This window comes from Urocampus carinirostris, chromosome 3 (assembly GCF_059441175.1).
Source record: "Urocampus carinirostris isolate Australia breed hairy pipefish chromosome 3, RoL_Ucar_1.0, whole genome shotgun sequence".
Classification (NCBI taxonomy): Eukaryota; Metazoa; Chordata; class Actinopteri; order Syngnathiformes; family Syngnathidae; genus Urocampus; species Urocampus carinirostris.
The window spans coordinates 17,796,950-17,869,038 of record NC_142351.1 but is presented as its reverse complement, the minus strand read 5'-3'; the positions used below and the strand labels follow the sequence as shown (position 1 = coordinate 17,869,038).

Genomic DNA, 72,089 nt, shown 5'->3' with positions numbered 1-72,089 from the left:
GCCTGATTTCTGCACTACGATTAACGACTCATTCTGAAGTTATCTCCCCGGCGCCGCTGCTGAAGTCTGACGGTCATCACGTCTCCAGCAAGCCCTGAACGCTTCCTTAATAAAAGACTAAAACGAATGCTCTGGGGTCCACTGGTCGGTTCTGGTTATCTGATAACTAGAGGGACGACCAGCTGATACGGGTACCCTGTTGGGAAGTGACGGATTTTCTCGCCGCTCTTTTACTGATTTCAGGTTGTAAAAACACAGGATACAGATTGTGGCATCAAACTCAGTAAAGCTTTGTGATGTGAAGTCGTGACTCTTGCGCTTGAACTCCTGTCTGGAGGTTTTAATAGTAATGCAAAACTTCTGGGCCGCTCTCCTTTGCCTTTTTTTCCTCTCTCTTCCATGTTCCCTGTGTTAGAACCGAGCTGTTTGAGCCCAAGCTCCACCCCTTTTAAAGGGGCAGCGTCACAAACCCGGCAGATTGCTATTTTAAACAAACCGGCGGCTGTGTGATCGGCCATGGACCCCAAAGGTAAAAGGAGAAAAATCACTGCACATAAATCAAACTTAAACTGTATTAATGTGACTTTATTTACTTGACCTTTGTAAAAAGCTCCTGTTTTATTTTATTTTTTATAAATGCATGCTCCATTTTATTGGACTCTTTCTGTTGCCCAGAAAGGAGGATGTTTCATTTTCTTGACTTTTTAAATCATCAAAATAAAAATGACATAATTAATTAGATTTCTTCATTGCATTTTGCACATACGCATTCAATGATATTGCAATAAAGTTAAACTTGAGGCAGTGTCTGTCACAATTTCCCATTGCCCTCACCTGTGCCTGCTCGTTTGGCGCCAGCTGTTGCTTGTTGCCTGATTGTTTCCCCTCCAATTTAAACTCAGTACTCCATCCACTCCTTGTCAGTCTGTCAGCATACGCAGGGCAAGCACTATTTGACTCTGGCTCCCATCTGTCCCGTCCTCACCTGTATTCTGCTTGTTTGTCCCTGATTTCCCCATCATCTCCGGCTATTTGACCCATTTTTGCCCAGCGACCACGCTCATACATCCCGCTCCGGCTACTTGACCCGTTTTTGCACATCGACCACTCGTTTCCGCATTCCAGCCACACTCCGATCCCGTGAGCTCCTTGCTCCTCCTGCCCAACGAGCACCGGATCGCTGTTATTTGTTTCTCCACACCTGACTTCCTCGAAACTTCAATAAAGCATTGTGTAAAACGTTACGCGTTTGGGTCTACCATCTAATCTGGTTCTGACAGTATCATACAACAGAGTGGTCACAAGGTGCATTATTCTCCACAGGATATGCTGCATCCAACTTGGTCATTTTGATAGTAGGCTAATATTGCTAATATACATACATACAACATTTGTTACGTGTCACGGGACCGGGCCAGATCAGAGGCAGGAGGCAGGAAGGATGAACTCAATCGCGTAACGACCAGTTACTTTTATTTAGCAAAATAAAAGTTGTCCAACACTCAGGGACAAAACAAAACAAAAACAGGCTTACAGGCAAACAGGAACTCAAACAAAACAGGCTTTTACTCAGAACGGGCAAACACAGGTTTCCACAAGTCAAACAGAACAGATTAATGCAGAATAGAAAACGCAATGAACCAGCAACCGGCAATACCCACAACCCGCCCTTAAGAAGCACACACGCAAATTAGACGATCTGCTATAGCCGGTGCCCAGGGGGCGGGTCCAGCCGGTCGCCATGGCGACCATGCTGGACATGACAGAGCCCCCCCTTTAAGGGACAGCTCCTGAGGTCCCAAAAAGAAAATAAATACCTCGCACCCCGGAATGGGTCGACGCTCCTGATAAGGGCAACCCCGCTCCCTCCTCCGAACATGCACGAACGGGGAGAGGCAGGTGCCGTCGGCGTCGGACAGATCGGACTTGGTGCTCGGCAGGGGGGGTCGGACAGGCAATCGGCAGCGGAGTCGGACAGGCGATCATCAGGGGAGTCAGACAGGCGATCATCAGGGGAGTCAGACAGGCGATCATCAGGAGAGTCAGACAGGCTATCATCAGGGGAATCAGACAGGCGATCATCAGGGGAATCAGACAGGCGATTATCAGGGGGGTCCGACGGGCGATCAGCAGGGGAGTCCGACGGGCAATCAGCAGGGGAGTCCGACGGGCGATCAGCAGGGGAGTCCGACGGGCGATCATCAGGGGAGTCCGGCGGGCGATCATCAGGGGAGTCAGACAGGCGATCATCAGGGGAGTCAGACAGGCTATCATCAGGGGAATCAGACAGGCTATCATCAGGGGAATCAGACAGGCGATCATCAGGGGAATCAGACAGGCGATTATCAGGGGGGTCCGACGGGCGATCAGCAGGGGAGTCCGACGGGCGATCAGCAGGGGAGTCCGACGGGCGATCAGCCGGGGAGTCCGACGGGCGATCATCAGGGGAGTCCGGCGGGCGATCATCAGTGGAGTCAGACAGGTAAGCAGGAGTCGGACAGGAAGCAGGAGAGTTAGACAGGAAGCAGGAGAGTCAAACAGGCAAGCAGGAGAATCAGACAGGCGAACAGCAGGAGAATCGGACAGGCAGGCAGGGGAGTCGGACAGGCAGGCAGGGGAGTCGGACTGGCAAGCAAGGGAGTCGGACTGGCAAGCAAGGGAGTCGGACTGGCAAGCAAGGGAGTCGGACTGGCAAGCAAGGGCGTCGGACTGGCAAGCAAGGGAGTCAGACTGGCAAGCAAGGGAGTCGGACTGGAAAGCAAGGGAGTCGGACTTGCAGGCAGGAGAGTCGGACAGGCAGGCAGGAGAGTCGGACAGGCAGGCAGAAGAGTCGGACAGGCAGGCAGGAGAATCGAACAGGCAGGCAGGAGAGTTGGACAGGTTGGCGTCAAATCTTCCCGGGGACCCCATTCGAGGCACAGCAATGGCCACGACGGGCGGGGCCGTGGTTCGAATGGGCAGGGAAGGTGACCTCACTGGGCGCTTGCCAAACGGCGTCCTCCCGCTCTCCCCAAATTGTGTTGGGATCGTTTGCTGAGTTCACATCGTGGCTGGTTCATTCTGTCACGAACAGGGCCAGATCGGAGGCAGGAGGCAGGAAGGATGAACTCAATCGCGTAATGACCAGTTACTTTTATTTAGCAAAATAAAAGTTGTCCAACACTCAGGGACAAAACAAAACAAAAACAGGCTTGCAGGCAAACAGGAACTCAGACTAGGAATACTCACAAAACAGGCTTTTACTCAGAACGGGCAAACACAGGTTTCCACAAGTCAAACAGAACAGATTAATGCAGAACAGAAAACGCAATGAACCAGCAACCGGCAATACCCACAACCCGCCCTTAAGAAGCACACACGCAAATTAGACGATCTGCCATGGCGACCATGCTGGACATGGCATTACGTTCACGATAAGGCTTATATGAAGCTTGTAATTTTTTTTGCTGCTCCGGACATTTCATTTTTTGATCCAAAGTAACTCTTTCAACATTTTGGATTGTCACCCCCTGATTTAGCCCTACCTAGACACACAGTCTAACGAGTGGGTTGGGTAGGGTTACTTTAACTTGATTACTTTCATTTACTTTTGGATTACTCCAATACCAAATATGCTAATAAAAGACAAAAGAAACTAAATATGAATAAATATATGACTCACAACACGTGGTAAGCTTTCTCTCCAGGCTTTGATCTCCAGCAAAACTAACATAAAATGCGACAGAAACAAAATGAAAATAAATCCAAACAGCTTGTCAACATCAATTTTGCTGTTCCATGTATTCCGTTACTCCCCGAGCCTGCACAAAATTTAGTGATTTTATTTATATTTAGGGTTTTTTTGTCTTTTATTAGCATATTTGGTATTGGAGTAATCCAAAAGTAATTGAAAGTAATCAAGTTAAAGTAACCCTACCCAACCCTGCAGACAGACATTAAATCCCACGGTTGCACACAGGCAGTAGACTTATAACAGCAATGGGAACATTTGCCCCCAGCAGAAATAGCATCGCTGATAAATGAAAAAAGGATCTTTCTGAAAGATGTTAATGCGCTCTACCTCCACGCAGTACTCCACAGAGAGGGGTAGAGCATTTTTCAAGGGAAGGGGGGTCGGGTTAAGTATAAGCAACTACAGAAGGTAGTAGTAATGGTGTTGGTGCGGTGCTGTTGTTTGCCCTCGCCGTATTGGCGCGGGATTCCCGGAGGAGCTGGGCGAGGGAAACTGGCTTTGTCAAGCTCGTGTGAGGGACTTCATATGAAAACAACACTAATGAGAGGCATTTCCATTGCTCTGTTTATTTTCACAGACACATCGAGCAGGCGCACACACGGCTCACTGCTCGCACGTTGCATTGCATTCATTACGGGAGCCCCTGGATGGGCCGCTGATATATTGCACACAAACACTGGTTATAATTGCGTTTTTTTACTTCATTATTATAGTTGTGTGCTACTTTAAATGCTGCACTGAAGCAAAACGAGCGCGCTGTGATCAAACGCGATCATGAGGTTGTGCATCTGCTTGTTTTTTTTTTTTTTTCTTTTTATTTACCCTTATCAAATGTGACTGATTCTAGACGGTATTTCAGTTGGTTAGCAAGTTAGATAGTCGGCAAGCATAGTTAAGAGACGAAAAATGGAATAACATAATTTAGCAGATCACAATGCAAGGTAATAAGTCTCAAATTTAAAAGTGCTACCTTACGACTAGTGTTCCCTCTAAACTGCGCGCGTGCGCAATTGCGCACTGCTCGCACATTCTCAGCGCACAAGAAAATCTAGCCAGCGCACAAAAATCTCTTCAGGTTGTTTTTGCTTCTTTAATCCCAACATGACCAAATATTATGTAAAATTATGCACAAAATGACTTAGAGGAATGGGGGAAAAGAACAAAAAAGAAAAAAATACTAAAATGATAACGTAGTGAAAAGCTGAGAAAAAAAGAAACAAAAGTGGTTTACTGGTGCACTACACACTACAGTGACATCTAGTGGTCAATTATTAAACAGTATCACTTCAAGGGTTTCCCGACTTGAGACCCGCTGTCTAACAGTATGTTCTTGACTGCTAACTGCCATTTTTGTTTGTGGGTGGTTAAAGTAATCGTTTATAGTCAGGGTACATCATTTTGATTATGCCAAAACATCGACTGCATACAATGAAATCAGACTAGCCGGCTCAAATCACAGCACTTTATCTTTCATTTTTGAAATACAAAGTCCCCATTGTTGGAGTCTGTGCTCGGCACAATGACAAACTGTGTTTTTCTCATTTCTTTTTCCATTTTATTTCTGTCGGGGCCCTGACTGAAAGCTAACAAGTGGAGGTTTTTAAGAAAGACCACTCCACGGCCGAAAACATCTCCTCAGAGCGTCTCATCGATAAATGACAAGCTCGAGCAGACGACTATCATTTCCTCGGCTCCAAATGAACCCTCGCCCGCGTCCATCCATCCGCTCGCAGACGCGCCATTCGCAGAAACGTCTCTAAAGTGACATTACTCTCGAGATTGAAACCACTATTTCATTGAGCGGAAAATTGCTATTGAATTTGGAGCTGAATAATTGGGAGCTGTGTTGTCGGGAGGGGGCGGGGGGAGATAGAGTTATGTCGGACTGTCACGCTGGAGCCAATGACATTCCTGGGCTGAGTGGCACAAATGGCACGGGCATTGTTGGACGGGACATTGCTCTTCTTTGTGCACGCAGCCGGCAAACGAGCGGGAATACAATTTGGAGAGGGACGCAATTCACTTTGATTGGATGGAGCGCCTTGAATAGGATAAAAGTAAATACGTTCGAAGAAAAGATACAAGCACTGAGACACGGGCTTACATTTGATGTCTTTCGTGAGAGAACTACTCAATAGATCCATTTTCCATTGTACACTGAAAAGCTATTCGGTGTCCCTTTGAAAGGAATTGAAGTACTCCTTAAAACCTTTAAGATATACTTCATTAATGTTTTGTTGACGAAACTTTGGCCATTGAATAGGGGTGGGCGGATCGGTTCAAATATCGAAATTATTGGATCGTATTGATACTTTTGTCCTGGGATCGATACTTCACTCCTTCACCAATTTCCTTAAAGAGACGCTTCTATGTGTCTCCAACACAATAAATATAAAGTTAGAAAATGTAGAATCATTAGAAATTAAGCACACTTTTAGCACCTCTCCCTACCTGGCCTGCTGCATCTTGCCTGAGGGAGGGCCAAACATTATCTCAGGAATATCAAACATACGGCCCATAGGCTGGATTCGGCCCACTATAAATAGAATAGAATAGAATAGAATAGAATTTACTTTTATTGTCATTCTTTGTAACCATGCACACAGAACGAAATGTCGATACACCTGACCCGTACAGTTAAACTGTAGCGAGCCGATGCAGCCGCAGCCAAACAGGGCACCGCCATTTTAGACCCAACTGCTGTGTTGGGAGTCATTAGGTGACCAAACCCCCCAATTCCAACCCTTAATGCCGAGCGCCAAGCAGGGAGGCAATGAGTACCAATGTTGTAAGTCTTAGGTATGACTCGGCCGAGGCTTGAACCAGCGACCTCCCAGTTTTGGAGCGGGCGCCCTACCATCTAGGCTACCGAGCTGGTAAATATCTGAGTCTGTCGATATTCTAGGACATTTCTGTTAAAATCTATGTTTTGTTTTTAAATAAATGCAAACCAAATGCTTCCTCCGGAAACGAGAGGACAGTGTTGAGTTTATTATTAAAGCTTTGAAAACTCTCTCGGTGTACCGTTTTTCTTGGTAAATATGTGTAACCCATGTATAATATGTATTTGCAACTGTATATTATAAGTTGGTTAAAGAAAAAGGAGTTGCGTGAGTAAATGTTTTAATCTGATATATTTTTCCCACCCTTACCTTTGGAAATATACACTTTTTTTCTTGGATTACTTTCAACGAGACCTGGACTCTGCAGGTCTGCATCAAACCTTAACTACCGGTATCATTTTCCGTTCATCTTGCCGGCTGTGATTTTTGGACTGTGTACTTTAATGAAGGATATTTAGTTTCAATCGCAGGACTTGAAGTCGGGTTTGGGTTAATTTTTTGTTTGTGTTACATGTTTAAATGTGGGCGTGTGCGGCTTATATACAGGTGCGGCTTGTGTATGTACAAAATCTGTTTTCCTCTCAAAATGTGGTGGGTGCGGCTTATAATCAGGTGCGCTCTATAGTCCGGAATTTACGGTACAATATTTCCAAGCCAAAAGTATGATCATCAGATCAGTATTGATCGACACTACCAAGTATTTAGTTGGATCAGATCGATACTAAAATTCCCAGTGTTGCCCACCCCTTCTATTAAACAGTATAATGTTCTGACTAGACAGCATACAAATCCTAAAATAAAGCCAAAAGAGTAAAGCACGCATTTGCCAAAAACAGGTAGATCCTTTGCTGTTTGCAGGGGATCAATCGGCAAGGTTGCATAAATTTTCAGTGTCTGAGGTAGATCAAACAACACCCACACATGGCTGATTTACAGACGGCCTGATAAAGTGCTACGGCGCTCAGTCTGAGACGTTGTTGCTTGATGCGCTCACACCATCAATTACTGACGCGACTTATGCTAACATCAAACTCTTAACAACTAGCTGCTGCTTGGGGATGGTGAAAGTGGCATTTTCAATCCTGCCACCTAGTTAACAGCTGATTGTGTGTGGTCCGTTCAAATTTAATAAATACAATTTCATAGGACTGCCCCCTCCCCTTATCATTAGAGGCCATGAAAAACAGGCGACCTTCTCCTTTCCTTCTCTGAATTTGAAGGTTGATGCCATCATGATAACACACTAGGATATCATAAATTGCAGCCAACGAATGTGGCCCGTTTTGGCAATTTTTGGAGGACACTTAAATGCTAACCTTTTTAATTAGGAATATTTGAGCATCTTGTAAATGGAAATTCATTTATATGTTTTTGCAAGCATCAAGAAAGTGAGTTTAATAAATTGATCAAAATTGTCGAAAAAAATACTATTCTTTAATTGGTTCTACACATAAATTGTGTGAGCAACTTCATAGGGCTTTCTGTGTGACTTTCTTTGCCAGGGACACCTCAGTTACGTCGCCATAATTATCTTAAATACCAGTATCCCAACAAGTTAAATGTACAAAAACAGTGGCTCAGATGACAAGTTGATGTTTTGCTTAGTCTTCACATAAGGCATGCTTTAGACCAGAGGTCTCAAAGTTACGCCCTGCGATAGGATAGTTTGAGGTTCTGTTCGTGATAAGAAAGATTAATGCTATTGCAGCAGCATGAGTTTGATATGGATGCTACCTCCTTGCTAGTAGTAGTGGGAGTAGTAATAACTGAAAAGAAATACAAAAGACCTCACCCTGACTTATTTTTATATGGTTGTTAGTGCTAGGAGAGAGAGCGGTAGAAAGCGAGGAGAGAGAACTCCGGAGAACACTGGTGACAAACTCACGGAGAACAGCAAAATATGAACAGTGGCTGAAGTTAGAATAAAATTTGAGATGTATTCTAATAATTATGTCATGATGACTGATTAGTTTCACCTGTGCCCGCTCGTTGGGCGCCAGCTACTGCCGGCTTCCTGATTGGTTCCCCATTCTACTTAAGCTCAGTGCTTTCACTCGCCTGTTGTCAGTCCGTCAGCAAACCTGTTTATACAAGGCAAGCACTTTGAGTCTGACTCGCGTCAGTCCCGCTTTTTGCACCGGTTTTTCCACCCGTCCGTTCCTGATTTCCTCGTTTGTCTCCGACTACGACCTGTTTTTTGACCCCAACCACGTTTGCTCTCCCGTCCCGGCTTACGACCCGTTTTTGATCCCGGCCACGTTTTTGCTCTCCTGTCCCGGCTATCGACCTTTTTTTTCTGTCTTCGACACCACCATCTCGTGTTCCGGAAGCTCCACTTCGGCATTTGGAACACGATCCAATTCTGTGAGCGGCTTGCTTCTCGCGTCCAGCGAGCACTGGATCACTGGCGCTGCCTTTCCTCTATATCTCAATAAACTTGTGAGAAACCTTACGCGATTGGGTCCACCCTTTGTTCTGGTCGTGACAAATTATGTATTTTCTCAGTTGACTCACATTTTGATGGATTATCTACAGTATAATCCATTTACCATTTAAAAAGTTATGAATTAATCCTTTTTTTTATACTGAATTCGTATCTTCTTGGTTATAAAACAGCTTGTAATTGAGAAGACAGAAGTCTATTATCTATTCATCATTTTGTTATTTATAACTTGTTTAAATGACAGCATTTATATTTTAATGACTGAAAGATTTTTGTAGGTGGTTGTTGGTGGAAAGGGAGAGCGATAAGACTCTGTGGGTACTCAGCACCCCCGAATCTCTGAACTTCAAATCACCCCTGTTGCAACCTGGTGGTGAAAGATATCAACACGTATGCTCTAATGTATATAACAGGTAAAATGAATTTTTAACTGGGCATATTATTCAGAAGACTGAATCAGGCCCTATAAAATGTCTGTCCGTCCAGAGATTGTCTGTGGGGGCAGAAAGAAAAACTGTGCCGAGGTGTTGAATGATAGATGCTGTCGATTGAGTGCACTGAATATTTTACGCTAACTTTTTCCATTAGAGCCTCCGGTTGAGATCCTTCTTTACGAAAAGACAAAAACAGCTTTCAAAAACACCCTTTTTTTTCCCCTCAAGTGAACACGCGCTGCGATAGGGAGTCAGGAAATGGCTTTGGCAAGTTGTCAGCCATTTCAGCAGCGACTGATGGCCGTTCCCCCTGCAACCCCGCCCGCATGTTATCTGGCTCAAAGCAGTGCCATCCCTCCATTGTAATAACCCTGCTTCCAGCAGCCCTTGGAATGACCTTTCTTTAATTAACTGCATCTTGATGAGCGGATCTACATAGAATGTGAAGGTTAATTAATGAAGTATCACTGCTTAGTCTTAAAACCATCACCTGGCAGTTGACAGCCAGCCCACCACTCTCAATTTTACCCTCCCGCCCCCGTCTCATTAGCCACGCAAGGCAAACGGACGGCTTCGCTCTGGCCGCGGGATTTCAAGTAAATTGTTTCCAAGATGGACACTTTAAGGTTCTGCAAATGACTGCGCTGCCATATATTCTGACCCTCCACATTGAATAATATATGAGAAAAAAACACATTTTGCAAACAATGACTTCAGTCACCATAAATAATTCAAACAAGGTAAAATAATATTTCAATTAGGAGGCCTGTAATCTGCTCCCTGCAAAAGTACATGATGACTGGTGATGGATGATTCCTGTACTGTCGTAATTTGCGTTTGATCTTGATAAGCTTTTGCTTTCCGCCTGATTTTGTTTCAGGCATGCTTATCACACACGGCACACACCCCGAGGGGATCTTTGTGCCCGTACATGCAAAGCGTTTTGGTACTCGTCCTTCTGACGAAAGTCAGAAAAGGACGGTGGATTTGAGGTCACACAAAGAACTTATAACAAAATATCATTTACTGAAAGGGATTTGCCCTAAAATCTTTTAGGTAGAGTGAATCAAAATACTTAATGGGAACCTTTTATAGCTGGCTTTCCTTTGTTCAGAGGCCCGGAACTTTCTTTTTACCAAAAATGTTTGACATGGTCATTTCAAACATTATTAACAAACATGACATTTTTCCTACGGGATTTTTTTCATAAGAGATCCCTTCTCAATGTTTCTTCATTTTCCTCATGCTGAGGTTTTTGAGTTTTTCCTTGCCCTCATGTAGGTTTTAGATCAGGGGATGGTGTAGTCTGTGGTTTGCAATCATCCGTGGTCTGTGCAGCCCTTTGAGACTCCTTGTGATTAAGGGCGTCACAAATAAACATCAAGTCATGTTTTCAATTTAAAAAAATGTGTTGGGTGTGTCAAGGTCAATTGGACGGATAACCAAATAAAATAAATTGGCCAGATTTATCAAATGTTCAAAATCTCTTTAATTTCAAAATTCTCAAAACATGAACATTAAATGAGAGAAACCGGATTTATTCAGGCATCATCAGTAGCTTATAGTTGCTAAATTATGGGCAATTTTCTGTCATTCACACAACTCAAATCCTTTATAAAATGTAATTTGATTGAAATACAATAAAATGGTGTTCAAAAATCTAATAACCAAAAGCGACACTCTCTTCAAAAAGTAACGTACCCTAAAAGAACTGGACCGACAACATTGAAGAATCAAATGGTGTCCTAGCCATAGCCCAAAAACAGGCCACAAACCGTCAACAGAGGAGAAAGTTGTTCAGAGTTGAATGCCCATTAGTGCCCCGACGCCCTATTCGGTTAAGGGATCCGTGAACCGTGATACACCCATTCAGTTTTCAGTTTACCTGGGATCTAATTTCGAAGCAACTGGTAAATATCTATTGTATTTATTTTTTTGTTTTTGGGTCAACATTCAAGTGTATCATTCAATGCCCTAACACTAATTTACTTGACCAGAACATAACATTGCAACATTTGTCAATCTCAACAAATCTTCACAATAAACAATATGAATGAATTAATGAATCAATGTCCTTTAATGCCGTTATTGTCACGGTTGACATGGCGCCCAATTGCTCCTGTTTGTCTCCCGCTACAATATGTTTCGATCTCGACCACGTCTGCTCTCCCGTCCCGAATTACGACCTGTTTTGATCTCGACCACGTCTGTTCTCCCGTCCCGAATAACGATCTGTTTTTGATCTCGACCACGTCTACTCTCCTCTCCTGGCTTTCGACTTGTTTCCAATCCTGACCACATTTTTGCTCTTCTATCGTGGCTACTGACGTGTTTTTTTCCCGCTCCTGACACCGCCATCGCTCGCTACGGAAGTTCCACTTCCGCGTTCAGAGTGACCTGCGTCCCGCGTCCAGCGATCCCCGGATCGTGGGTGCAACCCTTTCCCTTTCTTCTGATAAAACTGGTGAGAAACGTTACACAAGTGGGTCCTGTTACCGTTCTGGTCCTGACAGTTATACAAGTACAGCGAAATTGGAGGGCTTCTCTTTTTAGTGCAAATTAAAACCAATTAAAAAGGTAAAAGGAATAAAAATACATTAAAAAACACAATATATTAATGATAAATAAAATGTGTATATTCACAATGGTAGTTGTGTAGTACATTAGAATTAGAATTGTCTTAATTGTCATCGATATCAATGTTGTGAAACATTGTATGCAACAAGATTAAAAATGGCACTCCAGGGTAAAACATGTACCATATTTTCACATCAATAGGGCGCACTGTGTGAAAAGATAGTGTCTCTGTCGTTGGTTTTATTTTAGAATTTAACATTACTGTTTCCCCTTGCATGCTTTGCTGTTCTATTACATTTTCCCCAAAATCAAGATACAAAAAACGTCTTTGTACCATTTGTGGGGGAAGACATTTTTTATGCAGGGGAGGTTGGTTGGGTCATTTTTCGGCACAACACAAACAAGCAAACAAGTGTATGTATTCAAAAATACATTGGTAGCAAAAGAGGGTTTGGTTGTGGTTTATTTAAGTATTGATTACACAGTAACAGTCCGAAGTCGAAGTCAGATGTTTAAACGTTTGTTTGACGATTTGTGCACAACATGTTAGGGCTGCACAATTAACCGAAATCGAATCAACATCGCGATGTGACGTGGTGCGGTTGCACTGTGGTTTTTTTCAAGGTTTTGTAGTGAGTTAAGGAGTTTTGGCCAACCAAAATTATTACTGTTCGAGTTTTAAAAGCGCAGAGCAATCAGATGCAGGTTTTGATAATAGCACAAGCCAATAAACGCGATTCAAAGTTTCCAAGCACCACACTACGCCACACCAACCGTGTGAGCTCAATGAGTGTCATGGCGGACTACTGAAACATAATCCCAGAGTCAACAAACGAAAAGAAAATGAAGCTTTCACCGAAGAAAGGCTGTACATCACTTGTTTGGACCTATTTTTTGGTTTTGACGAAGCGGACATACAGTAGAACAGAAGAAAAACGACCGTTGCAGAATTTGCTTTCGCGTAGTCGCTAGGTCCAGAGGAACCAGCACCTTAAAAATTCTCACATATTAAAATACACGGCATGTCAAAAACATTTACAAGTAAAAGACGAAGAAGGTGCACCTACAATTGGACTGGGAGATAAAAAAAACCTCCATCAAAGCAGCATTCGCGACCATATTCACACCATACGAAAAAAGTTTTCAAAGGCACAAAAGAAATAATGCTGTGCGAGTTAAAAATGTCTAACAGTGTCCAACCCCAAAACTACATTATCGATTAGAGGTAACACTTTTTATTTAAGCAAGTTAAAAAGTGAAATGTTAGAATAAGAGTAATAAACAGTTGTAGCAGTAGAGTTATAAGTTAGCAGGAATGGTGGTTTTGAATTAATACTTGAAAACATTTCTTGCACTGATAAACATGCTACAGTAGCACAAGTTTACAGCCTTAAAAGTACGTGGATTATTTTTAATGTGCAATGTTTACCTTTTTACTGTGTGCAAAATTTATTTTTGTCGTACAGTGGAACCTCGGTTTTCGAACGCCTCTCAGTTCGGACAAATCGGTTCTCGACCAAAAATTTCGAGAAATTCTTGCTTCGCTGTTCGGTCAAAAAATCGGAGTTCGAACGCCGGTACGCTAGGGTGCGATGCTGAGCGGCGTACGGGTGTTTTAGCCCCTAATTATGCCGCCGAAGAAGGTCGGTACAAGCAGGACAGGTGAAAAAAGACAAGTTGCTCGTCCAACTATTGCCTTTAAGAAAGACATAATAGCTAAACGTGAAAGAGGTGTACGAATTTCCGATCTTGCTAGTGAATACAGCATGGCTAAATCTACTATCGGTACAATAGTAAAGAATAGGGAGGCTGTGAAATCGAGTGATGCGGCTAAGGAAGTTAGCGCTATAAGCAAGCAACTGCCGCAAGTTTTGGAAGAGGTTGAAAAACTTTTAAGGATTTTTCTCTCCCCACCATCCACCACAAAGGTAAGAAATCCTCTTCATAATCCTTTTTTTATTTTTACACGTTCATGTTAGCGTAATCTTTCGTACGGAAGATTACGCTAATGCGAACGTACGATTAGCCTGGCTTAGCTTCATGTTTACGTTCATGTTAAACATTCAGTGTGTTGGAACGGATTAAAACGATTTTACATTACTTTTAACGGGAAAAACGATTTTCTGTGATCGACCAAATCGGTTTTCGAACAGGGTTCTGGAACGGATTATTGTCGAGAACCGAGGTTCCACTGTAGTTTACTTTGTTTGGTGTGGGTTATTTTAAGTGTGTACATTTTATATTTTTTACTTTGAAATTGTTCTTGTTATTCATGTTAGATGTTGACTTTGTTTGGTTATGGAGACATGTCAAAATAAATAAGTGGAATGTTATTTTGTGATGTTTTATTTTGAAAATTCTCCAGACCACTATTTTAATGAGCTTGAAGTGCTATCTAGTGCATTTCATAGGTGGGTAGGTACTTCTATCGATTGAAGAGAGGGGAGGGGTGCAAGGAATTCACTGGGGAGCCAAGGGGGCACCAGCCTGCAAAAGTTTGGGAACCATTTATGTAAACACTCATTGACTAGGTTTCACATGTCATTTTGTTCGATATCAAAGAATAAATAAAATAATTTCTTCTCATTGGAAAGAGTTTCAGTCTCATTGATCTTTATTTTCTTGCTGTGATGTGATGTACTTGTTTAATTGACCTTCCTTTAATGCAGACAGAGTATGTACATCATATCTAAATTTAAGAACGCAGTGCATGTCACCACGTGCACCACTCTCTCTCACACGCTATCGATTGTCATACGAAGGTAAAATTGACTATACGTTGTCCAAGGTAATGTGTTCATGTAAAACAAAAGCAATTTCAAGATCAAACGCCTAGGTCATCCATGTCCAAAGTCCGGCCTGGGAGACAGTTACGGCCCGTGATGAGTTTTTACTGGCCGTTGCCTCTGTCCTAAAAATCTTTATATTCAGTCCACCAGTGATGTTGACCACAGTATAAAATACATTTGTACAAAAAAAACAAAATCACCATTTCACCAAATAATGGCAGTAGCCCTTTGGTCACATTGCCCTTGGCTTTATGTGAGAAACGGAGCCCACTCCATTTCCGACATGGAGACTGTTAATTAAAAAAAGGATAGTTGATTGTGAGTGCTGCTGATTTTAGGACAAGTGGAAATTTGAATATTTTTTTTACCCAAAATCTGAAACAGCTGCGTCAGCATAATTTGCCAGGAGACTGAGGCTGTTTTCAAAGAATATTAATATCAGGAGCCAAAGTGCCATAACAGAGTGAACCAAGACAAACATGGTGGCGAAGTATAATAAATTTTTCGACCTAAGATTATGTATGAAAATTAACATTGGTATGGTAATTTATGTATTTTTGTTTAGTATTCAAATCAATGTTTTTTATAAATGAATAAAAGTTTTTTGTACCACTAGGAGGCCCTAAATATTACATATTGTCTCGTTAAGTTATAACTAGGTTTATTGATTTAAATATTTAAAAGTGAGCCTTTATTTTTCATTACGTCTATATGCTTTTATCTTAATTTTAGCCAATCTGTCCGGGTTGGATTGCGTTAGGTATAATGCTCGTCGTCTGCCGTGGGTTTTTTTTTTTTTTTATTCGGTAGTGTTGTCATGATTACCGATGTCGGACTCTGATTGGCTCCATGTCCCTAGTTAAACCCACTCCTTTCTGTCACCTGTTGTCAGTCCGTCTGCGACCCTCAGTTTACGCTAGGCAAGCCCTTTTCGACCCTGACTCCCATCTGTTTTTTGCTCCCTTCTGTTCCCTGGCTTCGACCCGTTTTTGATACTGACCACGTCTACCCTCCTCTCCTGGCTTACGACTGGTTTCTACCCCGACCACGTTTTTGCTCTTCTGTCCCGGCTACTGAACCACGTCCGCATTCAGAGCGACCTGCTTCCTGCGCACAGCGATCACCGAATCGTGGGTGCAACCCTTTCCTTTCTTCCAGTAAAACTGAGAGAAAAGTAACGCAAGTGGGTCCTGTCTCCGTTCTGGTCTTGACAAGTTTGGCATGAAAACGGTGAAAGTTTCAAAAACAGACCAAACACCTACCCAAACCCCCGAAAAGATGAAAAAACATGAGTTTATTCAAGCGTGTCTACGAAAGGCTCATAAATGCACGTGCAACATAAGGAGCTTGACACAAGCCAGAAGAAGTCCTGAATTAGGAAAAGCAACTTTAGGTCAATGAATATCGAAGAAGCCATTGCAATCTTTTCTTGTATGTTTGCAGACTTCAATTAAAAAAAAGTGGATACCAATAGGCCGATAGGCTGTGCCTCTCTCATTCAATAAGTTTCATGTAGCAGCCGCTGGAGTGGTGATAGGGAATGTAGCCATGGCAAAACAAGCTTATTTGTTTATAAATACTATCAAAATATTCTAATATAGTGTTGCACACTCATCACTTATATGGTAGAGCTGCATTTAGCAATGACACTCACACCCACAAAAAGCCATTGAAGAAGACTAAAGTCTGTCACTTCTGTCTGCCCGTTTGGAGGATAAAATATTTCCATCACGTTGAAACGAGTCAAATTTTGTCTTTCCTTGTGAATGGTTGAAATTTCTGAGCCCCGTTCCTAATTGGCGTCGGTTTTTTTTTGCTCACATCGTCGAGTCGTCACAACTCGGATGCCGACTGTCAGGTGAAGGCTTCTTCCCTCTTGAAGCGTCAACGTGATTTCCCGCTCGCTCGGCAATGCCACTTTGTGACACGCTGCTAAGAGCTGGCTCCACATACTGTCACCGTCGACGGCTCGCGACTATTTTGGAGAGTCGGAAACAAAACAGCTGCTGCAGCATTTCGCTGTTTTCCTTCTCAAATCCTTGACACGCGAGGATTTGCAGTGGAGTGAATGAAATGAGTAGGGAAGCACGATGACAAGGACGCTTCCTTTATTTTTGTGGGCGATTTTCTTTTCTTTTTTATTACTTTCTTGGACGGTAAGATTTAAACTTCCACATAAGGTTTGACAAGTGCAAGATCTGGGATCATTATCTCTGCACACCTCTTTCCAATTATTATGAGCCACGTTTCCGTTGCATGATGTTTGCCTCATCACCTTGATGGTGTCTTGGTATGCATGAAATCAAATAGGCAAATGCGATGAGCTTACTGATTATTTTCCGAGAATATAATTGAATGAATTCTCATGATTTGAATTTTATGTCGGACATCTTATTTTACATCATATATTTTCTTAAGTTTAAAAGTTTGTAGGCGGGGTTTGTTGTATCCTTTGCATTTACTGTATGTATACAGACACTGCCCGACTTACGACGATTGTTTGTCAGTTGAATTTGTTCACAAGTTGCTTCAGTGCTATATTTTGTATGTTTAAGGTTTTATATAAGAATGTTTAATGCTTGTATAAGTAACCTGTATTGTTTTGCACGAAAAAAATAAACATCTCATAAAATAACATGCTCTAAAAAGATAAACAAAGTTGAATTTAACTTACTTTGGGAAGATCCACTTCAAGAGGTCCTACTCCCGTGGTAAGAAGTGGCTGAAAAAAAGCGTTCCGGTCATTTTCTCAAATGCATCAAGCTTTATAATTCCACTTTCATTTCAAAAGAAACGGCTCGCCTCTTCTTTACACTTTACATTAACCATATTGAATGGATGCACGAAATACTAAACGATAAAAATGTCAACGTTTTTAGTGCGCTGGAGATACAGTATAGAATGTTTACACAAGAACTAGGAGAAGAAGCAGATTTTTTTTCTTCCAGGTGGATGCTGGGTGACCTCTCACAGCGCCACACACCGGTAGCGGCGGAAAGAAGCACTACATATTGTATTCTTTTTGCTTTATTATTTTTTTGTTCTCCAGTGCAGGGATGCTGCAGGAAGTGTGAATTTCCCTGCGGGGATGAATAAAGTATTTATCTATCTATCTATCTATCTATCTATCTATCTATCTATCTATCTATCTTCAGTAATGTTCTGTACTCGGAAAAAGGTGCACACAATACAAAATCTAACTTGCAGCAATGTCCAGATATATTTCAACGTCCCCAAAAAAATGTTCGTATCTACCGTTTTACGTAAGTCAAATGGTAGAAAGTAGGGGAGCATCTGTATACTGTAGTGGAATGTGGATTCAAATTCGGTATCAAAAGACTCAGTGTTGGCTTTGCAATTTTTAGATTCACAAAATGCATGGCTTGCAGGGCTGGCTAGGAGCCATCCCCTCATGTATACTTTTCAAAAGTTTGATTCCACCACACCCCACCACCACAGGAAACAACTAAAATTTGAAATAATTTATTTGTCACTTCTTTCCCCAGATTGCTCTTTATGCAACCACCCAGATCTGGAGACTTGTTTGCATTATGGTAAAAATGAGTGTGAGAGTTGCTGACACAATGAACACCCTTCATTAACACCAGGGATGTCAAACTAAGGAGTCGATTCGGCCACAGACCCCATGGGTAAAATGAGAAAAACAACTGACGAGAAGAGAGGATCCAATGTTAATAATCATTTGCATTAATTGCCAATGCTGAAAGATTGCCTGAATGTTTGCTCCGAAAAGAAGTTTTATTGCAATTTTTTTAAGATATGTCATGCTATTCCTGATAACAATACCACCAATTAAGGTTTATGTTATATCTTGATGTTCATTTAATACAATACTGTTTTCCCACGAAGCTTGGCTACATTTATGGGAAAATTAAATTAGGTTCCTACAACGTGTTTCACTGTTGTCAATGGTTATTTTGTCATTTGGTCAAACCTCTTTGGCTATATACTGTATATATCAAAAACAATATTTATCAACACGTAATCAACAGGGGCAATTAGGTTCATGGACAACATAATATTATCATCAAAAGAATAAAAACTTTCGGTGTTTAACTGTTGTATAACCCATAAATTTGGAAATAGACACCCAAACATATTCTTTATATGTCATAATTTATCGATGTGAATTATCTGTGCCTGCTCATTTGGCGCCAACCGCCGCGGGTTCAAGTTGGCTCCCTGTCCCTACTTAAACCCAGTCCTGTCAATCCCCTGTTGTCAGTCCGTCTGCAAACCATTGTTTATACAAGGCAAGCCATTTTCGAACCTGACTCCCGCCTCTCCCGGTTTTGCTCCCGTTTGTCTCCGGCTACGACATGTTTTGATCCCGACCAAGTCTGCTCTCCAGTCCCAGCTTACAACCCAATTTTAATCCCGACTAGGTCTACTCTTCTGCCCTGGCTTACAACTCGTTTCTGACCCCGACCACGCTTTGCTCTCCCACTTCCGGCTACCGACCAGTTTTTCCGTCCCTGACACCGCCATCGCTCGCTACGGAAGATCCACTTCTGTGTTCCGATCACTGTCCGAGTGCGAGAGCGACTTGCTTCCCGCGTCCAGCGAGCATCGTATCGCGGGCGCTGCCCTTCCTCTTTCTTTCAATAAAATTGTGAGAAAACGTTACGCGATTGGGTCTACCCTGTGTGCTGGTCGTGACATTATATTAGTTTACAGAATCCCCACTTTTTGTGACCTACCCTTTTAAAGTTAAAGCCTTAATTTTTTTTCACCTGTCATAGCATTTATTATTTTACTTTTTGTCCGGAATTCCCAAGAAGTGAACTTTATTGCATATTTTGGAAGATATTGTCTTGATAACAGTACCACTAATAAGGGATTGTTATTTTTTGGTGTTGATTTTCATCAATACTGTACCTAAAATCAGGTGAGTATGTTTTTATCGTTGTCATACTGTTTATGTTGTTTTAATACTTCTATTTTTGTCGAACTTTTTTCTAAAATCGCCAAATTTCTATTATTAAAAGAAATATTGAACAAATAACCATCATTATCATCAATTAAATAATAAAAATAAAAACAATACTGAATTGATGGATGTAATTTGTTACAAAAAGCTCACTGACAAATTATCTGGTCTTGTTAAGACAGACAAACCTGGAAACTAAAAACATGTTGACTTCTCTGATTTATTTTTTTATTTTTTTGCTAATTAAAACACTGTATCCCTCATTAATAAATATGAGAGAAAGGTGGAAATATCAGTGCTTCTCATTTGTCTCTTTGAGTTCTCATTTTTGCTGATCTGCTGCTTCCAAAATGTCAGCGACAACAAAAGTGGAGCAAACGTCAGCTTGCACAGCAGTCTCAAAGTAACGTTACTAGACTGACGCATAACGCCCCCTGTTGGCTGCGAAGCAAAACACAGCAGCAATATCCCTTCAAACAAACCAAATTTGATTGAATCAATGCCAGATAAAAAGGCAAATAAAATAGAAATAAAAAGCTTGTATGTTTTTACATGCTGTACATCCCATAGTGTGTTTTGTTCTTGTCCCCGAGGACAAATTGAGCCCTCTAGAGTGCTGCAGCCCAAGCTTCTGCATCACTTCACTCATACAAAGAGCGTGTGAGCCTGCGTGTCTTTTGTGCACGCCACCGCTGGATTTTGCTTGCTTGTGAAAATCAGGGGCATATTGAAGTGTGGGGAACCATCTGACGATTTATGGAATCGTTTTCAGTGGCACAATTCGGCATGTGCTTTGTTGGTGTGCAAGAAAAAACAAAATCTGTGCAGTGACAGCCAAAAGGCCAGAAAAGAAATATCACCAGGCTTGCCCACCATCTTTTGGACAACATAGCTGGCAACCTTAGCCAATTGCTCCCTTATTAATAATTGCTATTCCCCTAATTAAAAAAAAATATACCTTACAAACATAATGCGTAGATTACTTACTCACAGCAAGACAGACTATATCACAAGTGCCAAATCTATGTCCTGTATTGGCTTAAAATATCTGAGAGTCTAAAAATAAACTGATCAAAAGAGATTTGACCATAAACTACAATTCCCTATCCCTGTTGACTATGTTACCTAAAAAGTGACAGATCAGGGCCACTAAACGCCAGTGTTTCCATATCAATGCCAATGAATGGAATTGAAAAGTATCCCAAAAATGTTCAAAAATATTTTATTGCATGTATGTGTGCTACATTGTATTTAAAGCAACTGTATGTGTAAATTTTAGTGACTCGAAGAAGTAATATTGTCAGGACCAGAACAGAAATAGGATCCACTTGCGCTGCATTTCTCACAAGTTTTATTGGAAGAAAGAGAAAGGGTTATGCCCACCATCCGGTGATTGCTGGACGCGGGAAGCAAGTCGCTCTGAACGCGGAAGTGGATCTTCCGTGGAGAGCGATGGCGGTGTCGGGAAAGGAAAATCAGGTCAGTAGCAAGAGAGAAAAACGTGGTCGGGGTCGGAAGCGAGTCGTAAGCCATGAAAGGAGAGTAGACGTGGTCAATGACAAAAAGAGGTCGAAAGCTGGGACAGGAGAGTAGACGGAGTCAGGAGTGAGTCAGGGTCGAAAACTGACTGACCACCGGTGACAGAAAGACGGGGGTTTAAATAGTGACAGGGCAATCAGAGTCCGAGGCAGTTGGCGCCAAAGGAGCGGGCACAGGTGCTTCGCATCAGTAATTGTCATGGTTGCCGTGGCGCCCAATTAGCCCCGCCCCTTTGTGTCACTGTTGCAATGGTGCCCAATTGGCCCCGCCCGTGTGGTGCCAGCTGCGGCTTGTTGAGAGATTGACTTTATGTTTATATAAAGCTCAGCACTCTCTTGCTTCAGAGTCAGCCCGTCAAACGAAATCCTGACCCACAAGACGTGGGTTCTGACTCGGTCCTGTTTTCCTGTGATATATCCCAAACTAACTTCTGCCCCACAAGACATGGGTTCTTACTCGGTCCTGTTTTCCTGTGATATCTCCAGTCCGGTATTCCAGTTTATTTTTGCACTGTTTAGTTTCGGGTTCCAGTTTGGTTTCGTTCTGTTTTGGTCCTGTTTGTTAGTTTCTCCAGTTGTTTCCCGTCCAGTTTCTCCTGTTTATTTTCGGTCTCGCGATTGGGTCCTGTATCTGTTTTGGGTTTGACAGTAGTCATGACAGCAAAAGAGTTTTCATTAGATGCCAGTTCCTTATTTGGACTCACTGTTTATTATTTTGACTATTGCATCATTGTACCTATCAGCCAATAATGTTGCTGTTTTTTATATTTTCACACCCTTTAGAGCTGATCTGTTTTTTTTAACCGTGTACAATTGATAAAAAATAGGGGGCTCAGAGGAGGGCTGTAGGAAAAGGTGTAATTTTCTTATCTGAGAGCTCATCTTCTCATATATATATATATATATATATATATATATATATATATATATATATATATATATATATATGCAGCACAAAATAATACACAATGGGGAAAGATGTTTTTCTCTGTTTTTATTACTGCCTCTCACCATCCAAGTTTGGTTAAATCGCAACCTTCGAGGGTCTAAATATGAAATAATGTTACAAATAAGATACATTTGAGAAAACTGCAGATTACAAACAGGTTAATCTAAGAGCAAAAATAATCTTTTAATACCATCTTTGTACACTCAAGTTTATCTTCCTCCTTGGATCAACTTTAATGAGCCTCCCCTGAATGACATGAAATAGTAATGAGCAAAATGACTCAAAGCCGAACCTGCAGAAGGCCTTCGTTGACTAAACTGGATTAATATTTGATGCCTAAATATGATTGGGGCTCTTGAGGTGGTGAGATCTCGAATAAACATTTAGGAAGCAAGACGGTATGTGGCGTTTGAGAAAGCATTGGATGTTGTCGGGGTGCCCTCAGGTGGAGAACAGTATAAATGCTGATGACATTCGAAAAGTCATCATGCAATTAAAGCATGTGCCGCTCCATTCTGGCGAGAGCCTGATACTATTAAGCAAGCATAAGCAGCTAGCACCCCTCTACTGGAGAGAATCCTGTGAGAATGGACACACGCCCTCAGTGTTCCCCCATTTCCAATGGTCAGGAAGCCCAATATGCTATATTCATACATCCCTTGACAATATTTTTTCCTGTTAAGGTTTTTGAGGCGAGTTATCTGAAAACTATGCAACTAGCAACCCAACATTTCAAGAAAATTTGAGCTAAGGTTCTGACACAAAATTGAAAAAACTGTGATGTAACACCATAAAAGCATGGCTGCCTTGCCTTGAGCAGTGTTGGGAGTAAAGCATGTAACGCATTACTGGAACGTAATTATTTTTCCCGGTAACAAGTACTGTAACGTGTTTTTATAAATATTTTATTACTCAACTGTTGTTATAACTTGGTGCGTTATTCCTCATTAAAAGCGCGGCAGTAGTTTAAAATCCCCGACCTCTAACCGATAATTGTTCTTCAATCCGTGAAGCAACGTGCAATCTGCAATCTGCCAGTAACACAAAACTGAACACGATTTTGAAAAGGGTGGGTGTTGTTTTTATCTGCCTACAGAGAAAAACTGAATACAGCTACAGTGGCATGCAGAGAGAACGAGAACGCTGAATTTCTCCCTACTGATATTGTGATATTCTCCTAACCATATATACTCACATCTAGGACATATTTACAACTATAAAATACTGTACTGAAGTTTATATGCGCATTTCTGATTGTGTGTCACCAGCAGCGGATGGTAGGCAGCGTTTGGGAAGAGGGTGTGGCTCATATAGGAACAACAAAATCGATTGGGTAAATGTGAGCTTAGAACTTCGTTAACAACTGCCAAATATTGGTCTTTTTATTTTTAAAACTATTTTTTGCAATACTCAATACCTGGAGAAACAAAGAAAACATTCTGGACACAACCCAGAAATCAAGGAAACCATTAAGTGGTTTGAACCCAAAATACAAAATGAATAAAGAGTGTCTCGGCTGTCTTAGTTTACAAACTTTCAAGATTGCACAAGCCAAGAGATATGAGGGCTTCAATACAGTATTTCCACAGGCTGATATACACATTTTTCTCTATTTTTTTGTCATACTGTTCATGTTATTTGAATACTTCTATAGGGTTTCGACTTCAATTTGATTATTTACAGTAATTTGTAACTGGAAATTACTAAATTTGTGCAAGCTTGGGGAGTAACGAAATACATGGAACGGCAAAAATGATGTTAGTTTTGCTGGAGATCAAAGAGATCAAAGCCAGGAGAGAAAGCTTACCACGTCTTGTGAGTCATAATTTTATTCATATTTGGTGTCTTTTGTCTTTTATTAGCATATTTGGTATTGGAGTAATCCAAAAGTAATTGAAAGTAATCAAGTTAAAGTAACCCTACCCAACCCTGTATATAAGGCACACTGGACTATAAGGCGCAGGGAATTAAAACTAAAATAAGATCTAGGGTGGCTACCAGGCTACCTACCATTTCCTACTGGTGACACACAACTAAATATGCACATATTTATGTGCCCCTGATTTTATTATTTTACGTTATAGTTGTAAATACGGCTTGGATGAGAGTACATACTGTAGGGAGAATATCATTAGGGCGTAGTTACATCTCCTTGAAGCTCCACCGCAACTGTATTAAGTTGTATTTTTTCGGTAGATATAAACATGCCCATCCTTTTTACGTATTTTGTTCAACGAAGGAAAAATTGTCAAAGAACAGAAGACATAATACTTGTCAAAATCTGCTTTTTAAAGGTACCATGTTGTTACAGTTGAGTCAAACATTTTTATTTTTATTCATTTAGAACGCATCACAAAGTAATTGCATTTCCTTGTAATTCCCAACACTGGTCCCGAATAAATAGATTTTGTTCCAAGTTAATCTAACAATAATTTATACAAAAGAACGTTGTTTTGTACAAAATGTTACTATAAAAAAATCTTCCTTCAAGTAATCCCAATACATTTCCTACTTAATGTCAATTATTTTCCAAGGCAACAACAAAAGAGGATTCGCAATGAGCGTCCGAATGTTGGCGCCTGTGTCACGATTACCCATTGCCTGCACCTGTGCCCGCTCGTTTGGCGCCAGCTGTTGCTCGTTGCCTGATTGGTTCCCCTCCTATTTAACTCAGTTCTCCACTCACTCCTTTTCAGTCCGTCAGTGAACCTGCGCACACGCAAGGCAAGCAATGTTTGACTCTGGCTCCCGTCTGTCCCGTCCTTACCTGTATCCTGCCCGTCTGCCCCTGGCTTCCCGATCGTCTCTGGCTCCCTGACCTTTTTCTGCCCATCGACCACGCTCAGATCGCCCGTCCCGGCTACTCAACTCGTTCCCGCCTTCCGACCACGCTCCGATCCCGTGAACTCCCTGCTCCTCCTGCTCAGCGATCGCCGGATTGCTGGGGCTTGCTTTCCCATAGATGACTTCTCAGCTTCCGCAATATAGTTTGTTGTGAAACGTTAAGCGTTTTGGTCTACCATCTGTTCTCGTTCTGACAGTCTGAGCTGCTGTCAAAGTTCTGCGCTTCTCTTTTGTTTCCTTTTCGCAATTAACGAGAGAAAAGATCATTCTTTCCGTTTTCCAAATGCAGAACAGTTACCTTATGCAGTAGCATTTACTTGTAACTAAGAATATCCATGAATATTATGGGTGCACCTTTTATATAGTCCGGAAAATACGGTAAATGATTCTTGTAAATGTACTCTTTTGATTGGCATTTAACCGAATCAGATTTACATTCGTGTGATCTGCAAGCCTCTCACTCCCATTCAACGAACAATTTATTTGCTTAATCTCTTCTCCGCTGTGTCATCAAAATTTTCCCCCACCAACCTCCGAGTGTTCTGATTGACGTGATAGATTGTGTTGCAAAGTGTGTGTCCATGCAGATGAGATATGAAACAAGTCAGTTGTTAAAAGGCTCTGCTTCTGTCTCTACACATCATTTATGTGTGTGTTCTTCCTGTTTGCCTCCAGGATTTTTTTGCAGTTTCAGCAGGGTGGGAATCAGGCCAAAGTCTTGAGCCTCCCAGTAGCAATGAGCCAGTTAAGGAGCTGCCAGTGAAAATGGCGCCGCGCGTCACTCACGTTCACAGCTTATTCACAGCGGCGGCGCATAAAGAGGCTTTTCTCGTTCGCTCGGCCCAACAAGCCACTAAATTGCCCTCACTTGAAAGATGGCAGAGGGTGTGGGAATGTGTAAGTGCCTTGTAAGAGCAGATTCTTGTGAAATATGAGCTTGTTGGGGATAGCTGGGCATGCTAAATCTGGGCCTATGTGCTGATATGCATTATGTAGACGTTGAAGCCATCAATGTTGGTTTGTGCCAATGCCAACTGGACAGAGATGTTAATTTACATGCCAAACACTACTGGGCCCTGTTTTGTAGACTTTATTCATTTTTGTTAGTCTTCAATTTGCCTTTTTGTGGATTTAAAACTTGTTAAATTTCAAGCGCATCTATCAATTGCAAGCTTATCAGCACACCTGACATTGTCAAACTGATATAATATTTATGATGCTGCTGGCAACACCATTTACCAGCTCGGTAGCCTAGATGGTAGGGCGCCCACTCCGAGACTGGAAGGTCGCTGGTTCAAGCCTCGGCCGAGTCATACCTAAGACTTACAACATTGGTACTCATTGCCTCCCTGCTTGGCACTCGGCATTAAGGGTTGGAATTGGGGGGTTTGGTCACCTAATGACTCGCAACACAGCAGTTGGGTCTAAAATATATAGGCGGCAGTGGCTCAGGAGGTAGAGCGCTCGTCTTGGGATCAAGAGATCGCAGTTCGAATCCTGGCTCCTCCGTGTTACATGTTGAAGTGTCCTTGGGTAAGACACTGAACCCCTAATACCCCCAATAAGCTGGTTAGCGCCTTACATGGCTGTACGGCCGCTATTGGGAAATGTGAAGCCCACTGTAAAGCGCTTTGGGAAGTCTTGACTTGAAAAGCGCTATATAAATGCATATCATTTCATTTCATTTCAAAATGGCGGCGCCCTGTTTGGCTGCGGCTGCATCGGCTCGTTATAGTTTCACTGTACAGATCAGGTGTATCGACATTCCGTTCTGTGTGCATGGTTACAAAGAATGACAATAAAAGTAAATTCTATTCTATTCTATTCTATTCATCAAACATGTCACTAAAGGAGCTAGCTAGCAGCCTAGGGTGCCAAGCAAGCCCTGAGTGTGAAAGCCAGTTAGCTTACCAGCAAACAGACTTTGACTGGTGCTGTTAACGTGGCTAATGCTAATATCAACAGTAATTTCTCTGCGGCCACCTGTCTTTTACTTTCCTTTTTCATTAAAAGTACCCCAATCTCCATTCTTAAACCATCAATGTTGGTGTGTGCCATTGCCAACAGGACAGAGATTTTTGTTAACACTGCTCCTAGGGTCCTGTTATTCTAGACTTTCTTCATCTTCGTAAAAAGTTTTTGAGTTAACTTTTTGTGAGTTCTCAACTCTTTAATTTCGAAGAGCATTGTCTATTATGAGCCGTTGTCAAATTGCACGATAAACTGTACGTCATCATACTGAATTCATAATGCTGCTGCTAACGAAACGTGTGGGTGTTGCTAAAGGAACTGTCTAGCAGCCCATAGTGCAAAAGTCAGCCCTGCGTGCGAAAGGTAGTTAGCTTATGTAGACTGGAACAATCCGTGTCCTGCCGCATGATAAATTCAACTATCAGGATTCTGACAAAGTATTTGACTGAATAAACAAAAGCAGCAGAGAGCACTTCAGTTGAGGACTTTTATTACAAAAAACAAAATGAAAAAGAAACAGAATATACTGTGCTTGTGAACAGGACGCAGCCCTTCCTAACCAAGCATCGGAAAATGTTTGACCACTGTTTTTATAGGATCGGGGTGTGTATTGACAAAAAGAAAATTCATCAGGCAAAGTTACATCTTCACAATAGACCTTTTGTTGATGCTGGATCTAACTGGATTTTGCAGAAATCAAAGAAAGAAATCCAAAGAGAAATAGCAAGACAGAGGGAGAGAAAAGAAAGCGCGAAGGGTAAAAGAGGGAAAGAGAAAAGAGAGAAAAGGAGAAAAGGAAGTTAGAGCAAAAGAAGTTAAAAAGACACAGAGAGAGAAACAAACAAAGGGCAACAAAGGAAGAGAAAAAGAGAGACACAGAGAGTGAAATAGACAGAGACAGAGACAGAGACAGAGAGTGGGAGAAAAGGGGTGGAAAAGAGAGAGAGAGCGAGAGAGTGAGAGAGAGAGAGAGAGAGAGAGAGAGAGAGAGAGAGAGAGAGAGAGAGAGAGAGAGAGAGAGAGAGAGAGAGAGAGAGAGAGAGAGAGAGAGAGAGAGAGAGAGAGAGAGAGAGAGAGAGAGAGAGAGAGAGAAAGAAATACAAGTACAGTGTCTTTGTTTGAGGCACCTAGCTTTAGCAACATCAAGTTGACATATTTCAACCTGCAGGTTGTTTTTCTCTTGCGCTTCTCTGAGTGTTTTCTCGCGGGCCGGATTCAATCCCTTGACGGGCCTGATGTGGCCCGCTGGCCGCCTGTTAGACACCTGTGATTTATAGCAACTAAATGAATAATGTGATTATCAAAATAAAGATATAATGATTGAAAAACCAAACTCGTGCTATCATGACAACATATTCAGTGATACATTCTAATACAACGACCTTTTCATGTGCTGCTAACTTTGTCAATGCTTACATTGCCAATGCTAACGGAAATTTTTCCGTGGCCGCCTGTCCTTTATTTTCCATATAGGCCCCATATTTGGATTGCCTTTGATAGTTGTAAGGATACATTTTCATTGATTTATTATTTTTTATTTTTTCAAGTGCGTAGCTTTCACCATTGTTACAGAACAGAATGTAGGCTAGAATTAAGACCTGGTAAAAAAAATGTTTAAAATGCGGCACAATGGGGTGAAACCGGGTAATGTATGACTCAATGGACACGTGTAATGTTTGTTGAGTTATTATATTCTATTCACAAATATAAGATCTGCATTCTTTTGAATCAATTCAGAGCTATTTTCGTTTAACAAATAATCCAGAATGTTACAATCATCATCCAAAATGTATCTTTAAATCCATTCCCTTTGAGTTGGGGACAAGTTCAGCATAAGCAATAATTACATATGGTGTCGCTGAAAAGTACTGTAAATGCATGAACAATTAAATGAATAAATAATGGTTGTAACAATGTGTTGTGTGTTAGAATTGGTTATCAAGAACTACATTGTACAAAACTGATCAACCTCACATTTTTAACATTAAAGTCTAACCAGTGCCACAGAGCACACAGTAGCAGCAGTATGCCAGACAAATATGGCGGCAACTACCGTGTAGTAATTCCACTGTGTAAGAGACATACAAATTTCTCAGCCTATTATTTTTCTTTACAAATATTGACATTCGTATGATAGGTAAGGTATCTTTGCCTGGTATTCAAATTAGTGTTTTGTTTTGTTTTTACTAAATGAAAGATTTTTGTACCATTGGGAGACACTAAATATTACACAATATTGATTTAAATCTTAACATGTATGGGTGGTGATTTTTTGCAAAAGCGCAAGGGACCCGCATGGTCGAATGCAGCTTCAGAGCCACTTGTACACAAAAGCAGATGTTTATCGATTTTGTTGGTATTTATTGGGGTTGCATTGACAGAAAGCTAGCTAAAAACACTTGCAGAAGCCTAAAGACTAACTGTCTCAATTTTGACGAAAATTTGTCCAGCTGTTTCAGAGCTTATGAGCCACATACGAATCACAAACACACACACACACACACACACACAGACGCGCGCACACACATGCACGCACGCAAGTCGGGATTTATAAATAAGTTTGGATATAGATAATGGGTGAATTTTTTTTTCCATCTGCTGTATTTGTTTTTGTTCCTTTTTGTTTGTATCCCTTTATATAAAACAGAAATATCCCCTCAACTATTCTCAATTGATTTAATTCTTCTATTTTCCAACAGTTTCTTATATTGCAAATGTTACCATATTTATGTAACTTGAGTATGTTTTGGGGTTTTTTTAATCAAGCGAAGTGTAAATATTCATTTTTCCGCGTGATTTGTAAATTGACATTTTAAAAACGTTTCTAAAAACAGCATACCTCCTAAAATAACCTATTGCGCATGACGTCACCGTCCTCACTCACCTCCCCATCCAAGCTTGTCTACGCATGCGTCTCTGCAGCCGCAAAACTGGCGCAAAATGTCGTAAAATTCTACTCAGCCGCTGTTTTATTATACACAAGATTACTATTTCATATTCTAAACTGTCTTTTAATTTTTCCTTTGCTTTTTTTGCAACGAGGAGAAAAAAACTCTTCTTGCTTCCGTGCAGTAACAAACTCGCCGGCCGAGAGAGAAGCCAAAATATGACTTGATGTGTCGCAAAACGAACTACATAATGGCAACAAACAATGCAGAAGGTGAGAATAATGATGTAAACACCGACAATCTTTTCCTATTTTGTCGTATTTGTTTTTTTATCGTGTACAAGTTTCATTAAATTCTACTTAAATAAGAATACCCTCTCACAGGGCATTCTGTGGTGGTGGAGGTGAGCCCAGACATCCACATCTGCGGATTCTGCAAGCAGCAGTATAACAATTTTGAAGTGTTTCTGGCCCATAAGCAAAGTGGATGTTCACTGCCCAAACGTGACACTCTAGACACAACTGCTGCAGCTTCTTCGCTTTCAGGTGACGTCTTCTTTTCTCTTAGTATTTTCAACCTTTCGCTGCACTACTTTTGTCAGTCATGACGTTCTTCATCCTGGGAAGTTTATATTAAAACAGCTGTTCATAGTGTAATCTTAATATATATATTTGCAAGAAGAATTTGTGCACCTTCAAGATTTTCTTTAAAAATAGTTATTCATTTGGGGAAGCATGGGGTCACAACCATTGAATAAAAATACCCCTCCATCCAAGATTTTTAGGAAAGTGTCACTAAAGATGGCTCTTCTGTCAAGTTGCACAAGCCTCGCCTCTGTATTTTTGCAGAAAGTTGCAAGTCCTACATGGCGGCGCAGTGGTTAGCGCGTGTGTGGCACAGTTCTGAGGTCATGAGATCGGACCTCCTGTGTGGAGTTGGCATGTTCTCCCCGTGCTTGCATGGGTTTCCTACGGGCACTCCGGTTTCCTCCCACATTCCAAAAATATGCATTTCAGGTTAATTGGCCAGTCCAAATTGTCCCTAGGTGTTAATGAGCGAGCGAATTGTCTGTCCCTGTGTGCCCTGCGACTGGCTGGCAACCAGTTCAGGGTGTCCCGTGCCCACTGCCCAAAGATATTTGGGATGGGCTCCAGCACCCCCGCGACCCTACTGAGGCTAAGCAGTGCAGATAATGGATTGATGATTTATGTATTATGTATGCAACCACCAGGCTCCAGACTGGTAACGGGCTGTGGGTCGTTTGGTACTGGTCCACAAAGAACGAAAGAAAAATTGCCCTAATTTTTACACACATCCTTTAACCTAAAGAAAAGTTGTGTGCGTGTTGCACCGAAATTTTTATTGTAGTATAGCACCCAAATGCCTGATTGTCCGAAATCGCGGACCACATATGCTCAAAATGGGATGCACAGAGAATCGATCCTTGATCACGGCAGGTAGAACACCAAATCCTGGCCACCAGACTATGAGTATTGTAGATGTCAAAAGACAAGGCATTAGCTTTTATCTTGTGCAAAGTTTGTATGTTCTCCCTGTGCCTGCATGAGTTTCCTCCCTCATTCCAAAAACATGCATGTTAGGTTAATTGGCCGGTCCAAATTGTCCCTAGGTGTGAATGAGCGAGCGAATTGTCTGTCCCTGTGTGCCCTGTAACTGGCTGGCAACCAGTTCAGGGTGTCCCCTGCCCATTGCCCAAAGATAGCTGGGATGGGCTCCGGCGCCCCCGCGACCACACTGAGAATAAGCGGTGCAGATAATGGATGGAGTTGCAAGTCGTAGAATTGGCAACCATGGAGATAACCTCAAGTCATCTATCCATTCATGTTTCTTGAGTTACTTGCAGCCTTGTTCATGTTGTTGAATACTCATCAATTTTGCCATCAACAAATTTCAGGTATCGAGGTGGTTTTAGAGGAGACCTTTCAGAATTGTGTTTTGAGAGGAGTGAAGAAGATCTTAACCAAAGCTCCCAAATCTAAAAAGCTCAAAAGCGCGCTGACTTCCAAGAGGTACAGCTGTTGTTTTTCAGGTTAGTCACATCTTATTCCTGGTGCACAATCCCTGAAATCTCACAAACTATATTACTTTCCATCATGATATACACACAATTCTATTAGATATTAAGGACATTATTTAACCATAAAATGAAACATGAACCCAGAAATTATTTCATTTTCTAGCAGTTAAGCTACATTTCAATATCTATAAGTCTAAATCATCATGTAGGCAAAATGTTTCAAGCAGACCCCCATAAATTACATCCCAATGAGCACTGCATCTTGAAAGATAAGTGGTAATTTTCAACAGGTAGGATTTGTCTGTAATTCGTTAGAGTATAGTATCCATCTGTAAAAAGTATTTAATTGATGCAATTTTTTCCCCCCTTGTTTTACGCATTTGCAATATTTTTAGTCCGTGTTACATTTTATACTCAAACTGATGATGAATTTAAACTTTTATCTACGATCCCCCAATCCCCCCCAAAAAACTGCCTTGTAATTGACTATGGAAAGAACAGTTTTATTGCTACAAACAAACACAGACCACAAAAGAATGGCACTTTTGTTACATGACATGATTTTTTTTTCAGGTTGCACCTTTAAGACACAGTATGGCCAAAAAGACATGGAAAGACACCTTAAAACTCACACTGGTAAGTTATAACCTTAAAACCAGACTCAAAATCACGAGAATGCTTGTGTTTATATGTTATGTAAGGGCCTACCTTCACTATCCCCCCCTTCAGGTGAAAAGCCGTTCGAGTGCGAGCTATGCCACAAACGCTTTAGCCGGCGGGACAAACTAAACATGCATAGTCGCTCTCACACGGGTGAGAAGCCTCACAAGTGCAAACTGTGCCCGTACGCAGCGGCCGACAGCAGCAGCCTGAAGAAACACCTGCGGATCCACTACGACGAGCGACCCTTCAAATGCCAGATTTGTCCCTACGCCAGCCGCAACTCCAGCCAGCTTACCGTGCACCTGCGCTCACACACGGGTAAGTTGAAATGCATCTCCAACATGTACATGGTGTTTGCCCTAATGAAGTGAAATGTTTCTGTATTGTTTCTGTACCGTTATGGAGACTGTTGGCTCTTTTTTTCATGTTCTGTAATTGATAGTGATGTGGTTCTCAGGTTAAATCTATTTTTGCCGAATAGTTTAAATGAGGGCTTCAATAACCGCGAATCGATGCGTTTGTTGATGATTATTTGGTGACGTTTGAAGCTCCCCAAAGTGGATGGAGGAAATGATTCGCTAGGTTTGGGTGTAGTTCGAAATAATAGCGTCAAAGAAACGCCATTGTACCCTCTTCGCTTAAATGGTCTGCATTTATATAGCACTTTTCATGTCAATGAAGACCTCCCAAAGCGCTTTACAATGTGCTTCACACTTACCCATTCACGCACACACTCGCACACCAATAGCGGCCATGCAGCCATGCAAGGCGCCGACCTGCTTATTGGGGGCATTAGGGATTCAGTGTCTTGCCCAAGGACATTTCAACATAAAACACGGAGGAGCCGGGAATCGAACCTGCGATCTCTTGATCCCAAGACGAGCGAGAACCCGCTTAACTTGGCTTACATTGAAAGACTATGGAAAAAACTTCTGACATTGAATGAGTTAAACAAAAATGAATACACTTTTTATTTTACCATCCGTATTTTACATTTTCATTTGTTGCATAAGCACAGACATAAACAAGGTAACACAGTACAATTTATTTATATATATATATATATATATATATATATATATATACTGGTATTCAGAATTTGATTTAAACCCCACAATTGTATTGCATGCAACAGGCATGTTATACATTTTTCTGTCCACATGATGGCGTAGTAGAGGAAATTAATCATCTTTGAGCCCCTACGTGTGTGAAGCATTTCCCTGCAGGGCTTGACTGCTTTACGGGGCTTCATTTCGCCAGAATCGATCATTTGTCTAGTATTAATTTGAAAATAACATATTTATATTCCAATAATTAATTTACTAATAGATATGTTACAGGGACAGGGTTGTTAATGTAATGACTGCTGTTTTTTTCAGAATCAGTTATTTTGTTGTGTGATCTGCAACGTGTAGTTAAAAAGAGTGACTGTATCGGGTACAATTCCACGAAATTGTTTTTTGTGTGTGTAAGTAATAAACAAACATGTATTTCAATATGTAGTTACCCTCTCCCCAACCTGATTAAATGACATAAAATAAAATAATTCAAAACAATCTCACTCGAAACAACGTGTTGCGCTGTTACCTGATATAACCCACTTTGTAACTTATATTATTTATAGAGGTCTCTTTCTGAAGAGAAAATGTTTTATGCTTAAGAACAAATACTTATAAATGGCATACACATTGAAATAATTCTCCTTAAGGAGGAAAGTGAACGAAGAAATCTTACCCTCATTTTTAAATAACGTTTTAAAATGTTTGTCATGGGTTGACTTTATCTATTTATTTATTTTTTTAACCTGACAAAAATCGACAGCAGCAGTGAAAGCTACAATCGCAATATTAACACACTGTTGAAGCCTCCACAAGCCAAACTAAATACTTCACCAACATCACTAACTTGAACACTGATAACGGTGTAAGTAATGCATCTGTTGCATGGCAGTGTGACTACTTTCCACTGCAGTTATAACGTTGTTAATTCAATCACTTCCCAAAAGAGAATAAAATGACGAAATGTGTTTTTCTCAAAGTTTAACACGGCGCCATACTAATTGGTTTTGTTTCAAACTCAAGTTCCCATCATACAGTTACTCGAAAGTCAAAATAAAGAACGGTACAGCATTGGTAGACATCTTTTTGTGCACTATATCAGCGTTTTATTTTATGCTAGGTTTCTCTTTAATTAAATTTTGGGTTTTTGAAGCAGACAAGCTGATCTCCCGTGGCAGCCATTAGTTGTGTTCGCAATAGTAGAAGGCTGCTTCTTAAATTTGGATACATGTACCTTAGGGGGAATTTGAAAAAAGGGTATTTGACATTCATTGTACATTTGAAAATAAGCTCTCATATTAAAACCATTTGAAATAAACATTAAATGTTAATATTTCATAAAAAATTAAAGACTGTACATGAATACTCAGAAGGCTATCTTTAAATGTGCATTAATATTTCTTTATTTATAACATTTATTCACAATCACACCCACATTGCAAATATAGGTCCTGCTAGATTGGAAAATATATTTGATTGTTTAGGATTATTTCTCTTATTTTACAATTATTTAACTTGAGAAAATGTATCTCATGCAGATGAAAGATCTATTGACTGTGTCTGTAATAAGTGACAAAAGCCATGTCTTCCAATTAGATATTTCTATTTTACCAGAAAAATCCATTTAAAAACAGGAATAGATTAAGATAATACAATCTTAATAAATAGGTAAACCCAAAAACAATACAGCCATAGACATAAATAAATGAAAGTCAAATTGTAAAAATGCTCTTATTTTGTAAACATTAAAAAAACAAAAGCAGGTTAGGGATACTTAGCTGAAAAAAATTCGAAGTACGACATTACAAAATCTTTGAAAACTCCTACACTATAATGCCTGGCTTACTGTTCTATATTTTTCAAACAGTTAATGAAAAGTGTAACAACATGTGGTTTGTGATTTCTCAGTTGCAGTAGATTTATTTATTAAGATTTATGTGATTCAGTCCGTTACAAAACCAGGACCATTTTGACTTCTCGTGTTTTGTGCTCCTAAGGAGACGCGCCTTTCCAGTGCCAGCAATGTGATGCCAAGTTCAAAATCAACTCCGACTTAAAAAGACACATTCGGGTCCACTCGGGAGAGAAGCCTTACAAGTGCGACCTGTGCGAGTACCGCTGTGCCATGAAAGGTAACCTCAAGTCTCATGTTCAGATTAAACACGGCACAGAGAACGCTTTCAACTGCACCCACTGCGATTTCACGTGCGCCAACAAGATGGCGCTGCGGCAGCACGCGCGGCAGCACAGGCCAATTCAGCCTGTTCAGTGCCCCAAGTGCACGTATTCCTGCGCCAGCCGCGGGGCGCTTAAAGTCCACGAGAGGATACACTCAGAGGAGCGTCCCTTTAAATGCAACTCGTGCGACTACGCCTCCAAACAACGGAGCAACCTGGTCATCCACAAGAAGAGGTTTCACTCCGACACACCCGAAAAGCCTGGTGGCAAAAGGGCGGGCGATGATCCCCCGAAACCTGTCAGCTCTCGTTACCGGGCCAAGCTGGATGCCGCACGGGCCTTCATCTGCGACCTGTGCAGTGCTTCTTTTGTGAGGGAAGACTCTCTTAGAAGTCACAGGAAGCAGCACGGAGAGACCCAGAATCCACCACAAATCCGTATGCCGCGTGACAGCACTCAGCTGGAGGTTCCGCTCCAAGTGGATTCACTGACCCCTTACAATAGCTCTCATCTCAAAATTATTGTGTCGTCTGCAGAGAGTCCCAACAAGATGGTTCTGTTGAGTCCAGAACACCAGGACATTGTGGTGAACTCTATGATTCAGCAGATCAATGTTCTGGCCCCTGCGCAGCCACCTAAGTTGTCCCAAAGCGCAGAATCGACTTTTTTACCTCAGACTGTGTTTTTGACGCCGCTCCTCTCCGTCGATGACGCAAACAGCCTTCTCCCCCAATCGCTGGTCCACTCGGCAGCAGGCACTCAGGAGTCGGTCGTGGTTCCGCAAACTTTTATGACGACCTGCACCGAACTCGAGGACTTGAGCACTTTGGTCCAAGAAGGTGGGGCCGAGGTGACGGTTGTGACGGAAGGAGATGCAACGGTGGCTTCAAAGAGTCACACTGAGCCTGCTGTGGAATCCACTGTAAATGCGGGAGATGGTCAAGGTCAATGCCTTAGTATGTGAGCATTGCCAACCACACTACAGCTTTTCAAAACAGAAGCTTACTGCAACAAAAGCTTTTTTATTTATGTATTTATTTTCAGAATGTAAAATATCTAATTAATGATTTGGCGCTGTGCAAAAATAAGTTTGGGACATGGCAAAGTGCATCGTGCGTGCCACTGAAGGACAGTCAGTGAAAGGTAAGATCAGGCATAAAAAAAAAAATCCAGGCCAGCTGGTATTGAAGCCCAACCTAAGCCTGACCACTTTCACATTTTATCCGTGAGTACTCTTGAAGGGGAGAAGTTATTTCTGACAAAAAATTAAACCTTTTCTTTTGCATCGAAAACCAGGTTGAAAAGTAAGTACAGACGCTGCCCTATTTACGAACGAGATACGCGCCGGACGATCGTTCGTAAGTTGCTTCAGTGCTATATTTTGTATGTATTGTCTGTTTAAGGTTTATATAAGTAACTTATATTGTTTTGTACTGAAAAATAAACACGTAATAAAATAATATGCTCGATAAAGATTAATTAAGGAAAGCTTAACTTACTTTTGGAAGATGGGCTTCAAGAGTTAGGCTACTTCCTCCGCCGTGCTAGAAAGTGGTCGGAAAAAAAGTGATCCAAGCATTTTCTCAACCGCATTAAGCTTTCTTATTCCACTTTCATTTCAAATAAAACTGCTTGCCCCTTCTTTACACTTTACACCAACCATATTAAATTGATGCACGAGATATTAAACAATAACAATGTCAAAGTTCTTAGCACACTACAGTACAGTATGTTTACACACAAACTGGAACTGTGACAAGATTAGGAAGCCAGATTTCTTCTTCGGGGTGGATGCTGGGTGAGCTCTCACAGCGCCACACTCAAGTAGTGGCGGAAATAAGCACTACAGCACTGTCCTGTACTTGGAACAGGGTGCACAATACAAAATCTAAACAAAATCGGATATTTTTCGACATACCAAAAAAATGTTCGTATGTACCATTGCTCCTAACTCGAATGTTCGTAAGTAGGGGAGCGTTTGTATAAACATGTACATCAAGTCAAATCACATTTATTTGTTTAGCCTTTAATCACAAAACGTGTCAAAGGACTGCACAGATTCCAATTACCATCCCCTGATCTTTTATATTTCTGTGTTTGAAGACGTTACTTCAACCGACAATTTTCCATCATTGACGGATTATTTTAAGGGGAGATAGGAAGATTTTATGGGCTTGTGTCAATTTGATGGGTTGAAAATTAGGCCATAAACCCCACCAGCAGTTGAGTTAAGCTCAGCACTTAAAGAGAGCGAGAGGTAGTCCGACCCAAGCATAATGATTTACATTTCGGCCCGACTGAGAATGAAATTTGGCCTAAGATCTTACCTCTGATTATTCGAATGCCATTTTAGCATTTACTTTGTTGTGTATCCATCTGGAAGCCATTGTGACCATAAACAAGTTTGTACAATGTTCTGTTTAATTGTAGCATTTAAATAAATTTTGCATTGGATGTATACAAGCACAAGTTATAAACAATAGTCTTCTGTTGCAAAGTTTTGCCTTATTTTTAACAACTACTAGTAAGCGTACTTGGGAAAGGCAGCTACCAATACCAATACTAAGTACGTAGCCAGCACCAGGCCTTATCTCAAGAGGTTAATATTTTGCAATTGCGATACTGCCGTTGGCTGCTATCTGGTGGCCATTTTAACAGTGATGAACCGAAAAACAAAGTTTTACTTCAACCTTTAATTCCATGCTATTTAAATGACATGTTTTACTTTGGGACAGAAATAATTTTTTCTTTTCAATCTGCAATTTGTTTTTTTGTGTTTTTTGGACAACAATGTGTATTTTATGTGTTTCGGAATTTACAGTTCAGAATTTCACTTCTTGTTAAGATATGATATTCGTTTGATCAGAAAAATGGTCTTCAGTCCTGGACCAATCATGTATTTTCTTGACAAGGCAGGTGAGTGGGATTGGTTGTTAGCTGAGCCCAAGGCAAGCTCAATGTCATTAAAGATAAAAACTGCTGAATTTTAGTCTTTAAACGTTTTCTACAAATACATTTTTAATCGAAATCCCATGTTTATGCTTGTAGTGACACATAAAACATGTTTTTTAGGAAATCCCTTGAGTTGTCATCTGCTTTTGGGGAATCTAACAATCCATAAACCTCAATTGAAGACTAATTGCTGTAAAGCGAAATTGTGTAATATTTAGTGACTTCTATTGGTACCAAAAAACATTCATTCAGTAACAAAAACAATTGTTTACATATGAGGCAAAAATACATGAACTATTAAAAAACTGTGTGAAATAAATACAAGTTTCTCGACCTCTGTGTTTTTCACACTTTGTTCGCCGCCATTTTTGTCCAGCATCCATATGCCACGCTGTGGTCTGTGGCACTGGCCTTCGCTCACACCAGACAATACAGTGCCATCTAGCGGTCACATATTACACACTGGGGCTTTAAGCACCCCCTCTGCACACTTGTGTCATGTGACTGCTTTTTTCAGTCAACTTCTTTTGTTGAACTTAGGTGATGCCAGTGAAGTTGTGAAGAGCAAGAAATAGGCAGCTAATACAAAAATCATTATGTCTTGCAAAATGCTTCTCCCTGAGTAAGGAATGTTGAAAACCAGAGGCCGATATCCAGAAAAATTGAGTTGAATGTTTAGAAAAAAAATAACATTTGTAGGGAATATTATTAAAGAATATAACCCTCAGAAAAAATATTTTCTATAAACACCTTTAAATATTTGGTGTTGGGTAGGTTCTCCGTGACCCTTTCATGTTATTGAAAGTACTATTTGCTCAAAAGATCTTCAATTTCCATTTTTACCACGAAGTCAGCTATCGGATAGAATGCTGTTCATAAGGTTTAGTTGTATACTTCAGAAACATACTGTATATATTGGTAAGTTATACTGGCAGTGACCTATGCACCCAGAGCTAGAGATCCAAATTGTGTCACCCCAATATTTCAAGAATTGCGATTAATGAGTATTTTTGTAACCAGGTGAGGGAATAATAAGGGGAAAAAAACAAATAAATGACCTCCTTTGTTGAGCTGAAATTAAATAGAAACGATGCATTGCAGTTCTTCAAAGAGTCCACAAGACAGCAGCAAAACGTTATCATACAAACCACTCTGGCTGTTGATTGAAACGTTTGATAGAGGCTTTCAAGGTTTTTTTTTTTCTCTTAACCTTTGGATGAATCCATTCTGGTCCTATTCATTGTGAATCTCGGAGGTAGAAAATCTAATAATGCACATCAAGGGCTGACTTTCTTAAAAGCTGATTGATTTTTCAATAAAGTGCTGTTCTTTAAGCCTCCATCATCAGGCTTCCTTTTCCTCTTGACTTTCAGCAATTAGTTGTTGTTTTTTTCTTTAAAAGAAGATTGCACTTGCTTGACCATTGATTTCCTTTTTTTCTTTTCCAATAAATTCTCTTTAGTATATTCTGTCCCTGTTTTGAAGATCCTTTTTGTGCAATCAGGAAGTACAAACAAACAATTTGAAATACATTATGATTATTAGGAATATTAACCTTTCATGTTCAGTTTAATGTTTTTTTGAAACCAACAATTTTAGACAATATAACCTAGCAGTGCAATGTATATGTCTGTCTGAGATCATTGTGGTCTGCGTTTGATAGCGCACATGTAGTTCTCTTTGCAGATTAATGTTGACTCATGGTCACAAACTTGCAGCCTGTGGGCCATTTGCGGCCTTTGCAATGATAGTTTTAGGCCCCACCTTAATATAAGTGTTTATAGTGAATGTTGTACGCGCAAGTTTAAAACGGATGTTACCTCCATTCTAATTAGTTAGGCAGGGCTCAAAATTGGGAAGTGACTCACTAATGTGGCCAACAATTGCAGTGTATGCGGGATTAACAAAAAAAGAAACATTAACTCACAAAGCGATACTACCGTCTGCAGTGTGCGTTCAACGCAATATTTGAAAGTAAGTGTACTATGATCATAAAATTAAACACTTTGGAGCTCAAATTTCCCCCGGGTTGTGAAAACAGAGATGTTCAAGGTGCCATTGTGCTGTTATTTATACGTTATTGCATTTGGGAGCCAACTCCATACTATACAAAAACATTCTATGTACATTATTCAGATGTTTAGACAACATCCATTATAATTCATCTTTGATGTATCATAAACCTGATGTATTTCAATGCATTTCCCGGCATTTGGGTATTTTTCTCTTCAGTGTCATGGAGTCAATTGTATGTGAAGTAAAAATTAGTTTGAGTGTTCATACAGAAGCACCAGCCAGTGGCGCCATAGCCCTAAAAATAGTGCTTGGCACTCAAAAGTAACAAGATAAGTATTGGGGGAAACTGCTGTTGATTCCCAAAATTGGCATGCATTTAAAAATGATGTACACTGACATGAATTGTGCAAGGTTTTTGGGGAAACTGAAAAAAATGGGCATGTATAGGCACAAAACGCTGTTTGATTCTTTTTGGCTCCAATTAGGCCATTGAAATATTCATGTAGAAATTTTAATGAACGAGTGACTTGTCAGTCTCTGTGTGCCCTGCCACTGGCTGGCAACCAGTTCAGGGTCCACTGCCCGAAGCTCGCTGGGATGGGCTCCAGCACCCCTGCCACCCCACTGAAGATAAACGGTGTAGTTAATGGATCGATGGATGTAATATACTTTTATCATTTTCTCATTTTAAGGAGTAGTATAGTCCTAATGGGTGGAGGGTGGTTGAGTGGGATAAATAAATGAAAAACTGTATGAAGATGCCATTTAACATTTTCAGTTGATGGAAGTTTAAAAAAACAGTGTTAAAATAAAAATCACACTTTAAAGAGAACGTCCAAATAATGTACACTGAACTGCATTGTATCGCCCAAAAAAAAAAAAAAACTCACAAGGCTTAAATGATCAATTTTTTTTTTTTATTTTTTTTTTGGGGGGGGGGGTTGAATACATTATCAATATTTATATTTCAGACATTTTGTTATAGTTACCTTTGACTGCAGTTTACCCATTTGACCTACTTGTTACTGACCTTTCTCATCTGTTAACAAGACATGGCCTTGAGCCCGAACGTTTGCCCACACATGCTCCCAAATAAATGTCCTTAGGCTTAGATGTCCCGAGTTTGCCCTCACCCAGCCGGGACGGTACAGCCCACCCGCAACACCATCGGTTATCACTGATGTAGTAAATGGAAGCAGAACAACTAACTGGAAAGGACATGACAACATTTTTGGTATGCTTAGTTTTACCACCAGTGATGGGAAATTTGAAATCTCCAGCTACTTCTGCCTTGTAAATTTCCTTCCTTCAAATCAGCGAGAGTCTTTTATAGACTTAACGTTAAGATATGTGATTGCATGAAACTTGAGCCCCAACAAAAATGTGTATCCATTCATAAAATCTTTAACAACCCTATGATACTCAAGTTGTCCAAGTATTATTTCATTGTGTGTCAGTTCCAGATAATTGGTTTTGTGCCCCCCTTGAAGGTTGCAGCAGTTTGATATTGTTTTGGCACGTCTTCACTTCCTTCCTTCCTGTGTTTGAGTGGGGTCATAAATGCCACCCACCCCAAAAAAAAAGCCATTTCCACTCACCAGCTGCTTAAAGAAATCGTAAGTTTTGCGAGATGCATTCCTCCTGGACGTAAAGAACGACCACAAGCATACAAAGAACAAAGGTGTCAAAGTGTCTTGATACTGAATGATGACGTGTCAAATCGTGTTGGGGACAATGTTCACTACGTTGTAATCAATGACAATAAAGACTATTCTTACTCGGCCACTGAATTGGCTGAAGAATGGCATTTTCAGGAGAGAGTTGTTAGTGCAAATGGGTGCAAAGTGCTTTTTCCTTAAAAAGTCTCATAGTTTTGTATGCACATATTAAATGCAACATAGTTCAGTCCTGTTTTTGTTTTAATATTTCACTCATCAGGTTTATAGTGGGTCCAAATTTGTCTCTGCAACGGAAAAAATAATTGCCAGGTTGTTTATTGAAAACCTTCCTAACAAATTTAAAAGCTTAGTTAGGACACCAATTCGCCATTTTGTATATCAACACTTTTTTGTCAAAGCTGGCAAAATAATTTTCTTGGATATAAATCAAACAAACTTGAAACATGTAGACATTCTGCATTAGGGTTAATGTTTCGATTTTTAACATACCCTCTCTTTTATGTGCGACACCAGTAAACTGGTACACAAAAAAAAATTAAAGTTGCACTTACATGACCCTGTCTGAAAATTAAATTGTTTTATCAAGTTAAATATTTCCTGTAATGCAATTAAAAAATGTGCTACACATTTTGGATTCATTTTAAAACACATGAACGTACAGGTTAGTAGACACTCAAAATAAGGAGAGAAGACATCAATGAACAGAAGAGGACTGTAAAATAAACCATCACAATGTCAAATTCCAAAGATTTCTGCCCGGAACCATTGTTTTTTTGAATCTCTTAAGTTACAAAAGCAGTTTTGCCCTAAATGGTGTGGAAATTAAACAACAGCAACATTATTAACCGATAAAGAAAATGATGTAAACGGTGCATAATAGTCGAAATAATGGAAAACGGTGAAAAAGTATAACAAGCTGGCATCCTGTGCAATCTTCTTTGCCCCTGTGTCCAATATTAAAAATGGTATTAACTTAGCTCGCAGCTCCACGGTGCGGAGGTTCAGGGTTCACTTCCAGCTACTGTGGCCTCCCCAAGCGCAGTTTGCATGTTCTCCTCGTGCTTGTGTGGGTTTCCTCCGGGTACTCCGGTGTCCTCCCACATTCCAAAATCATGCATGTCAGGTCAATTGGCCAGTCCAAATTGTCCCTAGGTCTGAATGAGTGACTGGCTGGCAACCAGTTCAGGGTGTCCCCTGCCACTAATTCTAGTAACAAATTATTAACTGACTATATCAGGTGGCAAGGTTGAATTGAATTGTTTTTATTGTCATTGATATCAATGTTGTGAAAAATTGAATGCAAAGAGATAAGACATGGCACTCTGGGGTAGAACATGTAATAAAGATTTGGAAGAAGACGAAAAAAATAGGCAAATAATACAAGGTAATGCTTAGAAAACTTGCCCAAGTTATAATAATAATAAAATGAAAAAGAATAGTGCATCGTAACAATAGTGCAATGAAAAGAAGTGAAATAACATTTACCAGCAACATTTTAAAAACCCAGTATTTTTCACAAAGTGTATATTTTCACAGTTTCATTTAGCAATAAAAATTTTCACAGTTTTGTACGTTCCTTAGGGGTGGTGATGGCCCTCGGGAAGAAGCTTTCTCTGAGCCTGTTCGTCCTAGTTTTGAGGGATCTGTAGCGCCTACCAGAGGGCAACAGGTCAAAGAGGTGGTGGCCGGAGAAGGAATTGTGTTTTATAATGTTAATGGCTCTGCTACGGTATCACAAGCTGGCCATGTGCTCTAGACTGGACAGAGAGCGGCTGAAGATTTTTTGACCTGTGTTGATTACTCTATAGATGTCTTTCCTGTCCACTGCCGTGCTCCCGCCATACCGCACAGTGACGCTGTATGCCAGAATGCTTTCCTCTGTGGTTTTGTAGAAGGACACTAGTATCGTCAGTTACATGTTGTTCCTTCTGAGGACCCCCAGGAAGTGAAGTCTCTGCTGGGCCTTTCTCACCACAGCCCTGGTGTTGTAGACCAGGAGGGTTCGTCAGAGATGTTCACGCCTTGGAGTTTGAAGGAGTGGACCCTCTCCACACAGTCTCCATTTATGATGAGTGAGGCTGGGTTTGTGCTTGACTTCCTTGGATTTTGTGGTGTTTAGTATTAATTTATTTTTCGAACACCACGTCATCAGCATCTCCACCTCCTTCCTGTATGCCGTCTTATCCCCATCAGAGACGAGTCCCACCAACGTGTCTGTGGGGTAGGGTTGATTAGTCCGAGGTATACAGGGTGAATATTAGAGGGCTCAGAATACATCCTTTGGGGGTACGGTGCTTAGCATCAGGTTAGAAGAGACGTGGCGGACGAGTATAACGGCCTGTGGGCGGCAGGTGAGAAAGTCCATAATCCAGCTGCAGATGGAAGAGAAGAGTCCTAATGTGGAGTGTTTCTCCACAAAGATCCCCAGGATGATTGTGTTGAAGCGGAGCTGAAGTCCAGGAAGAGCATTATTACATCGCACCTGCGTTTCTCCAGATGGCTCAGCCCAGGATGAAGAGCAGTGTTTATCGTGTCGTCAGTGGAGTGGTTTGCCCTGTAAGCAAACTGATGAGTGTCTGGTGTGGGTGGTAGAAAACCTATGATGTGCTGGAACATCAACCTCTCGAAGCACGTCATGTCCACTGGCATAAGTGCGACAGGCCTGTAGTCACTTATGCCGACCACTGATGACTTTTTTGAGATGGTGGAGGTCTTGAGGCAGGGTGGAATAGTAGCTTGTGACAAGGACTGGTTGAAGATGTTGACAAAGTCCCTAGTTAGGTGGTGTGTGCACCCTGGTACTTTGGCCGGACCAGCTGCTTTCCTGAGTCTCTCAATTCTCAGCACACTTCTCATATCATGCCACTGAAGTATCAGTGTGCTGCTGGTGGTTCCTAGTGGCTGTGGTGCGGCTGCAGACGGCCTGCCAAAATAAAAGCGTACCAAGTAATGATTTCAGTCCTCTTGACACTGATCTTTTCTAGAAATTGCCACATCCTTTTTGTTTGTTTTTTTTGTGGCGAAGTGATTCTCAATCCGCCTCGCATTCTTAGCAACCTTAATAGCTCTCTTTAGGTTAGCCCTCGCCATGGACTAAAGGGCCTTGTCCCCTTACAAGGTTGTGCTTAATGTTGGGTTGATTTTGCAGCAATTCACTTACTTGTTCAACACAATATGTTTGGAGGTTGTTCCCCCTTCTACAGAAGATTAGAACATTTTATCTTTTAATTTTCACAGTCATCATTTAAACCTAACATGTAAATGTTTGGAACTGAAGAACCCCAAATTTTCCGCCAAGAAATAACATAGAGTAAGTCAATATTAAAACCTGCAAACAATAAAACACTAAATCGCAGCGAAAATGGTCAGATAATTTGCATTACAAAAACAAATAATTTTTCTTTTTATTTCAGACAATTATACTGAAAGTAAAAGAAAATTAAGCCTATGGTACTCTGTTGTAGAAAGATGCATTTGGTGATTTTTCAGTGTCAGAATGTTTTACAACTCATTTTAAAGACATTCTTAACTAATAGGAAACTATTAATTAACTTACAACCTCATAAAAGAAAATTGTTAAAAAAAAAAGTCACAGTTCCCTGGGGGTAAAAAGTGTCCAGTTAAAAAAAAGTAAACGTGGCGAAGCCAAATAAGTAAAAAAAAAATACTATTAATATGTTCTCCTTCTATTGGCTAATAATATTCCAAACATTATTTAATGTTATTACATAAGTATAGTCGAACGTTCACTCATTCATTTCCTATAACATTCCTTTAAATAGGCTAGATGTGAGCTCGCATAACCTTAAGTTTGAGAAGGGTTAGAAAATAGACTGCTTGCCAGAAAAGCTAACAGCAAATTTTCAAAATCATTGTCCACAACGAGGGACGAGTTAACCTAACGCTTCGGCAACACGAACCAGAAGCAGGTGAAATGCACAAAGATTCAAAACCTGAACCTGGCAACTGAGTTGAATTGCCTTTATTGTCATTGATATCAACATTGTGAAACATTGTATGCAAGATTAAACATGGCACTCCAAGGTTAACATGTAAAGGGAAAAATAAGATAAACGACTGTCGGGATAAGTAGGCAAAAATATTTACCAAGTATTGCTTAAAGACTCTGTTAAATTATAATAATAGTGCAATGAAATGCATCGTAACAATAGTGCAATAACATTTAGCAGCAACAAAATTTTTCCCAAAATAAGTCGCAACATAAATATTTTCGCAGTTTTGATGGCCTGGGAAGAAACTGTCTCCAAGCTTGTGAGTCCTTCTTTTTAGAGACCTGTAACACCTTCCAGGGGGGCAATAAAAAGGTGATGGCCGCGGTGGGAAAAGTATTTGATAATGTTGGTGGCTCTGCCGTGGAATCGTGACGCAGATCTGCCAATAAAAAAAAAACATTAGGGCAGTTTCTTCTCTGCTTATAGCAAATCATCTAAGTGAACTGAGCAGCTTCGTGGTGTGACTTTTACGATGTGTACATGTCATTTCACAAATCTCCACAAATATTTGCACCTATTTGAAGGTCCAAATGTTCTTCCCACTTTCTTGACTATTCTCTAGAATCGACCACTTTGTGCCTTTTCATTACAATATTTAATCTGAATTCATTAGTTTTTAATTTGAGGATATTTCAGTGAAGATCCGCAATGAGCAACCTTGTGGGCCAACATAAAGGATTTTATAATCTGTTTTAGTATTATGTATTTTTCTACTTTCAGGAAGATACCCTTCTTTCTAAATCGAGCTCTTGAACTAAAATTGTTTGGCAAAGCCAGTTTACAACTTGGTTTCTTTTGTGTGTGTGTTGTTTGTTTTGCTTTTTAATCTGGCTAAACTTGTCAGGAAGCATTATCCTGATGCGCTGCCTGGTTTTTGTTGCTGCAAGGAGAGTAAAAACAGCAGTAACTTAAGTCCAGGGGGCGAGGTTAAATAAAATAAGTTATAATGCGACCAAGAGGAAGGCCGCGTTGACATGAATGGATGGTGTTATTAGTGCACTGCAGGAAAGAGGTCTAAATATAGCTAGAGATCTTGTTGGTGATAGGAATGAGTAGAGAGGTGTTGTAAAATAATAGTGGGATGTTAAGGAATGGGTAGGGCACCTGTATGATGCGGCAGGGGTAAACCAGTGAAAGTTGTCAGGCCCTGTTGTTGAAATGAAGTGTGTGTTGTGTCACCCTGACCCGAGTGACATGGCCGCTTTATTGTGTCCCGTTTCATCTGGAGGGAAGAAAGCATGACCAACTTGGGTGCCGGGGTGCTTAACTCGTTTGGGTGTTTGGGCATTTCGGTTGGCCATGGTCCAAAAATCTTTGTGTGTGTTTTTTGCTACTTTTTCCCTTTTATGAAATGAAATGATCATTTTTATTTTTATTTGTATTACCAGGGTAAATAGATAGATAGATAGATATTGCGACAATAGGCTGTATTGTGGTGAGAAAATAAACGCACATAAAAGCATTTGAATAGACAAAGAAATGTTAGAGTATCTGGCACTAGTGCAACCCATAACCACTCGCACTGATCCCACCATTTTCTAACATTCAGTGCCAACTACAGCGCCTTGTTGGGTCCGTTTTGGATTTCACCTTTTATTTGGAGCGTTGCAGCATCAGGTGTTACCTAGTTGTGTCATTGTCACTTGTCAGCATGTTGCTTTGTATTTCCTGTGTGCACATTTGCAGGACAATTGACCCCCACTCCACCCTCCGCCATTGGCCCCAACACCCCCCACCTCTACGCTCTTTGACTTGATCTTTCCTCATTGAAAAAAATCCTGTTCTCATTAACTCCGCTGGCTGGAAAGACGAGTGGATTGTTTAGAATTGTCTTGTGAGTGTTAACATTACCGTTCAAGAAAGGAGACGTAAAATTTGGTCTTTCTTTAAAGGGACCGTGTGTAATATTTGACCACTCGATGCCAGTCTATTGTGTGGTGCAATCGAAAATGAGTGTAAATAAGCACACGAAAGGATACAACTGCGGAGATTCAAAGTGACCAAAACGCACTATTTTTCCTCTAATATTTTAGACCAGCCTTTCTCAAAGACACAAAAGTTTAAGTAAAGAAAGAAAAGAAGGATGAAAAAAGGAAAATCAAGACAAAAGAAAAGAGGAAGAAAGAGGAAAAATAAAAAGGGACAAAAAAGAGAACAAAAGAAGAAGAAAAGAGAGAAGGGGAGATTAAAGGAAAAGGAAGAAAAGTACAAATTGGAAAAAAGACAGAAAAGGAAAAATAAATAAGAGTACAAATAAAACTGACAGAAAAACAAGAAATAAATTAAAGCAATAGAAAAGGAAGGAATGAAGAAAAAAATGTAAAAAGAAAGAAAACAACAGAAAAGAAAAAGGAAATAAAAATGAAAGTAGAGACAATAAAATCGGAAAAAGAGAGAAGACAAAGGGAAACACCAGAGAAAAAGAAAAAAGTTTTTTTCTTTTACCTGTAGCATCAAAATGACCAACAATAATGTCAGCTTCCTTTAGATGACTCCCACCTTATGTCAAATAAATGCGAATATCCTTTCCAGACCCATTCATATTTACAAAAATGCATGTTTATATTGTCATTCATGTCATGTTCCTTATTTGTAATTAACATTTTTTTACAACAAGGAGATGCTTAAAATGACACGCTGCGCCTTTAAAAAAGGGCCACAAATCATATAGATTAATACAAATTTTAAATATCCATATTTCCATAATTGTTTTGAAATATTAAACTCTGTGTCAACTATATTTGTGTCAAACCCGTTCCATGACTATACAAAAATACCCTTTTCCTAAAACAATGCGAGGAATTCCTCTGGTTTCAACAGATGGCTATTAGCAAGTAAAAATATTGTCTTTGTTCACACATGCCTTATCCTAAAAAAACAAACATGATGGAAATCTGATCTTTACACATGCAGGCCATTGTGTGTTTGTGTGTGTGTGTGTGTGTGTGTGTGTGTGTGTGTGTGTGTGTGTGTGTGTGTGTGTGTGTGTGTGTGTGTGTGTGTGTGTGTGTGTGTGTGTGTGTGTGTGTGTGTGTGTGTGTGTGTGTGTGTGTGCCTGTGCCTGTGCCTGTGCGAGAGAGATGTGCATGCATGAGTATTTGCTCTCACTGCTATTTACCTTTTCGTCTTCCAATGTGCTTCAATCCTAAAGCAGCTGCCGTGTCCATTCTTTTGATTATAACAAAGTTTTCATTAAGAATTACATGTACATTTGGAGAAATTATGCATGCTAATAAACATGTTATTATAAAAATAAAAAGCAATACATATATTTTTTACATTGATTGTATCATAACAAACCCCTATTGATCAAATAATGCCTCGCCGTATCGCCGTTTCGATACTCCATGGATTTTCATCACGCAATACATTGTTGTTGTGTTGTTTGCAGCAGACAACACGCAGCAAATGTTATCACAGGGGCGGGCTGCAGATTGCTTTCTGTGAGTGTCAGGTGGGTTTTACTCTGGGCGGTACTGTGATAGGTAGGCTGGTGTATGCTGTCAGTCAAACAGCAGGGCGGGCACACAAGTCAATGTGTCCACCACCCCAAACAAACTGCTAATCACAGCTAAGGTACTTTTTAGCCGCTGGTTCAGATTCAGATTCAGATTCAGATCTACTTTATTGTCATTCTAGTACACGTGTATACAGAACGAAATGTCGATACATCTGACCCGCCCAGTTTCCTTGAATGTACAGATATAAGTAAAAGTTGTATTGTATTATGGCTACGTATAGTATTTTACCATAGTGCCGATAGTGCAAGAGGAGTAGCTAACCAGATGTGCAAAATGGGCAGTCAGGTTATCAAGTCAGGTAAACAGTAACATTAACACTGTAACAATAACAAAATATTTTTTTTCAGAAAATAAGGAAGGTCAAAAAAGTGTAAAAAATTGCTGATCACCAGCGTGTGCTCCGTGGATTGTTATTTTATCCGGAAAGAGACTCAGGTGGCGTCGGGAGAAAAGGCAATAGTAAGGCTGGGCAACTCTTTTAAGCCACCCCGGCCGAGCCTGATCCATTACCCATGAAACGGATGACCTGAACCTACAACTACTGGGAAATTGCTACATTTGTGACAGTTGTATTTTAATCATTGCGGAGACCTGGCTCAAATCAAAGATACCAGATGTGAGCGTGCAGCTAGCCAGCCGCTTTCTAAATCGCTTCATTACACCGAAAGAAGAAGCTCTCCAATTTACTATACTTTTTATGATAATAAAGGCCGTTCATTCAACTGCAATTCTGTTTTATGTGTTTTTGTTTGAAGATCTATCGTTGTTATTTTGTTACAGTCATATACTCTCAATCGGTAATGACGTCCTCTTAAAGAAAGTTTGACCCATGGGCACTTTTATGGAGGTGTGGCGCTAGCTACTTTGCGGATTTTTGCTTTTTGTGGGCGGTTCTGGTCCCCAATAATCACGATAACTTCTCTTGCTCAGTTGCTAACCAAACAGACGGCATCCATGTTTCCCTGCAGCCCTCGTTTGAGCCCGGCAATAATTCCACAAACGCTTTCAATCTAACCCCCAATCCGCCCAACCCCCTTCGTGGAGCCGAGTCATATTTGCTGTTTGTTTGACCCCGGCAGGGCACAAACGCCGGCTGATCCTTCATCGGAGGACAAAGCTTATGTTTGCAGTGACATCATAAAACGTCTGTGCTCAGAAAACAATGGCCGACGAATTCCGTCAGACTCCAAAGTAGTCGGTCCTGCACACTGCAACACCCAAAACCTCCAGTTTAGTAGAAAGTTTCCAATAAGGAGAGACACCTTGGTCTAACGCATCACAAAATGTGGGGAGCTCTCTGGCTGGAGGGGATCCAATTCATGCAGAATTTGTAGGGGTTAAATATGGAATCGGGGAGGTGTTCGGTTGAGTTGTTATAATTATCACATGTTAAGAGTAGTCTGACTATTGAATTACATTGAAATAAACTGTCTCTATTGTCATTGATATCAATGCTGTGAAACATTGTATGCAACGAGACTTTAAAGAGAAAAACGATAAATTACTTTCAGGATAGTCAAGTCAAGTCATGTTTATTTGTATAGCCCTTAATCACAAGGAGTCTGAAAGGGCTTCACAGACCACAGATTACTGCAAACTACAGACTATGATTACACCATCCCCTGATCTAAAACCTAAATGAGGGAAAGGAAAAACTCAAAAACCTCAACATGAGGAAACTGAAGAAACCTTAGGCAAACATATTTACAACATAGTGCTCAGAGATTTGCCTAAATTATAATGATCCTGCATGAAAAAATAGTACATCATAACAATAGTTTAATGAAAAGAAGTGCAATAACATTTAGCAGCAACAAAAATCCCCAGACAAATCACAAGGTATATATTTTTCAGTTTTGTGCGACAAAAATAAGTTGCAAGATATATTTTCATGGACTAAGATCAAATTTTTTGGACCAATTTAAGCAATCTGTCTGAATGACTAATGACAAGAATTAACCCTGGGGTCTGGGTGCGGCCAAATCGGGTTTTCCAAAAAAATTTCCACTGTTCTCAAATATCTTTTTTTTCGCTACACATTAATAAGTTGTAAAAATCAAATAAACAAAATTGCACTTAGTTAAAAAAAGTCAATTATGAATAACTACATCAGTAATTTAGCAAATAAGTAATTAAGTCAAGTCAAGTCATGTTTATTTGTATAGCCATTAACCAACTACTGTCTCAAAGGGCACAGACCACAGATTATTGGAAACCACAGACTATTATGACACCATCCCCTGATATAAATAAGATCAAGGATCCATATGAGAGTAACTCAATCAGTAAATGTGAGTGAGCTTCGCTTTATAATTTTACATTAAATCATCCCGCGGGCTGGTAATCAGAAACCCATGTATTATCATTTTGTTGCTTCAACAAAATAAGGTTGGCACTCCATTTGGCACAATTAATGGTATGAAAAATAAAAAATGGAAAAATATAAAGTGTTTACCTCTAATATACTGTATTCACATCTAAAATAAAACTATATTGCACTTTAATCAGCGATATTGCACTTAAAACCCTGGTAGTGCACTTAGAAGCGGTATATTGCATTTAAAACCCCAAACTGTGGTGTATACTGTAGTGTTGATAGCTCTAGGGAAGAAGCTATTCCTCAGTCTGTTTGTCCAGGCCTCGTGTTTGAAAACTTAATTGATGGGGTTAAAATGGCCTGTGGCGTTGAGACCCCTCCTGAACATGTTCCTAAACATTGTGTTTTGGAACAACCCGATTGGAAGGAGCGACGTCTCTATGCAAATTGACGTCTCAAAATGGAACATTTGACATTAAAAATGATGATTTATTTATGTAATAAAGTACCAAAGTTGTGATTTTAAGGTTCTGTTGGTAGTATACAAAATCATGCATGGACTTGCTCCCTCATATGTTTCAGATTTAATTTCCCCCTATGTTCCGGTCCGGAGCTTTCGCTCTGAAAACGCTGGTCTACTAGTGATCCCAAGAGCCAAGAAGAGATCTGCAAGTTGGAGAGTATTCTCCATCCGGGCCCCGGTGCTGTGGAATGCTCTTCCCCCTGAGATTCGATCTGCAACCTCAGTGTAAGTGTTTAAATCTAGGCCTAAAACACCCTTCTACTCCATAGCATATGAACAGGGTTGGGTAGGGTTACTTTACTAAATTACAAAAGTTTGTGCAGGCTTGGGGAGTAACGGAATACATGGAACGGCAATGATGTTGGCAAGCTGTTTGGATTTATTTTTATTTTGTTTCTGTCGCATTTTATGTTAGTTTTGCCAGAGATAAAAGAGATCAAAGCCAGGAGAGAAAGCTTACCACGTGTTGTGAGTCATAATTTTAGTCATATTTAGTTTCTTTTGTCTTTCATTTGCATATTTGGTATTTGAGTAATCCAAAAGTAATTGAAAGTAATCCAGTTAAAGTAACCCTACCCAACCCTGCATATGAATAACTTATATTTTATGTTGATAATATGTGTATTATTTGCCCTCATGTAAGTTTTAGATGAGGGGATGGTGTCATAATGGTCTGTAGTTTGCAATGGTCTTTGATCTGGACAGCCCTTTCAGACTCTTTGTGATTAAGGGCTATACAAATAAACATGACTTGACTTGACAATTACATATTCTATCACGCCATGAAACCAAAGAACAAACCCTTTTGACAGGCCCAAACATTTATTGAACAAAAAAATTTAAATTAAATGAGTGTTTGAAGCTGTTTTATGTTATTCTGCTGTGCCCAGATAAAAAAAAATCATTAATTTGTTTAAAAAAAAAACGGTACTGTGTACCTTTAAACATGTATTTTTTTCCCCTTACCAATCTTTACTCTTTTAGGGACTAGCCAATCTGAATGCAGATCACAAAGCATAATGTAAACCTCTGAAGCAGCAAGACCGTGGAATGAGATGCGCATTAGAGTGAGGAAATAACTGTGTTCTGATATTTATCCTGCTATTCCATGCATGTAAACATACAGAATGTGACAATAAAATGTTTTCTTTTTTATGGTTTACGGTTCCCTTAACAGCATGGGTCGTCGGGGCACCAATGACGACGCAACGCTGAACAGCCTTCTCCACTGATGCATATCCTAGCCTGTTCTTGGATCGTGGCAAAGTTGGCACCAGTCGATTCTTTAATGTTGTCGGCCCGGTGGAGCTTGAGGTTCAAAACCCAGCGTAAGAGTTTTTTTGTTTTTTAAGGGTGTCTGGAATGCGTTTGCAGACATCTCTCTAATTAGCATTTGTGATTCCACCCCCAACTATGAATCTCCTGGTGGTCTGATAAAGGGGCTCAGAATGTGTCAGTTAGCAAACTTAATGAATGGTCCCTAATCATATTTTCACACGGGCTAGTAGGGGCAAAGTGGGGGTGTCAAGCGCAGGAAGCTTTCATAGGTGCGACGTTTGTGAATGTTCTGTTTGAGGAGTATGAATATGAGAGGCCTTCATTACCCATGCGTCCCACCCATGCACTCATACTAGCTGCTGGATTAGCATCGTCTTTGTTAGGCTAATTTCATCTTTGTGGGGGAGATGATCCGTGTATGGCTGTACATTCTTATATTGGTGGGGGGCTTCGAATGCAAATGAATGATTTTATTTTTTGATATTTTAAGTTAGGGGTTGAATGTGACTCTTCCTGAGGCGGGAGATAAATCATCATACTTGCAGTCTTTTGTCAGGATTTGACCCACAACACAACCTAGGGCTATTTCCTGTTTTCACATCTTTACTCCAGATAATGAATTACTCCATAAGGCAATTACTTTGACCCCTCCATAAGTGACTATAATCACATTGCAGACAGATTTCATCAATAATTGCACCCAGAAAACCCTGACTTCTTTTTAGGGTATGCTTATAATCAATCCTGATTGTTTTTCACACACATACAGTTCTTCCCGGGAAGATAAGTCTGGTCTGGCCTCAAAGATAAGAACCCAGTCCCAAAGGCCGGGATGAGACGTTCACTGTCGACACGTCTGCGCAGGCTCATTCCAGTTGGTTCATTCTGCATAATAAGGAGGTGTGACTCAACACGTGAGCGTCTTGGAGGATGTGAGTCAACTCATTTTATCAGGAAGTTGATTTTAGGGCAATTACCAGTTGATTTCCCATTTTAAGCAAAGGGTATCTCTTGTCGGTTCTCACCAGAAGAAAAGACTACAAATAGCTCGTATACCGACAAATTCTACCTCCATCTCTGTAGCAATGCAAATGGGTCATTGGCTATTATTCTTTCTTACCACTTCTTGTGCTAACTGTGGAATTATTTTTCTCTATCGCAAACACCAAAAAAAGCAAATGGGTCTGAGTTAATTATTGGATTCCCTCTAAACTGAAGTTGGCTAACATGTTGGTCTAGTGCAGGGGCCGGAAACCTAAAGATCGTGAGCCATATACAGACGCTCCCCTACTTACGACCATTCGACTTGCGTAAAACGGTAAATACGAACATTTTTTTTCAGGATGTCGAAAAATCTCCGGACATTGCTGTAAGTTAGAATTTGTATTTTGTGCACCTTTTCCGAGTACAGGACATGACTGTACCAGCATCCACCTGGATGTAAAAAAAATCCGCTTCCTCTTCCTAGTTTGTGTGTGAACATTCTATACTGTATATGTCTATACTATCTCCAGCGCGCTAAGAACTTTGACATTGTTATTGTTTTGCATCCATTTGATATGGTTGGTGTAAAGTGTAAAGAAAAGGCGAGACATTTCTTTTGAAACAAAAGTGGAATAAGAAAGCTTGCTGCGGTTGAGAAAATGGTTGGATCGCTTTTTTTCGGCCACTCCTAACACAGTGGAGGACCTCTTGAAGTTACACTTAACTTTATCTTTATAAAACATATTATTTTATGAAATGTTTATTTTTTAGTACAAAACAATACAGGTTACTTATACAAGCCTTAAACATACTTATATAAACCATAAACATACATTCCATACAAAATATAAGAGTATTGGTAAAATTCTGAAAAACAATAATAACCATATTTTAAAATGTATACCTATGACTTTTGCCTTTAATCAAAATCTCACTAGCTACCATTTCCTTTGTTAGCTTTTGCGCTTGCAAACGAGCATGTGAGTGGGCTCAGTCATCTTGGTGTCCGTCCTGTAGTGATGAAAATTCTGGCTCCTTTCGCCTTTAGATTTTTGTTTTTTTTATTACATATTACCAAACAATAATGAAACTATGTACCAAATGAACTAATCTTGAAAATGTATTATGCGAGGATATTACTTTAGTCATCATTGTTTCAATATACACTGAACGTTTACCTTATTTAAACCTTTGAAACGTTTATACTAAGCAAACAACACCGAGATGACGCCACTCTTACGGATCAGTCACAGGAGAGAGAGAGAAGGAGGGTGAGACAGAGTAAAAGAAGCAGAGAGAGAGAGAGAGAAAAGAAGAGAAATAGAGGGAGAGAAGGAGAGAGATTGAGAGAAAAAGAAAGAGAGAGGGTGGAGGGAACAGGAGGGAGAAAGGGTGAGAGAAGAGAAAGGGAAACAAAGAGAGAAAGATATAGAAGAAAAGAAAGACAGAGAGAGAAAGAGAGGGAACAACAAAAACAATGAGAGAAAGAGAAGGAGGGAAAGAGAAAGAGGAGAAGAAATGGGAATGAAAGGGAGACGTAAGGAAAGAGAGGTAGAGAAAGAGGGAGAGAAAGGCAGACTGTGAAAGAGAAGGAGAGTGTTTCGGCGGGAGCTGGCTCCTTCTTGATGGGGAGCCGGCTCTCGATGATCACTTCAAAGAGCCAGCTAATAGAGCCGTTTCCTTTGGCAACAATGTATCACTAAGGTCCTGAAGGGGCAGTAATCCTCCATGAGCGTCCCTGTTTTGATATAATATAAAGTGTCCCAACCCCCTCCACAAAGCCACGTCCCTCTTCCCCTCTTCGTCCTGTTCTGCTCTGTTTGAAATTGTTGAATTTAGCCTGCTGGGGCGGGCGTGGTCGCAAACTTACAAAATGATGGATCACTATGACAAAAAATATAACCAAAATATACTTTTAGTAGGGGGGAAAAAAATGAGAAATAAACGTATAATGTCAGGAAATATTTTGGGCCCTCATTTGTGCTGTTCTCAAACAAAACAAAAGTTTCTTTGTTTTTTCTTCACAAAATGAAATGATAAAGAAAATGACAGATGAGATGGATACAGGCAATAACCATCAATGAGGAGCAATTTACTACAAAATAAAAGGGAGAGAGAGAGGGGGGGGGGGGTAGAGAGAGGGGCTTAGTTTCACTTTAAAATAAAGCAGTCATAGTTTCAAGTTTATTTTGTGTTATAGGTTGTCCCCGCAACTTGAAATTTTGCTACTCTCTGCCGCCATCTCCTGCCTCAGAGTCATGATCACAGCCTCATTCAGCTCTTTCAAGTACTAATAAACTCTCCTTTTTTCATCTTGTTTAGAGTTTTGGTTGTCGTTTGGACTATTTGAAACAGGGCTTTTCTTACTTTTACTATTTTCAGGTTACACAAACAAAAACACCTTAGGAAGGAGCATGAAATCACTCTCCACCCCTCCTCCCCCTTTTCCTCCTTATTCATGTGTTGTGAGTCCTGGAACAGCGGTGCTAAAAGTAAAATAAAAGCAGATAGGCACAGTGGGGAAAAATATATAAACGTTCTTTGAACACAGTTGGGAATTTGTTAACAGATACTACCTAGAGTTGCGAGGAACTAGTAAATCTGGGGCTGGGTATGAATGAGCCATATTTCACGTTGACAAAATCTGTGTATTATTTGTTGTTGCAACATTCATTGCAGCCTGGTTATCCTGGAAGGTTATCATGTGCGGCCCCTTCTCAAGGTTTCTTCATTTACCTCATGTTGAGCTTTTGAGTTTTTCCTTGCCCTCATGTAGGTTTAAGATCAGGGGATGGTGTAATAATAGTCTGTGGTTTGCAATAATCTGTGGTCTGTGCAGAAACTGATTAAGGGCTGTGCAAATAAACATGACTTGACATACTCAATAAAAAATGTTCTACTTTCAACTTTTTACGGACACCTTAAACAACTTTAAAAAATGGTAGGTGTTTTTAAAGGGGCAAAAAGCGGTTATCTGACACGTAAAGCGGTAGTATTGGTGAGTATGCATTTCATGCATGTATTTTCAATTGAATAATCTTTATTTACTGGCTTTTTTCAAAGTTTTTTCAAGTGGTAAAAAAAATGTGTTTTAATGAATCAGACAAGCACATGCAGTGTGACCTCTGTATGTAAATGCTTCCAGCAACTTCCAAATTCAGCCCTCCCAAGTCAAACAAACCCCCATCCCCCAATGGTTATGTTCTGCTGCCCCATGGGAGGAGGGGTGCTTGCACACAGTTATCCCAAAAGCATCTGAATCCCTTTTAACTAAAGTGGCCGCAGAAGGGCAACTGACCAATTATTCTACCACAATTCCTTCTACCAAAGCGGAGACCGTCAAAAACTCTTCTAAATCTTCTTGTCATCACTTCCTCCCAGGCAGAGCAGGTGTTAGCCAAAAACCTATACGCAAGGGTTATTTCTTAATCCAGATACATGTTGCATTCATACTCTGTGGGAAGCGGCAGGCTTTTGTGATGATTGGGGTGAAGTTACTGTCAGTTTAAACGCGGGTTTAGCCAGCATAAGTACAGCTGCGGGACGTCTGAACTGAAGAGGCCGCAATTAGCTCAGATTAATAACAGTGTGCGGAGATGAAGTCCCTCCTTTGTGAAGCCCCACAGGCAAAACTGTTTGTTTTCCCCCTTTATAGTCATGCTGATTATTAGTCATTAGAGTACTTGCATTCTTTTGGCATCCGAGTCGCCAAAACTTGAATCCATAGAAAAGGGGCTAAAACTCAAATCACCATTATAGCTGCCTTCATAGGCCCTGTTATAACTTAACCTTTAATAAAATATAATTAAATGGTATGTAAAATGAATGTAACTAGTCCTTAATGTAAAATAACTCTGGATTTATCAAGTCAAGTCACATTTATTTGAATAGCCCTTAATCACAAAATGTCTCAAAGGACTGGACAGGCTACAATTACACCATCCCCTGATCTGAAACTGACATGCGGGCAAAGAAAAACTCGATACCTCAACATGAGGAAAATAAAAAAGCTTTAGAAGGGGCCTCACAAGTAGTAATCACCCTTCCAAGATGACCCGACTGCAATAGATTTTGCATTGAATAACAATACACACAACGTAGTAAACATCAATTTAAAAAAAAACATAATATTTAGAATTATCCAAATAGTACATGACGGCAACGACACAGCTTTCCATCTCTGCCGATGCAGACTTCTACATGCTTTAGGTCCGCTGGTCTCCTTCCTCATCTCAATAGGTCCTACTCCATTTCACAACCAGTCAGGCAGGCGGAAAGGACAGAAAAAGAAAAGTATGAAGTGGGCATTAATCATAAGCTATCAAATAGAAGTGGGTCTTAAGTCTTGATTTAAAAACTTCTATTGAGGTTGCAGATTTTATCTCCGAAGGCAGAGCACTGGGGCCCGGATGGAGAACGCTTTCTAGCCTGCAGATTTCTTCTTGACTCTTGGAGTCACAAGTAGACCAGCATTTTCCGAGCGGAGGCTTTATTTATTATTCAAGTGAGAAACGTTACAGTTGCACTGAAAAATATGCAGCTACAGATACAGGTTCGTGATATACAGTATATATAACCAACATTTTAATATTTAGGATAATTTCTCAACTTCAATCATTGGCATTTAAATAGCAACTGCTGTGTAGGTATTGTACTTAATGTAGTTACTGGTGAAAACACTCTTGACCCATTCATTTTTATTAGATGCTCAAACATTTGTCCTGAACGAAATTAGACATAGCACTCCAGGATAAACAAGATGACCACGTAATAAAGACTTAAAACAGAAACTTTAGATAAAAGAATGTCTGGATAAATAAGCAAAAACTATTTTTAAGATAATGCCTGGAGACTGGCCCAAGTTGTAAATGCAGTTTTCTTTTGTAATAATAGTCAAGTGAATTGAGTTGTCTTTGTTGTCATTGACAATGAATTCTACAAAGCACAATGAAGATTACAGACTCAAAGAGACCTTCACAAGATTTTCGGTTTAAGCGGGTAAATCTCATGTTATGTAAAATCAATACAAATTCCTTGACGTACAAGTATTTAAAACATGCACATCCATGTGTTAGTTCATGTTTTTTTGCTTATTATTAAAATCAATTTTATTTTTATAATTAACTAATTTTTTAACAAGTAGGGGGCGCTAAATGATGCATAATGTCACTTTATAACAGCTGCTGTAACTGTCTATGCATTATCACAGCACATACTGCACCAGGTTGCTAAAGATCAATTCTTTCCAAGTTTTTAATATTGTAGGATTTCTTAGACGACACTACACCAGACCTTTGGATAAGCAAACTGGTGGGCTCAGCCTCTGATCCAGCCTAACTGAATTACATTTACATTCAAAAGAAGAGGAGGGTATCTTGGTTTGCAAAATTTAAAAATTCTTACACCGTTTGACACTGTGAATGCAAAATTCCTTGTAAGCTAGCAGCCGTCTTGCGACATCGCAGAGCAATATGACCAGTGGTTTGCGGTTCAAACAGACGTAGGTTCAAGATAGTAACATGTACCTTTAAACTTTGAAATGTAAAACTGCAATGAAACACATTGATTTAACACTTAAAATATTCACCAGTTGAAATTATATCTGCAAACCTCTTTTAAATTATGTTAAACCAGCGGAAAAAAAGTCAATGATTGTAAGAGTAGTCAAGATAAGTAGTTTGGATATTTTGTCCAATGTCAGCTGAGACGTGTGTTTCTGATTTGATAAGCATTTTAGAACATTGTTAGGTGACTATTGTTTACTTTTCGGTTCATGTTACCCAGAATTGACAGGTCAATGCTAGTTAGTTTTAATCCACTATATCTTCAGTGCAGTGAAAAAGTATTCGCCCCCTTACCAGATTCTGTGTTTTTGCATATTTGTCACTCACAAAGGTTTCAGATCATCAAGCCAATTTTAATATCTCACAGAGACAACTCAAAGAAATACAAAATACAGTTCTGAAAATTTGATTTCATTTATTATGGCACAAAAAAAAAAACTATTTGGCCCGATGTGAAAAATAAGTTGCCCTGTGAACCTACTGTAATAGTGAGCTTGGCCACCTTTGGCAGTGATAACAGAACTTAAATGATTACAATAACTGGTAATAAGTCTTTCACAACGCTGTGGAGGAAATTTGACCCTATTTTCTATGCAAATATACTTCAAATATGCTATATTCGAACAGTTTCTAGCATGAACTGCCGATTCAAGGCCACACCACAGCATCTTAATTGGATTTAAATCAGCACTTTGACTTGACCACTCCAGAATTTTCCTTTTGTTTTTCAGCCATTCCGAGGTGGACTTACCGGTGTGTTTTGTTTCGTTGTCCTGCTGCATGATCAAAGAGGGCTTGCCTTTGAGGGGCGGAACTGATGGCCGTTCTCTTTCAAGATCTTCTGGTAAACGCTAGAATTTGTAATCCATCAATCACAACAAGTTGTCCTGATGCTGAGGCATAAAGCAGCCTCAGACCGTCACACTGTCCCTACCATGCTTTACTGTTGGCATCATGTTCTTTGTCAAATGCTGTGACATTTTTATGTAACAGGCTTCCCGCCTTCCAAAAATTTAAATTTTTGACTCAACAGTCCACAGAATGTTTCTCCAAATGTTTTGAGGATAATCAAGATACTTTTTCGCAAATACGAAACAACTCTTTGTGTTCCTTTTGTAACACCAGTGGTTATTGCCTGGGAACTCTCTCACTCTTTCTTGCCAGTGTCTTTCTCATTGTCGAGTCATGAACACTGACCTTAACCGAGGCCAGCAAGGCCTGCAGTTCCTTGGATGTTTCTCGAGGTTCTTTTTTAAACTCTTTTGTAAACCTCCTGTATGAGCCGTTGTGTTGTACTCTTGGAGTAATCTTTGTTGGTTGCCCATCCTGGCAAGGTTTGCCACTGTTCCAAGTTTTCTCCAATTGTTTTTATGGTACTTTGCCTGTGACAACCTATGAGGGCCTATTTTGGGGAAAAAAAACGTCTAGTCCAATTGAGTTTAAAAAATCTTCAGCCATTGATGATCGATTCTAATGTGGATTGACACGTTGGTTAGCCAATTATATTCTCAACGTAAACGTGCGCAAAGCCAATCACGATTCATTTTTCGCACCAATATTTGGCGCAAATTTGAACAAGCATGGGTTGACTTCTAGAAAGAGAAGTTTACTTTTACTTTAATTACTTTTTCACATAAGTCTTGATTTTTTTTTGTCATAACAAATGGAATCAATGTTTAAAAACTGCATTCCGTAGTTCTTTGAGTTGTCTCTGTGTAATATTAAAATTGTCGCCCAACTTACGTCGCAACCCTTGCGGGCAGGGATAACGGCAGCAGTTCGGCGGGAACCTCCGTGACGGGGTTGCCCGGCTGACCTCCCGAACCCATCATGGCGGCGTGCTGCTATGCCACCTAGTCACCCACCTCCGCACCCGGGGCCTAAAAGGACCAGGAGCGTGCATGGGCTTTAGACGTCAGGGTGAGGGGTCACCCGAAAGCACCTGTCCAGCCAGGTCGTCGCCGTTGCCATCCGGTTCAAACGTATGGTCACCGTATCCCTCCAGGGGCGTTGCATTCTGCAGTGGACCCCTGGGAGGGGTCAAGTCCCTGTACACGGCCCTGTCCTCTCAAACGGTAGCTCATGAGTCGCCTTTGCACCTGAGTCAGTCTGTCCCCGACCCCCGTTTGCTCACGGTGTTCTCAATCCCACCCTTAGTCTCGGCCTGGCAGCAGCCGGCTCGGGTGCCAGCGCGGTCCGGCCACCCCTGCAAACCAATCTTTAGCCGCAGGGTATGCAATACCTCACCAAGCTATAAATTCCTAACCATTGCGGCCGAGGGGCCTGCATCTTTATACCAGACTAGGTGCGAGATTGGTCATAAATTTCATTGGATGTGGTCTTGATTTTTTTTAAAGTCTGGAATGATCCTAGTGGAACCCTGGATTACTGTACCAGTATCTATTTCAAATTGAATTGTTGTCTGCACATACCCAATGATAAGGCTGTGACCTGAGTTGAGAATCAAAGAATCGGGACTTGTCCTGACATGAAGAACATGTCCTCCTGTAAACTGGGACTCTATAAAAACCTTGCAAATGTTAGCTTGATGTGATACAAAGGTTAAGATCATCTACATACATCAAAGAACAAGACTTTTTTGTGTAGTATTTTAGTCATCTACTCATTACATTGTTTTGTATAGTGGTTATAAGGTTGTATTAAAAAGGGTAAGATAAATGGGTGAATATAATTGTTTGAACCGTTTTGGCCTCTTTTCTATAAAGAAAGACATTTATTTGATTGCACTTTCCACTTGTGGCATGCGCAGTATTGATGGTCCACCACCAGGTCGACTTGACTTGTTCAGGTGTGTTTAATGGAGCGATATGTCTCCCATCTATTGTCTCAGTGATTTGGCCTGAAACTGGACACTCGAGTCCATGTGTCATCCAGGGCTATCTTTTCTGCAAAGCGAGTGAAGCGTGGAGCCAGAGCATTAATGTGTCTCCTCCAAGGTCACGCAATGGTTGCAAGACAGATTTGCATCTGCGTAGAGCCAAACACTTGGCTTTGTTCTGCAAAGGCTGTCATATACCCACGGGCATTTAAATGTTTCTTTGAATGTTAGCGTGCCGGAACCAAAGAGACTCATGCATGTTAAAAGCGACCTGTGACTTGGGTTTCTGCTAAGATGTGTTTATGTACTCCCATCCACAAATTCGAGAATTCATTTGACTACTCATTTGGATATCTCCACTATACAGTAGTTGCGACTAAAGCTTGGCTGACCGACTACTTTTTCGACCTGTATGGATTTATAGTATATCCCAGTGTTCTCGTTTGCCCGCGTCCCTGCGTCCTAGACGCATCATTTTTGCTGGGGACGCATAGTGTCAAATCAACGTGCGTCCCCGGGACGCAACTTTTTTGACACCAAATTGTCATTATTACCCGATTACTTTTTTTTTTTTTAACAAAGATTTACCGCACTCCAAACTTTTCGTCAGGCAGATCCGCTATTGTTGTTTTGGTCTCGCGCCGACCTCGGCAAACGAGATCTCGTTGCTTCGAGATGACGTCATTGTTTTGGTGGTTGTCGAGTGAAAGAGACGTATGCCTCCGTAAAAACAGTTGGTAGCAGGTGCAAATCAACAAAAAATTGGTAATTTCTTCATTGTCTGTAATAAGTCGAAACATAATACAGAAAGTGCTAACAACGGCAATAATTCCGGCACGAAAAAACGGCGGAGAAATTCTTCAGAAGACCGCGAAGGCGAGGAAAACACGTGTTTTGAAGCGAACGATTCGACGAAAGATAAACAAAAGAATACTGCTAGCAAGAAAAGGAATTTTCTGCCAAAATGGACTCAATTATATTCCTGGTTACGCTATGAGGAGGATGATAATGGAGGTTACATGTTCTGTGATGCGTGCACCCAGCGTGACAAAAAAGCGTAAATCATTTCGCAATACGAACTTTCAGAAAAGCACATTGGATCGGCACAACGACAATGAAAACCACAAGTTAGCTTTGGAAATTCTGTTGTTCCAATTGGACCTTGAGAAGGCAACACAACTGTTGCGGGACAGCAAACCACGAAGAATATATGAACTGAAAAATCTGAAGTGATTAAAACTGCATGAATATATAGACTAATATTTCTAATATTATTTGGTACAATGTACAATATTTTTGTGAACAGAAAAAAATCTTAAGTGATAACTGCTTTGTATTACCAATTAAGTGTGATAATTAAAACTGAATGAATATATAGATTAATATATTTATTTATATATTTGTCGCCGATTTATAATTTCAACCTCGATAACACTAAATTTTGGGGACCCATAGAACTCTGTTGGGACCCATAGATTTTTAAGCATGCGAGTGCGGACCCATAGCTTTTCAGAGGTAAAATGAACACTGATATCCATTCATCATCTGCACCGCTTATCCTTACCAGGGAGGCAGGGGTGCTGGAACACATCCCGGGTACCTTTGGGTAGTTGGCAGGGGACATCCTGAACTGGTTGCCAGCCAGTCGCAGGGAACACAGATATTTATGTATTCAGCTAAAAAGTATTTGTTTCATTACTCTGTAAAATTTGAGTAAAGCAATTTAGAAAAAATATTGAGTGATAGGGCGATTGAGAGCTATATTGAGATAGAGAAATATATCAAAAGATAGAGATATATCAAGAGAGAGAGAGATATCGAGAGAGATGGAAAGGTATCGAAACAGAGAGGTCAGGAGAGAACAAGATAGAGAAAATTATCCCCTCAAAGTTTTCACTTCCACACAGCAAAATGTCCTGAAAAAGGAGGTAAAAATAATAAAATGTTTTACCAACATGATCAATGCTACATTTTTTTTTTCTGTTTTTGTGCATCATGACGATGGTTTAAAATGGGCGTATGTAAGAGCACTCCAGGGGATAGTCTAGATTATAAATTAAAGTTTAAAAAAAAAAAAGAGAGAGAACCCATGCCTTATGCTTTTGTGAAATTGTAGCAAATTGTCTTCACCTTGTTGGTCACATTTAATTGATCAATTGGTGGGGGCAAATTGGCGGCAAAAACTGATTTGATTTGATTTAAAATGCCTTTGCCATTTTGACTCCTATTTCAACAGCTGTAAACATTATACGGAAGTGCATCCTTTTTTTGTTTCATGTCCTTTTAACGCACTTATTGCACAGAGTGCAATGTCCCAGTAATATCTTAATTGCAAAACACTTGTTTCTTGATACACGGGTTTCAAAGTTATACAGACGCTGCCCTACTTACGAATGAGATACAATCGTTCGCAAGTAGAATTTGTCCGTAATTTGCTTCAGTGCTATATTTTGTATGGAATGTATGTTAAGGGTTTATATTGGTATGTTTAAGGCTTGTATAAGTAACTTTTATTGTTTTGGACTAAAAAATAACTGTCATAAAATAATGTGCTCTATAAAGATAAATAAAGTGAAGTTTAACTTACTTTGGGCAGATGGGCTTCAAGAGTTAGGCGACTTCCACCTCCGTGGTAGAAAGTGGTCGAAAAAAAGCGATCCTATAATTTTCTCAACCGCATCGAGCTTTTTTATTCCACTCTCGCCTCTTCTTTACACTTTACACAAACCATATCGAATGGATGCACAAGATATTAAACAATAAAAACATCAAAGTTCTTCGTGTGCTAGAGATACAGTGCAGTGTGTATACAGTACACACCAACTAGGAAGTAGGATCCGGATTCTTCTTCGGTGCGGATGCTGGGTGAGCTCTCACATCACCACACGACGATAGCGGCGGAAAGAAGCACTACAGTACTGTCCTGTACTCGGAAAAAGGTGCAAACAATACAAAATCTAACTCACAGCAACTTCCGCATGTTTTTCGACATTCCGAAATAAATGTTCGTATCTACCGATTTTCGTAACTGGAATGTTCGTAAGTGGGGGAGCGTCTGTACATGACTAAAATAGATATCGAAATAACTGACAAAGTAAATGACCTAATGTCTGCGTGAATAAAAGAAATTGCATTTATGTTGTATATTTAGGTACTATGTGCTTTATTTATCTTGGCATATATTTGGAGCTATTTTTTTGTTTATAAATGTATTTATACATATCCAGTCGCCGATCAATCCTTCACAGTCACAATGTGAGCATACTGCACGGAAAGGAGAAGCTTTTAGAGATGCGCTGTGGACTTTACCGAATGGATTTGCACTATCGATTCTGACACCGCTGTAACGGCACGGGTATTGTTAAGATACCTGCGAGGATATTTTGCTGTATGGATTTTGTTTTAGAACACTTTTAATACCTTTCTCGTATGTAACAAGAGTAGAATGTCTTTGCCCCTCAGAGGATAAGAATTTACACTTTAAGGAAGGAATCTTAATCTAGGTTTATATTAGGTTTGTTTGTTTTTTCATTTTCAAGTGTTGCAAAATTGTGTTTTTCGACAATTTTGGTTTTAGTGTACAGTTTTCGTGAAAATGTACATGCTATAACTGTATTAATCACTTCCAAAGCTTCTGGATCTGAGCAGGACCATCGCACTGTCTGCATCGTGTTGGCGTGTAGGTTTTGTGTGCTGACTCGGCTGCTAAATGGGTCTTTGAGATAAGTTAGGCCGTCTTCTTTCATCCTGTGGACATTGGGCCCGAGACAAAGACAGGTCAGGGTTAATGACAGGCTCTCATTGCACCTTTAATGTACTGCCTGTTAACTAAAGGCTTTCTGTTCGGCCCTCCGTTGCTGACGTTTTTGTACTAAGTAAAAAAATGGAGTGAAATTCTCATGGAGCATCGAACTGCTAGGACATTTGAGATCCTCGAGGGAAGTTTAGGTTCAGAACTTTGCTTTGAATGGCCTTAAGGTCAAGTCTTATAGTTCGAATCATGACCTTAAATGTGAAGAAGCACTGACGTTTTTGAGATGTTATGTTGTCTAGTGTTCTGATGTGACCTATTGTGGTTCGGTCGTCGATGTGCTCCTGAGGTTGTTTCTTTAGGCCTCACACTTCCACAGATTTTCGATATTTTCTCAATTTGTGGCTCTCCATGTGCGTCACTTCTAAAGCTTCAAGACTGATTTTATGTATGTATTTATTTTTGCACAAGTGCAACCAAATTTTGGACCTTTTTAAACAGAAGGACTTATTGTTTGCCGCTAAGAGGTATTAAATGATTAACATTGTCTTTTTTAGTTATTCGCCCAATTTCAGTTCCATGTTTTAACAAACCGGCCCATTTCTCAATTTATTTCCCACTGAATAAAGCAATTTAAAATTAGTTGGAGGAGGTGGTTTGCATGAAAACAGTTCAAGAAATTGGGTCAAATTAAGTTAAAAACCACACTTGTTCCCATTTGGGTCATTTTGGAGAAAACCAACAGTTCTTAGATTACACACCTCAAAAGTATTACTGCTTTGATTATTATTTTCCCCTTCAAAAATCAACTCACCATTTAAATCTGACTTTGTTTTATGTTTAGGTTAGATGATCTTGAACAGTAAAATAAACAAAAAGTGCATATATATATATATATATATATATATATATATATATATATATATATATATATACATTTTTTCAGTTTAAAAATCGATAACTGGCACTAATTTTATGTTGTTGTTTCTTTAAAGCCCCAATGTGTCATATTTGACCACCAAATGGCATTGTGTTGTCTGGTACGAGCAAGAGCCAATGAATAGCAGCAGGATGCCGGACAAACATTGTGCCGACTTAAGTGGGGATTCCATTGTGAAAAAAAAAAGCTAATTTCTCAACCTATAATTTTTTTTTCATAAAAACTAACATTGGTATAACAGTTTGTGTATTTTCGCCTGGTATTCAAATGTTTCTTTACTGGATTAAAGTTTTTTTGTACCACTAGGAGGCACTAACTATTGCACACTTTTTCTTTAAACCTTTATTTATCATGTTGCCTACATTTACTGTAAGTTTTTTTTATATAATGGGGTCACTGTCTCTCAGGTGATAATATTCATTTTGGGTAACAAGTATGCTGTAATTTTGAATGTTACTTTATGTTTAAACCCTTAAAGAAGCAAAGACATTTCTTCACAATGAAACCAGTCACTCAAATAAGTCATGCAACATATCATTGGAAATCTTCAAAATGTACTCATCAGAGAAACATTGCGATCAGTCTAAAACAAGATCATCAAATTTATAAAGACCGTATAAATCACTAAAAAAAATGACGTAGTATTCCACGTATTAAACGATTCTCCGCAAACATGGTCTTGTCACATTCACAACACTCTAGTGAATCCAACTGTGTAACCGTACATTTATTCCATAACACATGATGAGGCCGACAGATAAAAAAAAATCCGCCTGAAAGCATTCCTGCATCATTTGACAATCCTTGTAATAAGTGCATTTCGCCCCATAATACTCTTTTAAAAACACAATCATCAGATGATTTCCAATATGGCCGTTAGTCTCTGACGTTTCTATTGACACCACTCTTGACCAATTGCAATTTTTTTTAATGGTCCTTAGCCTTCTTTTAGCCTATGAGGGCCTGTAGTGAAGAAACAGACATGACCTACTTAGGTTTCAAAAATCTTTATCCAGTAGTTACCTATTCAAATAATGATAGACACATAAACATATGCAATTTTACGATGTATATTCAAACCAGAGTCAAGAATAAACATGCATCAATGCAATTTGGGATCCATTTTTTTTACACGTAATTACACAACCGGTGATCGACTTCTAGAAAGAGAAGTCAAACATTTGCAACTTGTTCACAACGTCTAAAAATGGACCAAAGTAAAATACACAGGTGCAGAGGTTTTAGACCTGTAAACCGCTCGTCTCCGAATAGCAACTTTTGGAAACACTTTGACATACTTTTAGAAGAATGAGTATAATAGAATGTTTAGTTTTTCAGATTGTGATTAAATTTGACCTGGACCAGGTAAGTTTTCATGATATTGTCCCAGCTGTTTTCCAGCTAAGAGGCCCATGCTACACTCTTCTGCAGGCATGTCATTGCAAAACAAAATTCAGGCGACAAAAAAAAAACATTTCTGTGTGTGTCAACTTAGATTAGTCAATGATTATTTCAGGTTGGGACAAAACTTTAGAGTGTTACCTTTCAAAAGAGACCAAAACCGTTCGTATTCTCTGAACTGTTAAAGAACAGTATTCCATTTACCTTGGTTTCGTCCCGGATTGGGATTTTAGGCAAATTTTACAGGATTGTTAATGGGTTAAACTGTTTTTCAAGTTTTATGATATTTTAGTCTTGTTTTTCATGCTAAAATACTAAACAATGGCACGATTTTTGCAAAGATAAAATTTGGGCAATTCCTTACAGCACACCAGACAATGTCTTGCGGCACATTAGTGTTGAAAAAAAAACACTGGATTTACGATGTATCTATCTATCTACCTTGGTCATATCCCTCAAGAGGGGTGACCGACAGTAAGACAAACACATACAATAACAAAGAAAAAAAAAAGGGGCAAAAAATAGCAAAAACACACACAAATATTTTTGGACCATGGCCAACCCAAATGCCCAAACACCCAAACAGGTTAATCACCTCGGCACCTCCAGATGAAACTCTACACAATAAAGCGCCCATGTCACTCGGGTCAGGGTGGCACAACACACTCTTTTATTCAACAGCAGGGCCCAACAGCCTTCACTGGTTTACCCCTGCCACATCATACAGGTGCCCTGCCCATCCCTTAGAACGTGTCCACACATCCCACTATCCTTTTACAACACCTCTCCACTCATTCCTATCACCAAGAAGAGCTCTAGCTTCCACTAGATTTAGACTTCTTTCCTGCAGTGCACTCATAACATCATCCATCCACGTCAATCGCGGCCTTCCTCTTGGTCTCCTACCATTTACTTCTGCTCTGTAGAAGATTTACTATCCAATATATCAAATTATTAAATCAAGTTATATAAAATAAATGTTTTACCAAATTAATTAGGGGTTTTCTGAACTGTTAAGTTTTACTTTTTTGCTCAATTTGCAAAGCACTTATTTTTAAAAAATCACCGAAGTATTTGAGGATGCACATGTGTACAACTTGGGTCAGAACTATACATTTTGCAGTTTCGTGTTTTCTGCCTTTCCTGAAACGCAATAAACTCACCAGATTTTGTTTGGAAAAAAGCTTTAATTTGTCAAATAACATCCGATCTGAGCAGGCAGATTTTGTAAAGTCCACTAGAATCTTCCAAGGGCTCTGACCTAGGGTGGCAGTGACCCCTGACCTTATTTGGGCCTCTTTTATGAGGAGCTTTTTTTGCGGTCGGCCCAGATGGCTAAACTATCAAAGGATTTTTTTTTTTGGTATAATGAGAAAAATCTGCAGGCCAGAGTGAGTAGTATATTTATCTTTTCATGCGCAGGACAAAGTTGCTTTGGTATTCCTAAATTATAACTCTTAAGCTTGCAGGCTTCGAGATGACAGCAAGTAGCGGTGTCGGAGGATTTTGTGGGCAAGGAATTGTGTGCTTCGGGGTCGCCATAACTCGTCGGTGTGCCATTTTTATGAGCAATTGCAGAGCTTGCGTCCTCGTAAGCTTGCATCGCCTGGTAAAATCACCGAGGGTGATAGATTTCAAACTGGAACCAGGGTGTGTATGTTTGTGTTTTTTTCTTTAACAGCCATTACACATTTATTGTTTTTATGTGTTCCCGTTCATTCTCCATGGGGTGTCAAATCTTTCAACACAAAATAGTGAATGTTTACTGTATATATGTGTCATATCGCTCATACTTGTTTATCACTCAAGGACATCTAACACACACGCCTATTGTGCACCAGTCTATGAAAATTGAGCCAAGGACAAAGATATACAGACGCTCCATTACTTACGACCATTCGACTTACGAAAAAACGGTAGATACAAACATTTTGTTCTGGATGTCGAAAAATATCTGGACATTGCTGTAAGTTAGATTTTGTATTGTGCACCTTTTTCCGAGTACAGGACATTACTGTACTGCTTCTTTCCGCCGCTGCCGGCTTGTGGTGGCGCTGTGAGAGGTCACCTAGCATCCACTCCGAAGAAGAAATCCGCTTCCTCTTCTTAGTACGTGTTTAAACATTCTATACTGTATCCCCAGCGCGCAAAGAACTTTGATATTTTTATTGTTTAATACCTTGTGTATCCATTCAATATGGTTGGTGTAAAGTGCAAAGAAAATGTAAACCGTTTCATTTTAAATGAATGTGGAATAAGAAAGTTTGATGCGCTTGAGAAAATGGTTGGATCGCTTTTTTTCGGCCAGTTTTTACCACGGAGGATGAAATCGCCTAACTCTTGAAGCTCATCTTCCAAAAGTAAGTTGAACTTTACTTAATTTATCTGAATAGAGCATATTATTTTATGAATTG

At 40.1% G+C, this 72,089-nt stretch overlaps 1 protein-coding gene across 1 annotated transcript; it reads left to right on the top strand.

Annotated features, from left to right (window-relative positions):
• Window positions 1-30,031: 30,031 nt before the first annotated feature.
• zfp64 (zinc finger protein 64 homolog (mouse)) lies at window positions 30,032-37,780 on the top strand. The gene is made up of 6 exons (XM_088330908.1): window positions 30,032-30,232; window positions 30,344-30,505; window positions 31,876-32,010; window positions 32,572-32,634; window positions 32,728-32,979; window positions 35,717-37,780. Exons 1-6 carry the CDS (start codon window positions 30,187-30,189, stop codon window positions 36,859-36,861), a joined length of 1,803 nt encoding a protein of 600 aa, XP_088187034.1. The 5' UTR covers window positions 30,032-30,186; the 3' UTR covers window positions 36,862-37,780.
• The last annotated feature ends 34,309 nt before the right edge of the window (window positions 37,781-72,089 follow it).

Excerpts from the sequence above, each read along its gene's own strand:
- zfp64 (XM_088330908.1), top strand. The coding sequence starts at position 30,187 with ATGTGTCGCAAAACGAACTACATAATGGCAACAAACAATGCAGAAG. Across the intron at positions 30,233-30,343 it reads GGCAACAAACAATGCAGAAG|GGCATTCTGTGGTGGTGGAG; the intron begins GTGAGAATAATG and ends ACCCTCTCACAG. Across the intron at positions 32,011-32,571 it reads GTACAGCTGTTGTTTTTCAG|GTTGCACCTTTAAGACACAG; the intron begins GTTAGTCACATC and ends TTTTTTTTTCAG.